Below are 72,089 nucleotides of genomic sequence, written 5' to 3'. Positions count from 1 at the left end.
GTGACCTCACCATACACAGTTTTGGCCTAATGAATTCCTTGAGATAATTTCTTCAAATTTGGTACGAAAGAAATGATTAGATTTTGGTGGTCAAGTCAAGGGTATTGTGACTTCACAAAATACTTTTTAGCATTACTCAAGACTTCACACAGCAATTATGACAAAATTTCACACAAATGGTTAATATTTTATATGACTCTGGAAAAAGAAAAAAAGATGCGATCTGAAATTAGTCTGACAGGTGGAGGCAGTAATTCTAGTTTTGGAAAGTTTTTAGAACTTGGAAAGGAGATTTTACATCGTTGAAACAGTGGTGGGATTGTGGGAAGGTGGAAATCAAGCAGCTTTGTCACCAGTACACTCTCAATGTCTCTTGTGAAAAGGCTGCATTGAAGACCTCCAATCAGAAGGCATACTAGCAGACCTGTTCTGATCTGATCAGACTGTACAGAAGAACTGGAAGGAAGTGGAGGAGAAGGTGGAAGGAAGGTTAGCCAAGTGGAGGTAGCTGTTACCTCACATATTGTACAGAGGAAGAGTTCTGATTATGAATAATTTGGTTCCATCAACTCTCTGGCACAGGTTAAGACGTGTATGGATCCCCCTGCTGGTCTGTTACAGAATGTGCTGTCCATCATGGTTAACCTTTTTTGGGTACTGTAAATATTTTTTTTAAATAATTTATGCTATGGTATACTTTCACTGAAGTTCAGAGGGAAATATTGTACTTTTTACTCCAATACACTCATCTGGTGATGGTTACTTTTAGTAGTAGTTATTTTTAACATGAGTATTTTATACAAAGGATAGTTTAACAAGCATTAAAATGCAATGCATAGTTAAAGATTAAAACTGTGGTTTCAAAGCTTTTTGGCCTCTGACATTTTACAAAAAGCAGTGTGCAGACAGGGTCACATTTCAGATGTCTATGAGTTATTAACAGCTCTACTAAATAGTGTAAACTTTTCACATGGTTTCATTTCAATACATCTCAACAAAAATCAAAGAATAGAGAAAAAGTCCAAAAGCTGAAAACAGATATATGTATGTATGTTTCCTCTCAGATTAATCAACTAGGTTCCTGTCACTCAGTCAGAGGGACCTAACCATTACTTTTAATTTAACTACATTCTGCTGCTAATACTCATGTACTTTTACTAAGGCAGGATTTTTCATGCAGGACTTACAATGAAGGATTCCTTTGCTGAAGTAAAGGGTCTGAATACCACCTCCACCACTGTGTTATTAGTTCAAAGGTTACTTTATCGAAGAGTTAATTCATAGATGAGCATGAGCAAGTGGAGAGGAGAAAAGTTGCGGAAAAAAGAGTAAGATGAAATTTGTAAGATTTAGGACTCAGAGATGATATTACTGTGTTTGTTCTCTGTGGTTGTGCTGTTGTATTAAGCAAGCAGAGGGAGAACATAATGACATCAGCAGGCAGGAGGAGGTCAAGAGGACAGTGAGGACCTAGAAGGATTTTTGACATACTGGGTGAGAGCTGGACATTGCTTTCTAACATTGTCGATGCCAGGGAGGACAGCCCAGGAGAGTCAACCCAAACCTCTGTGGTCAATTTTTTAAGGTAAGACTGATTTGATAGAAGCTTTTGTAGGGCTGAATTCGCCATAATTAATGTCAACATTGAAAATGCTTCAACATCAATATTTTTAGGTAGACACATTGTTTCCCATTCAGGTAGGGCTGCATATTCAGTCGACACAGACACACAGAGGAACAGGCCTATATGCTGCCGAAAACAGATCAGAATCAACAGTTGTTAGTTTAGTGTGATGCATTTCAGTTTCTGAGATCTGCAGGAGAGAAGCACAAGTTTTAGGAGACAGTGAACTGAAAATTAGTGAATTTGACTGAATACAGTTCAGAATCAACAGTTGTGCATTTTTAGCTTGTGCAAGCTTCACCAAAACCGCACAACTGTTGATTCTGAACAGTATTCACTCATCTGAGTCATTTTCTGTGCAATTTGACCTAAGATTATTGTTTGAAATCTGCCGACGTCAAAAACTCAAAAGCTTCACCAAAAACGCACAAATGTTGGTTCTGAACAGTATTCACTCATCTGAGTCATGTTAAGCTGACTGTATCCTAAGATTACTGTTTGATATCTGCTGACGTCAAAAACTCAAAAGCTTCACCAAAAACACACAACTAAACAGTATTTACTGACATTCAGTCATTTTAAGCTGACTGGATCCTAAAATTACTGTTTGATATCTGCCGACGTCAAAAACTCAAAAGCTTCACCAAAACCGCACAACTGTTGATTCTGAACAGTATTGACTGTATTAAGTCATTTTAAGATGACTGTATCCTAAGATTACTGTTTGATATCTGCCGACGTCAAAAACTCAAAAGCTTCACCAAAAACGCACAACTAAACAGTATTGACTGTATTCAGTCATTTTAAGATTACTGTATCCTAAGATTACTGTTTGATATCTGCCGACGTCAAAAACTCAAAAGCTTCACCAAAACCGCACAACTGTTGATTCTGAACAGTGTTCACTCATCTGAGTCATTTTCTGTGCAATTTGACCTAAGATTATTGTTTGAAATCTGCCGACGTCAAAAACTCAAAAGCTTCATCAAAAACGCACAACTGAACAGTATTTACTGTCATTCAGTCATTTTAAGATGACTGTATCCTAAGATTACTGTTTGATATCTGCCGACGTCAAAAACTCAAAAGCTTCACCAAAACCGCACAACTGTTGATTCTGAACAGTATTCACTCATCTGAGTCATTTTCTGTGCAATTTGACTTAAGATTATTGTTTGAAATCTGCCGACGTCAAAAACTCAAAAGCTTCACCAAAAAACGCACAAATGTTGGTTCTGAACAGTATTCACTCACATTCAGTCATTTTAAGATGACTATATTCTAAGATCACTGTTTGATATCTGCCGACGTCAAAAACTCAAAAGCTTCACCAAAAACGCACAACTGAACAGTATTGACTGTATTCAGTCATTTTAAGCTGACTGTATCCTAAGATTACTGTTTGATATCTGCCGACATCAAAAAGTCAAAAGGTTCACCAAAAACGCACAACTGTTGATTCTGAACAGTATTCACTCATCTGAGTCATTTTAAGATGACTGTATCCTAAGATTACTGTTTGATATCTGCTGACGTCAAAAACTCAAAAGCTTCACCAAAAACGCACAACTGAACAGTATTGACTGACATTCAGTCATTTTAAGCTGACTGAGGCAGTTGAAGAAGTTCAACCTGCCAAGGACTATGATGGTGAACTTCTACACCTCCATCATTGAGTCCATCCTCACCTCCTCCATCACCATCTGGTACGCTGCTGCCACGGAGAGGCGTATCATCCACTCTGCTGAGAAGGTGATTGGCTGCAATCTTCCGTCCCTCCAGGACCTGTACGCCTCAAGGACTCTGAGGCGTGCAGGGAAGATTGTAGCTGACTCCTCCCACCCTGGACACAAACTCTTTGAGACACTCCCCTCTGGCAGGAGGCTGCGGTCCTTCAGGACCAAAACCTCTCGCCACAAAAATAGCTTCTTCCCATCTGCTATTAGCCTCATCAACAAGGCTAGAGAGCCCCACTGTTGCTGATCAATTGCACCAATCACCAGAAAAAATTCCTTGTATGTGAAAACATACTTGGCAATAAAACTGATTCTGATTCTGATTCTGATTCTGATTCTGATTCTGTATCCTAAGATTACTGTTTGATATCTGCTGACGTCAAAAACTCAAAAGCTTCACCAAAAACGCACAACTGAACAGTATTGACTGACATTCAGTCATGTTAAGCTGACTGTATCCTAAGTTTACTGTTTGATATCTGCCGACGTCAAAAACTCAAAAGCTTCACCAAAAACGTACAACTGAACAGTATTCACTCATCTGAGTCATTTTAAGCTGACTGTATCCTAAGATTACTGTTTTCTGCTGACGTCAAAAACTCAAAAGCTTCACCAAAACCGCACAACTGAACAGTATTGACTGACATTCACTCATTTTAAGATGACTGTATCCTAAGTTTTATATCTGCCGACGTCAAAAACTCAATAGCTTCACCAAAAACGCACAACTGTTGATTCTGAACAGTATTGACTGACATTTAGTCATTTTAAGCTGACTGTATCCTAAGATCACTGTTTGATATCTGCCGACGTCAAAAACTCAAAAGCTTCAACAAAACCTCACAACTGTTGATTCTGAACAGTATTCACTCATCTGAGTCATTTTAAGATGACTGTATCCTAAGATCACTGTTTGATATCTGCCAACGTCAAAAACTCAAAAGCTTCACCAAAAAATGTACAACTGAACAGTATTCACTCATCTGAGTCAATTTCTTTGCAATTTGACTGAAGATCACTGTTTGATATCTGCCGACGTCAAAAACTCAAAAGCTTCACCAAAAACGCAAAAATATTGGTTCTGAACAGTATTCACTCATCTGAGTCATTTTAAGATGACTGTATCCTAAGTTTACTGTTTGATATCTGCCGACGTCAAAAACTCAAAAGCTTCACCAAAAACGCAAAAATATTGGTTCTGAACAGTATTCACTCATCTGAGTCATTTTAAGATGACTGTATCCTAAGTTTACTGTTTGATATCTGCCGACGTCAAAAACTCAAAAGCTTCACCAAAAACGCACAACTAAACAGTATTCACTCATCTGAGTCATTTTAAGCTGACTGTATCCTAAGATTACTGTTTGATATCTGCCAATGTCAAAAACTCAAAAGCTTCACCAAAAATGCACAACAGAACAGTATTGACTGTATTCAGTCATTTTAAGATGACTGTATCCTAAGATCACTGTTTGATATCTGCCGACATCAAAAACTCAAAAGCTTCACCAAAAACGCACAACTGTTGATTCTGAACAGTATTCACTCATCTGAGTCATTTTAAGATGACTGTATCCTAAGATTACTGTTTGATATCTGCTGACGTCAAAAACTCAAAAGCTTCACCAAAAACGCACAACTGAACAGTATTGACTGACATTCAGTCATGTTAAGCTGACTGTATCCTAAGATTACTGTTTGATATCTGCCGACGTCAAAAACTCAAAAGCTTCACCAAAAACGTACAACTGAACAGTATTCACTCATCTGAGTCATTTTAAGCTGACTGTATCCTAAGATTACTGTTTGATATTTGCCAATGTCAAAAACTCAAAAGCTTCACCAAAAACGCACAACTGAACAGTATTGACTGTATTCAGTCATTTTAAGCATCCTAAGATCACTGTTTGATATCTGCCGACGTCAAAAACTCAAAAGCTTCACCAAAAACGCACAACTGTTGATTCTGAACAGTATTGACTGACATTTAGTCATTTTAAGATGACTGTATCCTAAGATTACTGTTTGATATCTGCCGACGTTAAAAACTCAAAAGCTTCACCAAAACCGCAGAACTGTTGATTTCTGAACAGTATTCTCTCATCTGAGTCATTTTCTGTGCAATTTGACTGAAGATTACTTTGTGAAATCTGCCGACGTCAAAAACTCAAAAGCTTCACCAAAAACGCACAACTAAACAGTATTCACTCATTTGAGTCATTTTAAGATTACTGTATCCTAAGATTACTGTTTGATATCTGCCAATGTCAAAAACTCAAAAGCTTCACCAAAAACGCACAACTGAACAGTATTGACTGTATTCAGTCATTTTAAGCTGACTGTATCCTAAGATCACTGTTTGATATCTGCCGACATCAAAAACTCAAGAGGTTCACCAAAAACGCACAACTGTTGATTCTGAACAGTATTCACTCATCTGAGTCATTTTAAGCTGACTGTATCCTAAGATTACTGTTTGATATCTGCTGACGTCAAAAACTCAAAAGCTTCACCAAAAACGCACAACTGAACAGTATTGACTGACATTAAGTCATGTTAAGCTGACTGTATCCTAAGTTTACTGTTTGATAATTGCCGACGTCAAAAACTCAAAAGCTTCACCAAAAACGCACAACTGAACAGTATTTACTCATCTGAGTCATTTTAAGATGACTGTATCCTAAGATTACTGTTTGATATTTGCCGACGTCAAAAACTCAAAAGCTTCACCAAAAACGCACAACTGAACAGTATTGACTGACATTCAGTCATTTTAAGCATCCTAAGATCACTGTTTGATATCTCCAGACGTCATAAACTCAAAAGCTTCACCAAAAACGCACAACTGTTAATTCTGAACAGTATTGACTGACATTTAGTCATTTTAAGCTGACTGTATCCTAAGATCACTGTTTGATATCTGCCGACGTCAAAAACTCAAAAGCTTCAACAAAACCTCACAACTGTTGATTCTGAACAGTATTCACTCATCTGAGTCATTTTAAGATGACTGTATCCTAAGATCACTGTTTGATATCTGCCGACGTCAAAAACTCAAAAGCTTCAACAAAACCTCACAACTGTTGATTCTGAACAGTATTCACTCATCTGAGTCATTTTAAGATGACTGTATCCTAAGATCACTGTTTGATATCTGCCGACGTCAAAAACTCAAAAGCTTCACCAAAAAATGTACAACTGAACAGTATTCACTCATCTGAGTCAATTTCTTTGCAATTTGACTGAAGATCACTGTTTGATATCTGCCGACGTCAAAAACTCAAAAGCTTCACCAAAAACGCAAAAATATTGGTTCTGAACAGTATTCACTCATCTGAGTCATTTTAAGATGACTGTATCCTAAGTTTACTGTTTGATATCTGCCGACGTCAAAAACTCAAAAGCTTCACCAAAAGCGTACAACTGTTGATTCTGAACTGTATTCACTCATCAGAGTCATTTTAATATAACTGCATCCTAAGATCACTGTTTGATATCTGCCGACGTCAAAAACTCAAAAGCTTCACCAAAAACGCACAACTAAACAGTATTCACTCATCTGAGTCATTTTAAGCTGACTGTATCCTAAGATCACTGTTTGATATCTGCCAATGTCAAAAACTCAAAAGCTTCACCAAAAACGCACAACTGAACAGTATTGACTGTATTCAGTCATTTTAATATGACTGTATCCTAAGATCACTGTTTGATATCTGCCGACATCAAAAACTCAAAAGGTTCACCAAAAACGCACAACTGTTGATTCTGAACAGTATTCACTCATCTGAGTCATTTTAAGATGACTGTATCCTAAGATTACTGTTTGATATCTGCTGACGTCAAAAACTCAAAAGCTTCACCAAAAACGCACAACTGAACAGTATTGACTGACATTCAGTCATGTTAAGCTGACTGTATCCTAAGATTACTGTTTGATATTTGCCAATGTCAAAAACTCAAAAGCTTCACCAAAAACGTACAACTGAACAGTATTCACTCATCTGAGTCATTTTAAGCTGACTGTATCCTAAGATTACTGTTTTCTGCTGACGTCAAAAACTCAAAAGCTTCACCAAAACCGCACAACTGAACAGTATTGACTGACATTCACTCATTTTAAGATGACTGTATCCTAAGTTTTATATCTGCCGACGTCAAAAACTCAATAGCTTCACCAAAAACGCACAACTGTTGATTCTGAACAGTATTGACTGACATTTAGTCATTTTAAGCTGACTGTATCCTAAGATCACTGTTTGATATCTGCCGACGTCAAAAACTCAAAAGCTTCAACAAAACCTCACAACTGTTGATTCTGAACAGTATTCACTCATCTGAGTCATTTTAAGATGACTGTATCCTAAGATCACTGTTTGATATCTGCCAACGTCAAAAACTCAAAAGCTTCACCAAAAAATGTACAACTGAACAGTATTCACTCATCTGAGTCAATTTCTTTGCAATTTGACTGAAGATCACTGTTTGATATCTGCCGACGTCAAAAACTCAAAAGCTTCACCAAAAACGCAAAAATATTGGTTCTGAACAGTATTCACTCATCTGAGTCATTTTAAGATGACTGTATCCTAAGTTTACTGTTTGATATCTGCCGACGTCAAAAACTCAAAAGCTTCACCAAAAACGCAAAAATATTGGTTCTGAACAGTATTCACTCATCTGAGTCATTTTAAGATGACTGTATCCTAAGTTTACTGTTTGATATCTGCCGACGTCAAAAACTCAAAAGCTTCACCAAAAACGCACAACTAAACAGTATTCACTCATCTGAGTCATTTTAAGCTGACTGTATCCTAAGATTACTGTTTGATATCTGCCAATGTCAAAAACTCAAAAGCTTCACCAAAAATGCACAACAGAACAGTATTGACTGTATTCAGTCATTTTAAGATGACTGTATCCTAAGATCACTGTTTGATATCTGCCGACATCAAAAACTCAAAAGCTTCACCAAAAACGCACAACTGTTGATTCTGAACAGTATTCACTCATCTGAGTCATTTTAAGATGACTGTATCCTAAGATTACTGTTTGATATCTGCTGACGTCAAAAACTCAAAAGCTTCACCAAAAACGCACAACTGAACAGTATTGACTGACATTCAGTCATGTTAAGCTGACTGTATCCTAAGATTACTGTTTGATATCTGCCGACGTCAAAAACTCAAAAGCTTCACCAAAAACGTACAACTGAACAGTATTCACTCATCTGAGTCATTTTAAGCTGACTGTATCCTAAGATTACTGTTTGATATTTGCCAATGTCAAAAACTCAAAAGCTTCACCAAAAACGCACAACTGAACAGTATTGACTGTATTCAGTCATTTTAAGCATCCTAAGATCACTGTTTGATATCTGCCGACGTCAAAAACTCAAAAGCTTCACCAAAAACGCACAACTGTTGATTCTGAACAGTATTGACTGACATTTAGTCATTTTAAGATGACTGTATCCTAAGATTACTGTTTGATATCTGCCGACGTTAAAAACTCAAAAGCTTCACCAAAACCGCAGAACTGTTGATTTCTGAACAGTATTCTCTCATCTGAGTCATTTTCTGTGCAATTTGACTGAAGATTACTTTGTGAAATCTGCCGACGTCAAAAACTCAAAAGCTTCACCAAAAACGCACAACTAAACAGTATTCACTCATTTGAGTCATTTTAAGATTACTGTATCCTAAGATTACTGTTTGATATCTGCCAATGTCAAAAACTCAAAAGCTTCACCAAAAACGCACAACTGAACAGTATTGACTGTATTCAGTCATTTTAAGCTGACTGTATCCTAAGATCACTGTTTGATATCTGCCGACATCAAAAACTCAAGAGGTTCACCAAAAACGCACAACTGTTGATTCTGAACAGTATTCACTCATCTGAGTCATTTTAAGCTGACTGTATCCTAAGATTACTGTTTGATATCTGCTGACGTCAAAAACTCAAAAGCTTCACCAAAAACGCACAACTGAACAGTATTGACTGACATTAAGTCATGTTAAGCTGACTGTATCCTAAGTTTACTGTTTGATAATTGCCGACGTCAAAAACTCAAAAGCTTCACCAAAAACGCACAACTGAACAGTATTTACTCATCTGAGTCATTTTAAGATGACTGTATCCTAAGATTACTGTTTGATATTTGCCGACGTCAAAAACTCAAAAGCTTCACCAAAAACGCACAACTGAACAGTATTGACTGACATTCAGTCATTTTAAGCATCCTAAGATCACTGTTTGATATCTCCAGACGTCATAAACTCAAAAGCTTCACCAAAAACGCACAACTGTTAATTCTGAACAGTATTGACTGACATTTAGTCATTTTAAGCTGACTGTATCCTAAGATCACTGTTTGATATCTGCCGACGTCAAAAACTCAAAAGCTTCAACAAAACCTCACAACTGTTGATTCTGAACAGTATTCACTCATCTGAGTCATTTTAAGATGACTGTATCCTAAGATCACTGTTTGATATCTGCCGACGTCAAAAACTCAAAAGCTTCAACAAAACCTCACAACTGTTGATTCTGAACAGTATTCACTCATCTGAGTCATTTTAAGATGACTGTATCCTAAGATCACTGTTTGATATCTGCCGACGTCAAAAACTCAAAAGCTTCACCAAAAAATGTACAACTGAACAGTATTCACTCATCTGAGTCAATTTCTTTGCAATTTGACTGAAGATCACTGTTTGATATCTGCCGACGTCAAAAACTCAAAAGCTTCACCAAAAACGCAAAAATATTGGTTCTGAACAGTATTCACTCATCTGAGTCATTTTAAGATGACTGTATCCTAAGTTTACTGTTTGATATCTGCCGACGTCAAAAACTCAAAAGCTTCACCAAAAGCGTACAACTGTTGATTCTGAACTGTATTCACTCATCAGAGTCATTTTAATATAACTGCATCCTAAGATCACTGTTTGATATCTGCCGACGTCAAAAACTCAAAAGCTTCACCAAAAACGCACAACTAAACAGTATTCACTCATCTGAGTCATTTTAAGCTGACTGTATCCTAAGATCACTGTTTGATATCTGCCAATGTCAAAAACTCAAAAGCTTCACCAAAAACGCACAACTGAACAGTATTGACTGTATTCAGTCATTTTAATATGACTGTATCCTAAGATCACTGTTTGATATCTGCCGACATCAAAAACTCAAAAGGTTCACCAAAAACGCACAACTGTTGATTCTGAACAGTATTCACTCATCTGAGTCATTTTAAGATGACTGTATCCTAAGATTACTGTTTGATATCTGCTGACGTCAAAAACTCAAAAGCTTCACCAAAAACGCACAACTGAACAGTATTGACTGACATTCAGTCATGTTAAGCTGACTGTATCCTAAGATTACTGTTTGATATTTGCCAATGTCAAAAACTCAAAAGCTTCACCAAAAACGTACAACTGAACAGTATTCACTCATCTGAGTCATTTTAAGCTGACTGTATCCTAAGATTACTGTTTTCTGCTGACGTCAAAAACTCAAAAGCTTCACCAAAACCGCACAACTGAACAGTATTGACTGACATTCACTCATTTTAAGATGACTGTATCCTAAGTTTTATATCTGCCGACGTCAAAAACTCAATAGCTTCACCAAAAACGCACAACTGTTGATTCTGAACAGTATTGACTGACATTTAGTCATTTTAAGCTGACTGTATCCTAAGATCACTGTTTGATATCTGCCGACGTCAAAAACTCAAAAGCTTCAACAAAACCTCACAACTGTTGATTCTGAACAGTATTCACTCATCTGAGTCATTTTAAGATGACTGTATCCTAAGATCACTGTTTGATATCTGCCAACGTCAAAAACTCAAAAGCTTCACCAAAAAATGTACAACTGAACAGTATTCACTCATCTGAGTCAATTTCTTTGCAATTTGACTGAAGATCACTGTTTGATATCTGCCGACGTCAAAAACTCAAAAGCTTCACCAAAAACGCAAAAATATTGGTTCTGAACAGTATTCACTCATCTGAGTCATTTTAAGATGACTGTATCCTAAGTTTACTGTTTGATATCTGCCGACGTCAAAAACTCAAAAGCTTCACCAAAAGCGTACAACTGTTGATTCTGAACTGTATTCACTCATCAGAGTCATTTTAATATAACTGCATCCTAAGATCACTGTTTGATATCTGCCGACGTCAAAAACTCAAAAGCTTCACCAAAAACGCACAACTAAACAGTATTCACTCATCTGAGTCATTTTAAGCTGACTGTATCCTAAGATTACTGTTTGATATCTGCCAATGTCAAAAACTCAAAAGCTTCACCAAAAACGCACAACTGAACAGTATTGACTGTATTCAGTCATTTTAAGATGACTGTATCCTAAGATCACTGTTTGATATCTGCCGACATCAAAAACTCAAAAGGTTCACCAAAAACGCACAACTGTTGATTCTGAACAGTATTCACTCATCTGAGTCATTTTAAGATGACTGTATCCTAAGATTACTGTTTGATATCTGCTGACGTCAAAAACTCAAAAGCTTCACCAAAAACGCACAACTGAACAGTATTGACTGACATTCAGTCATGTTAAGCTGACTGTATCCTAAGATTACTGTTTGATATTTGCCAATGTCAAAAACTCAAAAGCTTCACCAAAAACGCACAACTGAACAGTATTGACTGTATTCAGTCATTTTAAGCATCCTAAGATCACTGTTTTATATCTGCCGACGTCAAAAACTCAAAAGCTTCACCAAAAACGCACAACTGTTGATTCTGAACAGTATTGACTGACATTTAGTCATTTTAAGATGACTGTATCCTAAGATTACTGTTTGATATCTGCCGACGTTAAAAACTCAAAAGCTTCACCAAAACCTCAGAACTGTTGATTTCTGAACAGTATTCTCTCATCTGAATCATTTTCTGTGCAATTTGACTGAAGATTACTTTGTGAAATCTGCCGACGTCAAAAACTCAAAAGCTTCACCAAAAACGCACAACTGAACAGTATTGACTGCCATTCAGTCATGTTAAGCTGACTGTATCCTAAGATTACTGTTTGATATCTGCCGACGTCAAAAACTCAAAAGCTTCACCAAAAACGTACAACTGAACAGTATTCACTCATCTGAGTCATATTAAGCTGACTGTATCCTAAGATTACTGTTTGATATTTGCCAATGTCAAAAACTCAAAAGCTTCACCAAAAACGCACAACTGAACAGTATTGACTGTATTCAGTCATTTTAAGCATCCTAAGATCACTGTTTGATATCTGCCAACGTCAAAAACTCAAAAGCTTCACCAAAAACGCACAACTGTTGATTCTGAACAGTATTCACTCATCTGAGTCATTTTAAGGTGACTGTATCCTAAGATTACTGTTTGATATCTGCCGACGTCAAAAACTCAAAAGCTTCACCAAAAACGTACAACAGAACAGTATTCACTCATCTGAGTCATTTTAATATAACTCCATCCTAAGATCACTGTTTGATATCTGCCGACGTCAAAAACTCAAAAGCTTCACCAAAAACGCACAACTGAACAGTATTGACTGACATTCAGTCATTTTAAGCTGACTGTATCCTAAGATCACTGTTTGATATCTGCCGACGTTAAAAACTCAAAAGCTTCACAAAAACCGCAGAACTGTTGATTTCTGAACAGTATTCTCTCATCTGAGTCATTTTCTGTGCAATTTGAATTAAGATTACTTTGTGAAATCTGCCGACGTCAAAAACTCAAAAGCTTCACCAAAAACGTACAACGAAACAGTATTCACTCATCTGAGTTATTTTAAGATGACTGTATCCTAAGATTACTGTTTGATATCTGCCAATGTCAAAAACTCAAAAGCTTCACCAAAAACGCACAACTGAACAGTATTGACTGAATTCTGTCATTTTAAGCTGACTGTATCCTAAGATCACTGTTTGATATCTGCCGACGTCAAAAACTCAAAAGCTTCACCAAAAACGCACAACTGAACAGTATTGACTATATTCAGTCATTTTAAGATGACTGTATCCTAAGATCACTGTTTGATATCTGCCGACGTCAAAAACTCAAAAGCTTCACCAAAAACGCACAACTAAACAGTATTCACTCATCTGAGTCATTTTAAGCTGACTGTATCCTAAGATTACTGTTTGATATTTGCCAATGTCAAAAACTCAAAAGCTTCACCAAAAACGCACAACTGAACAGTATTGACTGTATTCAGTCATTTTAAGCATCCTAAGATCACTGTTTTATATCTGCCGACGTCATAAACTCAAAAGCTTCACCAAAAACGCACAACTGTTGATTCTGAACAGTATTGACTGACATTTAGTCATTTGAAGCTGACTGTATCCTAAGATCACTGTTTGATATCTGCCGACGTCAAAAAATCAAAAACTTCACCAAAAACGCACAACTGTTGATTCTGAACAGTATTGACTGTATTAAGTCATTTTGAGATGACTGTATCCTAAGATCACTGTTTGATATCTGCCGACGTCAAAAACTCAAAAGCTTCACCAAAAACGCACAACTGAACAGTATTGACTATATTCAGTCATTTTAAGATGACTGTATCCTAAGATCACTGTTTGATATCTGCTGACGTCAAAAACTCAAAAGCTTCACCAAAAACACACAACTGAACAGTATTGACTGACATTCAGTCATGTTAAGCTGACTGTATCCTAAGTTTACTGTTTGATAATTGCCGACGTCAAAAACTCAAAAGCTTCACCAAAAACGTACAACTGAACAGTATTCACTCATCTGAGTCATTTTAAGCTGACTGTATCCTAAGATTACTGTTTGATATTTGCCAATGTCAAAAACTCAAAAGCTTCACCAAAAACGCACAACTGAACAGTATTGACTGTATTCAGTCATTTTAAGCATCCTAAGATCACTGTTTGATATCTGCCGACGTCAAAAACTCAAAAGCTTCACCAAAAACGCACAACTGTTGATTCTGAACAGTATTCACTCATCTGAGTCATTTTAAGGTGACTGTATCCTAAGATTACTGTTTGATATCTGCCGACGTCAAAAACTCAAAAGCTTCACCAAAAACGTACAACAGAACAGTATTCACTCATCTGAGTCATTTTAAGATGACTGTATCCTAAGATTACTGTTTGATATCTGCTGACGTCAAAAACTCAAAAGCTTCACCAAAAACACACAACTGAACAGTATTGACTGACATTCAGTCATGTTAAGCTGACTGTATCCTAAGTTTACTGTTTGATAATTGCCGACGTCAAAAACTCAAAAGCTTCACCAAAAACGTACAACTGAACAGTATTCACTCATCTGAGTCATTTTAAACTGACTGTATCCTAAGATTACTGTTTGATATTTGCCAATGTCAAAAACTCAAAAGCTTCACCAAAAACGCACAACTGAACAGTATTGACTGACATTCAGTCATTTTAAGCATCCTAAGATCACTGTTTGATATCTGCCGACGTCATAAACTCAAAAGCTTCACCAAAAACGCACAACTGAAAAGTATTGTCTGTATTCAGTCATTTTAGGCATCCTAAGATCACTGTTTGATATCTGCCGACGTCATAAACTCAAAAGCTTCACCAAAAACGCACAACTGTTGATTCTGAACAGTATTGACTGACATTTAGTCATTTGAAGCTGACTGTATCCTAAGATCACTGTTTGATATCTGCCGACGTCAAAAACTCAAAAGCTTCACCAAAAACGTACAACAGAACAGTATTCACTCATCTGAGTCATTTTAATATAACTCCATCCTAAGATCACTGTTTGATATCTGCCGACGTCAAAAACTCAAAAGCTTCACCAAAAACGCACAACTGAACAGTATTGACTGACATTCAGTCATTTTAAGCTGACTGTATCCTAAGATTACTGTTTGATATCTGCTGACGTCAAAAACTCAAAAGCTTCACCAAAAACACACAACTGAACAGTATTGACTGACATTCAGTCATGTTAAGCTGACTGTATCCTAAGTTTACTGTTTGATAATTGCCGACGTCAAAAACTCAAAAGCTTCACCAAAAACGTACAACTGAACAGTATTCACTCATCTGAGTCATTTTAAACTGACTGTATCCTAAGATTACTGTTTGATATTTGCCAATGTCAAAAACTCAAAAGCTTCACCAAAAACGCACAACTGAACAGTATTGACTGACATTCAGTCATTTTAAGCATCCTAAGATCACTGTTTGATATCTGCCGACGTCATAAACTCAAAAGCTTCACCAAAAACGCACAACTGTTAATTCTGAACAGTATTGACTGACATTTAGTCATTTTAAGCTGACTGTATCCTAAGATTACTGTTTGATATCTGCCGACGTTAAAACCTCAAAAGCTTCACCAAAACCGCAGAACTGTTGATTTCTGAACAGTATTCTCTCATCTGAGTCATTTTCTATGCAATTTGATTTAAGATTACTTTGTGAAATCTGCCGACGTCAAAAACTCAAAAGCTTCACCAAAAACGTACAACGAAACAGTATTCACTCATCTGAGTTATTTTAAGATGACTGTATGATAAGATTACTGTTTGATATCTGCCAATGTCAAAAACTCAAAAGCTTCACCAAAAACGCACAACTGAACAGTATTGATGTATTCAGTCATTTTAAGCTGACTGTATCCTAAGATCACTGTTTGATATCTGCCGACGTCAAAAACTCAAAAGCTTCACCAAAAAAGCACAACTGTTGATTCTGAACAGTATTCACTCATCTGAGTCATTTTAAGGTGACTGTATCCTAAGATTATTGTTTGATATCTGCCGACGTCAAAAACTCAAAAGCTTCACCAAAAACGTACAACAGAACAGTATTCACTCATCTGAGTCATTTTAATATAACTCCATCCTAAGATCACTGTTTGATAACTGCCGACGTCAAAAACTCAAAAGCTTCACCAAAAACGCACAACTGAACAGTATTGACTGTATTCAGTCATTTTAAGCTGACTGTATCCTAAGATTACTGTTTGATAACTGCCGACGTCAAAAACTCAAAAGCTTCACCAAAAACGCACAACTGAAAAGTATTGACTGTATTCAGTCATTTTAGGCTTACTGTATCCTAAGATTACTGTTTGATAACTGCCGACGTCAAAAACTCAAAAGCTTCACCAAAAACGCACAACTGTTGATTCTGAACAGTATTGACTGACATTTAGTCATTTGAAGCTGACTGTATCCTAAGATCACTGTTTGATATCTGCCGACGTCAAAAACTCAAAAGCTTCACCAAAAACGCACAACTAAACAGTATGCACTCATCTGAGTCATTTTAAGCTGACTGTATCCTAAGATTACTGTTTGATATTTGCCAATATCAACAACTCAAAAGCTTCACCAAAAGCGCACAACTGAACAGTATTGACTATATTCAGTCATTTTAAGATGACTGTATCCTAAGATCACTGTTTGATATCTGCCGACGTCAAAAACTCAAAAGCTTCACCAAAAACGCACAACTGTTGATTCTGAACAGTATTGACTGTATTAAGTCATTTTGAGATGACTGTATCCTAAGATCACTGTTTGATATCTGCCGACGTCAAAAACTCAAAACCTTCACCAAAAACGCACAACTAAACAGTATTCACTCATCTGAGTCATTTTAAGCTGACTGTATCCTAAGATCACTGTTTGATATCTGCTGACGTCAAAAACTCAAAAGCTTCACCAAAAACGCACAACTAAACAGTATTCACTCATCTGAGTCATTTTAAGCTGACTGTATCCTAAGATTACTGTTTGATATTTGCCAATGTCAAAAACTCAAAAGCTTCACCAAAAACGCACAACTGAACAGTATTGACTGTATTCAGTCATTTTAAGCATCCTAAGATCACTGTTTTATATCTGCCGACGTCATAAACTCAAAAGCTTCACCAAAAACGCACAACTGTTGATTCTGAACAGTATTGACTGACATTTAGTCATTTGAAGCTGACTGTATCCTAAGATCACTGTTTGATATCTGCCGACGTCAAAAAATCAAAAACTTCACCAAAAACGCACAACTGTTGATTCTGAACAGTATTGACTGTATTAAGTCATTTTGAGATGACTGTATCCTAAGATCACTGTTTGATATCTGCCGACGTCAAAAACTCAAAAGCTTCACCAAAAACGCACAACTGAACAGTATTGACTATATTCAGTCATTTTAAGATGACTGTATCCTAAGATCACTGTTTGATATCTGCTGACGTCAAAAACTCAAAAGCTTCACCAAAAACACACAACTGAACAGTATTGACTGACATTCAGTCATGTTAAGCTGACTGTATCCTAAGTTTACTGTTTGATAATTGCCGACGTCAAAAACTCAAAAGCTTCACCAAAAACGTACAACTGAACAGTATTCACTCATCTGAGTCATTTTAAGCTGACTGTATCCTAAGATTACTGTTTGATATTTGCCAATGTCAAAAACTCAAAAGCTTCACCAAAAACGCACAACTGAACAGTATTGACTGTATTCAGTCATTTTAAGCATCCTAAGATCACTGTTTGATATCTGCCGACGTCAAAAACTCAAAAGCTTCACCAAAAACGCACAACTGTTGATTCTGAACAGTATTCACTCATCTGAGTCATTTTAAGATGACTGTATCCTAAGATCACTGTTTGATATCTGCTGACGTCAAAAACTCAAAAGCTTCACCAAAAACACACAACTGAACAGTATTGACTGACATTCAGTCATGTTAAGCTGACTGTATCCTAAGTTTACTGTTTGATAATTGCCGACGTCAAAAACTCAAAAGCTTCACCAAAAACGTACAACTGAACAGTATTCACTCATCTGAGTCATTTTAAACTGACTGTATCCTAAGATTACTGTTTGATATTTGCCAATGTCAAAAACTCAAAAGCTTCACCAAAAACGCACAACTGAACAGTATTGACTGACATTCAGTCATTTTAAGCATCCTAAGATCACTGTTTGATATCTGCCGACGTCATAAACTCAAAAGCTTCACCAAAAACGCACAACTGAAAAGTATTGTCTGTATTCAGTCATTTTAGGCATCCTAAGATCACTGTTTGATATCTGCCGACGTCATAAACTCAAAAGCTTCACCAAAAACGCACAACTGTTGATTCTGAACAGTATTGACTGACATTTAGTCATTTGAAGCTGACTGTATCCTAAGATCACTGTTTGATATCTGCCGACGTCAAAAACTCAAAAGCTTCACCAAAAACGTACAACAGAACAGTATTCACTCATCTGAGTCATTTTAATATAACTCCATCCTAAGATCACTGTTTGATATCTGCCGACGTCAAAAACTCAAAAGCTTCACCAAAAACGCACAACTGAACAGTATTGACTGACATTCAGTCATTTTAAGCTGACTGTATCCTAAGATTACTGTTTGATATCTGCTGACGTCAAAAACTCAAAAGCTTCACCAAAAACACACAACTGAACAGTATTGACTGACATTCAGTCATGTTAAGCTGACTGTATCCTAAGTTTACTGTTTGATAATTGCCGACGTCAAAAACTCAAAAGCTTCACCAAAAACGTACAACTGAACAGTATTCACTCATCTGAGTCATTTTAAACTGACTGTATCCTAAGATTACTGTTTGATATTTGCCAATGTCAAAAACTCAAAAGCTTCACCAAAAACGCACAACTGAACAGTATTGACTGACATTCAGTCATTTTAAGCATCCTAAGATCACTGTTTGATATCTGCCGACGTCATAAACTCAAAAGCTTCACCAAAAACGCACAACTGTTAATTCTGAACAGTATTGACTGACATTTAGTCATTTTAAGCTGACTGTATCCTAAGATTACTGTTTGATATCTGCCGACGTTAAAACCTCAAAAGCTTCACCAAAACCGCAGAACTGTTGATTTCTGAACAGTATTCTCTCATCTGAGTCATTTTCTATGCAATTTGATTTAAGATTACTTTGTGAAATCTGCCGACGTCAAAAACTCAAAAGCTTCACCAAAAACGTACAACGAAACAGTATTCACTCATCTGAGTTATTTTAAGATGACTGTATGATAAGATTACTGTTTGATATCTGCCAATGTCAAAAACTCAAAAGCTTCACCAAAAACGCACAACTGAACAGTATTGATGTATTCAGTCATTTTAAGCTGACTGTATCCTAAGATCACTGTTTGATATCTGCCGACGTCAAAAACTCAAAAGCTTCACCAAAAAAGCACAACTGTTGATTCTGAACAGTATTCACTCATCTGAGTCATTTTAAGGTGACTGTATCCTAAGATTATTGTTTGATATCTGCCGACGTCAAAAACTCAAAAGCTTCACCAAAAACGTACAACAGAACAGTATTCACTCATCTGAGTCATTTTAATATAACTCCATCCTAAGATCACTGTTTGATAACTGCCGACGTCAAAAACTCAAAAGCTTCACCAAAAACGCACAACTGAACAGTATTGACTGTATTCAGTCATTTTAAGCTGACTGTATCCTAAGATTACTGTTTGATAACTGCCGACGTCAAAAACTCAAAAGCTTCACCAAAAACGCACAACTGAAAAGTATTGACTGTATTCAGTCATTTTAGGCTTACTGTATCCTAAGATTACTGTTTGATAACTGCCGACGGCAAAAACTCAAAAGCTTCACCAAAAACGCACAACTGTTGATTCTGAACAGTATTGACTGACATTTAGTCATTTGAAGCTGACTGTATCCTAAGATCACTGTTTGATATCTGCCGACGTCAAAAACTCAAAAGCTTCACCAAAAACGCACAACTAAACAGTATGCACTCATCTGAGTCATTTTAAGCTGACTGTATCCTAAGATTACTGTTTGATATTTGCCAATATCAACAACTCAAAAGCTTCACCAAAAGCGCACAACTGAACAGTATTGACTATATTCAGTCATTTTAAGATGACTGTATCCTAAGATCACTGTTTGATATCTGCCGACGTCAAAAACTCAAAAGCTTCACCAAAAACGCACAACTGTTGATTCTGAACAGTATTGACTGTATTAAGTCATTTTGAGATGACTGTATCCTAAGATCACTGTTTGATATCTGCCGACGTCAAAAACTCAAAACCTTCACCAAAAACGCACAACTAAACAGTATTCACTCATCTGAGTCATTTTAAGCTGACTGTATCCTAAGATCACTGTTTGATATCTGCTGACGTCAAAAACTCAAAAGCTTCACCAAAAACGCACAACTAAACAGTATTCACTCATCTGAGTCATTTTAAGCTGACTGTATCCTAAGATTACTGTTTGATATTTGCCAATGTCAAAAACTCAAAAGCTTCACCAAAAACGCACAACTGAACAGTATTGACTGTATTCAGTCATTTTAAGCATCCTAAGATCACTGTTTTATATCTGCCGACGTCATAAACTCAAAAGCTTCACCAAAAACGCACAACTGTTGATTCTGAACAGTATTGACTGACATTTAGTCATTTGAAGCTGACTGTATCCTAAGATCACTGTTTGATATCTGCCGACGTCAAAAAATCAAAAACTTCACCAAAAACGCACAACTGTTGATTCTGAACAGTATTGACTGTATTAAGTCATTTTGAGATGACTGTATCCTAAGATCACTGTTTGATATCTGCCGACGTCAAAAACTCAAAAGCTTCACCAAAAACGCACAACTGAACAGTATTGACTATATTCAGTCATTTTAAGATGACTGTATCCTAAGATCACTGTTTGATATCTGCTGACGTCAAAAACTCAAAAGCTTCACCAAAAACACACAACTGAACAGTATTGACTGACATTCAGTCATGTTAAGCTGACTGTATCCTAAGTTTACTGTTTGATAATTGCCGACGTCAAAAACTCAAAAGCTTCACCAAAAACGTACAACTGAACAGTATTCACTCATCTGAGTCATTTTAAGCTGACTGTATCCTAAGATTACTGTTTGATATTTGCCAATGTCAAAAACTCAAAAGCTTCACCAAAAACGCACAACTGAACAGTATTGACTGTATTCAGTCATTTTAAGCATCCTAAGATTACTGTTTGATATCTGCCGACGTCAAAAACTCAAAAGCTTCACCAAAAACGCACAACTGTTGATTCTGAACAGTATTCACTCATCTGAGTCATTTTAAGGTGACTGTATCCTAAGATTACTGTTTGATATCTGCCGACGTCAAAAACTCAAAAGCTTCACCAAAAACGTACAACAGAACAGTATTCACTCATCTGAGTCATTTTAAGATGACTGTATCCTAAGATTACTGTTTGATATCTGCTGACGTCAAAAACTCAAAAGCTTCACCAAAAACACACAACTGAACAGTATTGACTGACATTCAGTCATGTTAAGCTGACTGTATCCTAAGTTTACTGTTTGATAATTGCCGACGTCAAAAACTCAAAAGCTTCACCAAAAACGTACAACTGAACAGTATTCACTCATCTGAGTCATTTTAAACTGACTGTATCCTAAGATTACTGTTTGATATTTGCCAATGTCAAAAACTCAAAAGCTTCACCAAAAACGCACAACTGAACAGTATTGACTGACATTCAGTCATTTTAAGCATCCTAAGATCACTGTTTGATATCTGCCGACGTCATAAACTCAAAAGCTTCACCAAAAACGCACAACTGAAAAGTATTGTCTGTATTCAGTCATTTTAGGCATCCTAAGATCACTGTTTGATATCTGCCGACGTCATAAACTCAAAAGCTTCACCAAAAACGCACAACTGTTGATTCTGAACAGTATTGACTGACATTTAGTCATTTGAAGCTGACTGTATCCTAAGATCACTGTTTGATATCTGCCGACGTCAAAAACTCAAAAGCTTCACCAAAAACGTACAACAGAACAGTATTCACTCATCTGAGTCATTTTAATATAACTCCATCCTAAGATCACTGTTTGATATCTGCCGACGTCAAAAACTCAAAAGCTTCACCAAAAACGCACAACTGAACAGTATTGACTGACATTCAGTCATTTTAAGCTGACTGTATCCTAAGATTACTGTTTGATATCTGCTGACGTCAAAAACTCAAAAGCTTCACCAAAAACACACAACTGAACAGTATTGACTGACATTCAGTCATGTTAAGCTGACTGTATCCTAAGTTTACTGTTTGATAATTGCCGACGTCAAAAACTCAAAAGCTTCACCAAAAACGTACAACTGAACAGTATTCACTCATCTGAGTCATTTTAAACTGACTGTATCCTAAGATTACTGTTTGATATTTGCCAATGTCAAAAACTCAAAAGCTTCACCAAAAACGCACAACTGAACAGTATTGACTGACATTCAGTCATTTTAAGCATCCTAAGATCACTGTTTGATATCTGCCGACGTCATAAACTCAAAAGCTTCACCAAAAACGCACAACTGTTAATTCTGAACAGTATTGACTGACATTTAGTCATTTTAAGCTGACTTTATCCTAAGATTACTGTTTGATATCTGCCGACGTTAAAACCTCAAAAGCTTCACCAAAACCGCAGAACTGTTGATTTCTGAACAGTATTCTCTCATCTGAGTCATTTTCTATGCAATTTGATTTAAGATTACTTTGTGAAATCTGCCGACGTCAAAAACTCAAAAGCTTCACCAAAAACGTACAACGAAACAGTATTCACTCATCTGAGTTATTTTAAGATGACTGTATGATAAGATTACTGTTTGATATCTGCCAATGTCAAAAACTCAAAAGCTTCACCAAAAACGCACAACTGAACAGTATTGATGTATTCAGTCATTTTAAGCTGACTGTATCCTAAGATCACTGTTTGATATCTGCCGACGTCAAAAACTCAAAAGCTTCACCAAAAAAGCACAACTGTTGATTCTGAAGAGTATTCACTCATCTGAGTCATGTCAAGCTGACTGTATCCTAAGATTATTGTTTGATATCTGCCGACGTCAAAAACTCAAAAGCTTCACCAAAAACGTACAACAGAACAGTATTCACTCATCTGAGTCATTTTAATATAACTCCATCCTAAGATCACTGTTTGATAACTGCCGACGTCAAAAACTCAAAAGCTTCACCAAAAACGCACAACTGAACAGTATTGACTGTATTCAGTCATTTTAAGCTGACTGTATCCTAAGATTACTGTTTGATAACTGCCGACGTCAAAAACTCAAAAGCTTCACCAAAAACGCACAACTGAAAAGTATTGACTGTATTCAGTCATTTTAGGCTTACTGTATCCTAAGATTACTGTTTGATAACTGCCGACGTCAAAAACTCAAAAGCTTCACCAAAAACGCACAACTGTTGATTCTGAACAGTATTGACTGACATTTAGTCATTTGAAGCTGACTGTATCCTAAGATCACTGTTTGATATCTGCCGACGTCAAAAACTCAAAAGCTTCACCAAAAACGCACAACTAAACAGTATGCACTCATCTGAGTCATTTTAAGCTGACTGTATCCTAAGATTACTGTTTGATATTTGCCAATATCAACAACTCAAAAGCTTCACCAAAAGCGCACAACTGAACAGTATTGACTATATTCAGTCATTTTAAGATGACTGTATCCTAAGATCACTGTTTGATATCTGCCGACGTCAAAAACTCAAAAGCTTCACCAAAAACGCACAACTGTTGATTCTGAACAGTATTGACTGTATTAAGTCATTTTGAGATGACTGTATCCTAAGATCACTGTTTGATATCTGCTGACGTCAAAAACTCAAAAGCTTCACCAAAAACGCACAACTAAACAGTATTCACTCATCTGAGTCATTTTAAGCTGACTGTATCCTAAGATTACTGTTTGATATTTGCCAATGTCAAAAACTCAAAAGCTTCACCAAAAACGCACAACTGAACAGTATTGACTGTATTCAGTCATTTTAAGCATCCTAAGATCACTGTTTTATATCTGCCGACGTCATAAACTCAAAAGCTTCACCAAAAACGCACAACTGTTGATTCTGAACAGTATTGACTGACATTTAGTCATTTGAAGCTGACTGTATCCTAAGATCACTGTTTGATATCTGCCGACGTCAAAAAATCAAAAACTTCACCAAAAACGCACAACTGTTGATTCTGAACAGTATTGACTGTATTAAGTCATTTTGAGATGACTGTATCCTAAGATCACTGTTTGATATCTGCCGACGTCAAAAACTCAAAAGCTTCACCAAAAACGCACAACTGAACAGTATTGACTATATTCAGTCATTTTAAGATGACTGTATCCTAAGATCACTGTTTGATATCTGCTGACGTCAAAAACTCAAAAGCTTCACCAAAAACACACAACTGAACAGTATTGACTGACATTCAGTCATGTTAAGCTGACTGTATCCTAAGTTTACTGTTTGATAATTGCCGACGTCAAAAACTCAAAAGCTTCACCAAAAACGTACAACTGAACAGTATTCACTCATCTGAGTCATTTTAAGCTGACTGTATCCTAAGATTACTGTTTGATATTTGCCAATGTCAAAAACTCAAAAGCTTCACCAAAAACGCACAACTGAACAGTATTGACTGTATTCAGTCATTTTAAGCATCCTAAGATCACTGTTTTATATCTGCCGACGTCATAAACTCAAAAGCTTCACCAAAAACGCACAACTGTTGATTCTGAACAGTATTGACTGACATTTAGTCATTTGAAGCTGACTGTATCCTAAGATCACTGTTTGATATCTGCCGACGTCAAAAAATCAAAAACTTCACCAAAAACGCACAACTGTTGATTCTGAACAGTATTGACTGTATTAAGTCATTTTGAGATGACTGTATCCTAAGATCACTGTTTGATATCTGCCGACGTCAAAAACTCAAAAGCTTCACCAAAAACGCACAACTGAACAGTATTGACTATATTCAGTCATTTTAAGATGACTGTATCCTAAGATCACTGTTTGATATCTGCTGACGTCAAAAACTCAAAAGCTTCACCAAAAACACACAACTGAACAGTATTGACTGACATTCAGTCATGTTAAGCTGACTGTATCCTAAGTTTACTGTTTGATAATTGCCGACGTCAAAAACTCAAAAGCTTCACCAAAAACGTACAACTGAACAGTATTCACTCATCTGAGTCATTTTAAGCTGACTGTATCCTAAGATTACTGTTTGATATTTGCCAATGTCAAAAACTCAAAAGCTTCACCAAAAACGCACAACTGAACAGTATTGACTGTATTCAGTCATTTTAAGCATCCTAAGATCACTGTTTGATATCTGCCGACGTCAAAAACTCAAAAGCTTCACCAAAAACGCACAACTGTTGATTCTGAACAGTATTCACTCATCTGAGTCATTTTAAGGTGACTGTATCCTAAGATTACTGTTTGATATCTGCCGACGTCAAAAACTCAAAAGCTTCACCAAAAACGTACAACAGAACAGTATTCACTCATCTGAGTCATTTTAAGATGACTGTATCCTAAGATTACTGTTTGATATCTGCTGACGTCAAAAACTCAAAAGCTTCACCAAAAACACACAACTGAACAGTATTGACTGACATTCAGTCATGTTAAGCTGACTGTATCCTAAGTTTACTGTTTGATAATTGCCGACGTCAAAAACTCAAAAGCTTCACCAAAAACGTACAACTGAACAGTATTCACTCATCTGAGTCATTTTAAACTGACTGTATCCTAAGATTACTGTTTGATATTTGCCAATGTCAAAAACTCAAAAGCTTCACCAAAAACGCACAACTGAACAGTATTGACTGACATTCAGTCATTTTAAGCATCCTAAGATCACTGTTTGATATCTGCCGACGTCATAAACTCAAAAGCTTCACCAAAAACGCACAACTGAAAAGTATTGTCTGTATTCAGTCATTTTAGGCATCCTAAGATCACTGTTTGATATCTGCCGACGTCATAAACTCAAAAGCTTCACCAAAAACGCACAACTGTTGATTCTGAACAGTATTGACTGACATTTAGTCATTTGAAGCTGACTGTATCCTAAGATCACTGTTTGATATCTGCCGACGTCAAAAACTCAAAAGCTTCACCAAAAACGTACAACAGAACAGTATTCACTCATCTGAGTCATTTTAATATAACTCCATCCTAAGATCACTGTTTGATATCTGCCGACGTCAAAAACTCAAAAGCTTCACCAAAAACGCACAACTGAACAGTATTGACTGACATTCAGTCATTTTAAGCTGACTGTATCCTAAGATTACTGTTTGATATCTGCTGACGTCAAAAACTCAAAAGCTTCACCAAAAACACACAACTGAACAGTATTGACTGACATTCAGTCATGTTAAGCTGACTGTATCCTAAGTTTACTGTTTGATAATTGCCGACGTCAAAAACTCAAAAGCTTCACCAAAAACGTACAACTGAACAGTATTCACTCATCTGAGTCATTTTAAACTGACTGTATCCTAAGATTACTGTTTGATATTTGCCAATGTCAAAAACTCAAAAGCTTCACCAAAAACGCACAACTGAACAGTATTGACTGACATTCAGTCATTTTAAGCATCCTAAGATCACTGTTTGATATCTGCCGACGTCATAAACTCAAAAGCTTCACCAAAAACGCACAACTGTTAATTCTGAACAGTATTGACTGACATTTAGTCATTTTAAGCTGACTGTATCCTAAGATTACTGTTTGATATCTGCCGACGTTAAAACCTCAAAAGCTTCACCAAAACCGCAGAACTGTTGATTTCTGAACAGTATTCTCTCATCTGAGTCATTTTCTATGCAATTTGATTTAAGATTACTTTGTGAAATCTGCCGACGTCAAAAACTCAAAAGCTTCACCAAAAACGTACAACGAAACAGTATTCACTCATCTGAGTTATTTTAAGATGACTGTATGATAAGATTACTGTTTGATATCTGCCAATGTCAAAAACTCAAAAGCTTCACCAAAAACGCACAACTGAACAGTATTGATGTATTCAGTCATTTTAAGCTGACTGTATCCTAAGATCACTGTTTGATATCTGCCGACGTCAAAAACTCAAAAGCTTCACCAAAAAAGCACAACTGTTGATTCTGAAGAGTATTCACTCATCTGAGTCATGTCAAGCTGACTGTATCCTAAGATTATTGTTTGATATCTGCCGACGTCAAAAACTCAAAAGCTTCACCAAAAACGCACAACTAAACAGTATTCACTCATCTGAGTCATTTTAAGATGACTGTATCCTAAGATTACTGTTTGATATCTGCAGACGTCAAAAACTCAAAAGCTTCACCAAAAACGCACAATTGAACAGTATTGACTGTATTCAGTCATGTTAAGCTGACTGTATCCTAAGATTACTGTTTGATATCTGCCGACGTCAAAAACTCAAAAGGTTCACCAAAAACGCACAACTGTTGATTCTGAACAGTATTCACTCATCTGAGTCATTTTAAGATGACTGTATCCTAAGATTACTGTTTGATATCTGCCGACGTCAAAAACTCAAAAGCTTCACCAAAAACGTACAACTGAACAGTATTCACTCATCTGAGTCATTTTAAGGTGACTGTATCCTAAGATTACTGTTTGATATCTGCCGACGTTAAAAACTCAAAAGCTTCACCAAAACCGCAGAACTGTTGATTTCTGAACAGTATTCTCTCATCTGGTTCATTTTCTGGGCAATTTGACTGAAGATTACTTTGTGAAATCTGCTGACGTCAAAAACTCAAAAGCTACACCAAAAACGTGCAACTGAAAAGTATTCACTCATCTGAGTCATTTTAAGCTGACTGTATCCTAAGATTACTGTTTGATATCTGCCGACGTCAAAAGCTTCACCAAAAACGCACACCTGAAGAATATTCACTCACATTCAGTCATGTTAAGCTGACTGTATCCTAAGATTACTGTTTGATATTTGCCAATGTCAAAAACTCAAAAGCTTCACCAAAAACGCACAACTGAACAGTATTTACTGTATTCAGTCATTTTAAGCTGACTGTATCCTAAGATTACTGTTTGATATTTGCCAATGTCAAAAACTCAAAAGCTTCACCAAAAACGCACAACTGAACAGTATTGACTGTATTCAGTCATTTTAAGCTGACTGTATCCTAAGATCACTGTTTGATATCTGCTGACGTCAAAAACTCAAAAGCTTCACCAAAAACGCACAACTAAACAGTATTCACTCATCTGAGTCATTTTAAGATGACTGTATCCTAAGATTACTGTTTGATATCTGCCGACGTCAAAAACTCAAAAGCTTCACCAAAAACGCACAACTAAACAGTATTCACTCATCTGAGTCATTTTAAGATGTCTGGATCCTAAGATCACTGTTTGATATCTGCTAATGTCAAAAACTCAAAAGCTTCACCAAAAACGCACAACTGAACAGTATTCACTCATCTGAGTCATTTTAAGCTGACTGTATCCTAAGATTACTGTTTGATATCTGCCGACGTCAAAAACTCAAAACCTTCACCAAAAACGTACAACTGAACAGTATTCACTCATCTGAGTCATTTTAATATAACTGCATCCTACGATCACTGTTTGATATCTGCCGACGTCAAAAACTCAAAAGCTTCACCAAAAACGCACAACTGAAGAGTATTCACTCATCTGAGTCATGTTAAGCTGACTGTATCCTAAGATTACTGTTTGATATCTGCTGACGTCAAAAACTCAAAAGCTTCACCAAAAACGCACAACTGAACAGTATTGACTATATTCAGTCATTTTAAGATGACTGTATCCTAAGATCCCTGTTTGATATCTGCCGACGTCAAAAACTCAAAAGCTTCACCAAAAACGCACAACTGTTGATTCTGAACAGTATTCACTCATCTGGGTCATTTTAAGATGACTGTATCCTAAGATTACTGTTTGATATCTGCCGACGTCAAAAACTCAAAAGCTTCACAAAAAACGTACAACTGAACAGTATTCACTCATCTGAGTCATTTTAATATAACTCCATCCTAAGATTACTGTTTGATATCTGCAGACGTCACAAACTCAAAAGCTTCACCAAAAACGCACAACTGAACAGTATTCACTCATCTGAGTCATTTTAAGCTGACTGTATCCTAAGATCACTGTTTGATATCTGCTGACGTAAAAAACTCAAAAGCTTCACCAAAAACACACAACTGAACAGTATTGACTGACATTCAGTCATTTTAAGCTGACTGTATCCTAAGATTACTGTTTGATATCTGCCGACGTCAAAAGCTTCACCAAAAACGCACAACTGAACAATATTCACTCACATTCAGTCATGTTAAGCTGACTGTATCCTAAGATTACTGTTTGATATTTGCCAATGTCAAAAACTCAAAAGCTTCACCAAAAACGCACAACTGAACAGTATTTACTGTATTCAGTCATTTTAAGCTGACTGTATCCTAAGATCACTGTTTGATATCTGCTGACGTCAAAAACTCAAAAGCTTCACCAAAAACGCACAACTGAACAGTATTGACTGACATTCAGTCATTTTAAGCTGACTGTATCCTAAGATTACTGTTTGATATCTGCCGACGTCAAAAACTCAAAAGCTACACCAAAAACGTGCAACTGAAAAGTATTCACTCATCTGAGTCATTTTAAGCTGACTGTATCCTAAGATTACTGTTTGATATCTGCCGACGTCAAAAACTCAAAAGCTTCACCAAAAACGCACAACTAAACAGTATTCACTCATCTGAGTCATTTTAAGCTGACTGTATCCTAAGATTACTGTTTGATATTTGCCAATGTCAAAAACTCAAAAGCTTCACTAAAAACGCACAACTGAACAGTATTTACTATATTCAGTCATTTTAAGCTGACTGTATCCTAAGATCACTGTTTGATATCTGCTGACGTCAAAAACTCAAAAGCTTCACCAAAAACGCACAACTAAACAGTATTCACTCATCTGAGTCATTTTAAGCTGACTGTATCCTAAGATTACTGTTTGATATCTGCCGACGTCAAAAACTCAAAAGCTTCACCAAAAACGCACAACTAAACAGTATTCACTCATCTGAGTCATTTTAAGCTGACTGTATCCTAAGATTACTGTTTGATATTTGCCAATGTCAAAAACTCAAAAGCTTCACCAAAAACGCACAACTGAACAGTATTTACTATATTCAGTCATTTTAAGCTGACTGTATCCTAAGATCACTGTTTGATATCTGCTGACGTCAAAAACTCAAAAGCTTCACCAAAAACGCACAACTAAACAGTATTCACTCATCTGAGTCATTTTAAGATGACTGTATCCTAAGATTACTGTTTGATATCTACTGACGTCAAAAACTCAAAAGCTTCACCAAAAACGCACAACTGAACAGTATTGACTGACATTCAGTCATTTTAAGATGACTGTATCCTAAGATTACTGTTTGATATCTGCCGACGTCAAAAACTCAAAAGCTTCACCAAAACCGCACAACTGAACAGTATTGACTGACATTCAGTCATTTTAAGATGACTGTATCCTAATATCACTGTTTGATATCTGCCGACGTCAAAAACTCAAAAGCTACGCCAAAAACGTACAACTGAAAAGTATTCACTCATCTTAGTCATTTTAAGCTGACTGTATCCAAAGATTACTGTTTGATATTTGCCAATGTCAAAAACTCAAAAGCTTCACCAAAAACGCACAACTAAACAGTATTCACTCATCTGAGTCATTTTAAGATGTCTGGATCCTAAGATTACTGTTTGATATCTGCTAATGTCAAAAACTCAAAAGCTTCACCAAAAACGCACAACTGAACAGTATTGACTGACATTCAGTCATTTTAAGCTGACTGTATCCTAAGATTACTGTTTGATATCTGCTTACGTCAAAAACTCAAAAACTTCACCAAAAACGCAAAACTGAAAAGTATTCACTCATCTGAGTCATTTTAAGATGACTGCATCCTAAGATTACTGTTTGATATCTGCCGACGTAAAAAACTCAAAAGCTTCACCAAAACCGCAGAACTGTTGATTTCTGAACAGTATTCTTTCATCTGAGTCATTTTCTGTGCAATTTGACTGAAGATTACTTTGTGAAATCTGCCGACGTCAAAAGGTCAAAAGCTTCACCAAAACGTACAACTAAAAAGTATTCACTCATCTGAGTCATTTTAAGCTGACTGTATCCTAAGATTACTGTTTGATATTTGCCAATGTCAAAAACTCAAAAGCTTCACCAAAAACGCACAACTGAACAGTATTGACTGTATTCAGTCATTTTAAGCTGACTGTATCCTAAGATCACCGTTTGATATCTGCCGACGTCAAAAACTCAAAAGCTTCACCAAAAACGCACAACTAAACAGTATTCACTCATCTGAGTCATTTTAAGATGACTGTATCCTAAGATTACTGTTTGATATCTGCAGACGTCAAAAACTCAAAAGCTTCACCAAAAACGCACAATTGAACAGTATTGACTGTATTCAGTCATGTTAAGCTGACTGTATCCTAAGATTACTGTTTGATATCTGCCGACGTCAAAAACTCAAAAGGTTCACCAAAAACGCACAACTGTTGATTCTGAACAGTATTCACTCATCTGAGTCATTTTAAGATGACTGTATCCTAAGATTACTGTTTGATATCTGCTGACGTCAAAAACTCAAAAGCTTCACCAAAAACGCACAACTGAACAGTATTGACTGACATTCAGTCATTTTAAGCTGACTGTATCCTAAGATCACTGTTTGATATCTGCCGACGTCAAAAACTCAAAAGCTACACCAAAAACGTGCAACTGAAAAGTATTCACTCATCTGAGTCATTTTAAGCTGACTGTATCCTAAGATTACTGTTTGATATCTGCCGACGTCAAAAGCTTCACCAAAAACGCACAACTGAACAATATTCACTCACATTCAGTCATGTTAAGCTGACTGTATCCTAAGATTACTGTTTGATATTTGCCAATGTCAAAAACTCAAAAGCTTCACCAAAAACGCACAACTGAACAGTATTTACTGTATTCAGTCATTTTAAGCTGACTGTATCCTAAGATCACTGTTTGATATCTGCTGACGTCAAAAACTCAAAAGCTTCACCAAAAACGCACAACTGAACAGTATTGACTGACATTCAGTCATTTTAAGCTGACTGTATCCTAAGATCACTGTTTGATATCTGCCGACGTCAAAAACTCAAAAGCTACACCAAAAACGTGCAACTGAAAAGTATTCACTCATCTGAGTCATTTTAAGCTGACTGTATCCTAAGATTACTGTTTGATATCTGCCGACGTCAAAAACTCAAAAGCTTCACCAAAAACGCACAACTAAACAGTATTCACTCATCTGAGTCATTTTAAGCTGACTGTATCCTAAGATTACTGTTTGATATTTGCCAATGTCAAAAACTCAAAAGCTTCACCAAAAACGCACAACTGAACAGTATTTACTGTATTCAGTCATTTTAAGCTGACTGTATCCTAAGATCACTGTTTGATATCTGCTGACGTCAAAAACTCAAAAGCTTCACCAAAAACGCACAACTGAAGAGTATTCACTCATCTGAGTCATGTCAAGCTGACTGTATCCTAAGATTACTGTTTGATATCTGCCGACGTCAAAAGCTTCACCAAAAACGCACAACTGTTGATTCTGAACAGTATTGACTGACATTTAGTCATTTTAAGATGACTGTATCCTAAGATTACTGTTTGATATCTGCCGACGTAAAAAACTCAAAAGCTTCACCAAAACCGCAGAACTGTTGATTTCTGAACAGTATTCTTTCATCTGAGTCATTTTCTGTGCAATTTGACTGAAGATTACTTTGTGAAATCTGCCGACGTCAAAAGGTCAAAAGCTTCACCAAAACGTACAACTAAAAAGTATTCACTCATCTGAGTCATTTTAAGCTGACTGCATCCTAAGATTACTGTTTGATATCTGCCAATGTCAAAAACTCAAAAGCTTCACCAAAAACGCAAAACTGAACAGTATTGACTGTATTCAGTCATTTTAAGCTGACTGTATCCTAAGATCACCGTTTGATATCTGCCGACGTCAAAAACTCAAAAGCTTCACCAAAAACGCACAACTAAACAGTATTCACTCATCTGAGTCATTTTAAGATGACTGTATCCTAAGATTACTGTTTGATATCTGCAGACGTCAAAAACTCAAAAGCTTCACCAAAAACGGACAATTGAACAGTATTGACTGTATTCAGTCATGTTAAGCTGACTGTATCCTAAGATTACTGTTTGATATCTGCCGACGTCAAAAACTCAAAAGGTTCACCAAAAACGCACAACTGTTGATTCTGAACAGTATTCACTCATCTGAGTCATTTTAAGATGACTGTATCCTAAGATTACTGTTTGATATCTGCTGACGTCAAAAACTCAAAAGCTTCACCAAAAACGCACAACTGAACAGTATTGACTGACATTCAGTCATTTTAAGCTGACTGTATCCTAAGATCACTGTTTGATATCTGCCGACGTCAAAAACTCAAAAGCTACACCAAAACCGTGCAACTGAAAAGTATTCACTCATCTGAGTCATTTTAAGCTGACTGTATCCTAAGATTACTGTTTGATATCTGCCGACGTCAAAAGCTTCACCAAAAACGCACAACTGAACAATATTCACTCACATTCAGTCATGTTAAGCTGACTGTATCCTAAGATTACTGTTTGATATTTGCCAATGTCAAAAACTCAAAAGCTTCACCAAAAACGCACAACTGAACAGTATTTACTGTATTCAGTCATTTTAAGCTGACTGTATCCTAAGATCACTGTTTGATATCTGCTGACGTCAAAAACTCAAAAGCTTCACCAAAAACGCACAACTGAACAGTATTGACTGACATTCAGTCATTTTAAGCTGACTGTATCCTAAGATCACTGTTTGATATCTGCCGACGTCAAAAACTCAAAAGCTACACCAAAAACGTGCAACTGAAAAGTATTCACTCATCTGAGTCATTTTAAGCTGACTGTATCCTAAGATTACTGTTTGATATCTGCCGACGTCAAAAACTCAAAAGCTTCACCAAAAACGCACAACTAAACAGTATTCACTCATCTTAGTCATTTTAAGATGACTGTATCCTAAGATTACTGTTTGATATCTGCTGACGTCAAAAACTCAAAAGCTTCACCAAAAACGCACAACTGAACAGTATTGACTGACATTCAGTCATTTTAAGATGACTGTATCCTAAGATTACTGTTTGATATCTGCCGACGTCAAAAACTCAAAAGCTTCACCAAAACCGCACAACTGAACAGTATTGACTGACATTCAGTCATTTTAAGCTGACTGTATCCTAAGATTACTGTTTGATATCTGCTGACGTCAAAAACTCAAAAACTTCACCAAAAACGCAAAACTGAAAAGTATTCACTCATCTGAGTCATTTTAAGATGACTGCATCCTAAGATTACTGTTTGATATTTGCCAATGTCAAAAACTCAAAAGCTTCACCAAAAACGCACAACTGAAAAGTATTAACTGTATTCAGTCATTTTAGGCATCCTAAGATCACTGTGTGATATCTGCCGACGTCATAAACTCAAAAGCTTCACCAAAAACGCACAACTGTTGATTCTGAACAGTATTGACTGACATTTAGTCATTTTAAGATGACTGTATCCTAAGATTACTGTTTGATATCTGCCGACGTAAAACACTCAAAAGCTTCACCAAAACCGCAGAACTGTTGATTTCTGAACAGTATTCTTTCATCTGAGTCATTTTCTGTGCAATTTGACTGAAGATTACTTTGTGAAATCTGCCGACGTCAAAAGGTCAAAAGCTTCACCAAAACGTACAACTAAAAAGTATTCACTCATCTGAGTCATTTTAAGATGACTGTATCCTAAGATTACTGTTTGATATCTGCAGACGTCAAAAACTCAAAAGCTTCACCAAAAACGCACAATTGAACAGTATTGACTGTATTCAGTCATGTTAAGCTGACTGTATCCTAAGATTACTGTTTGATATCTGCCGACGTCAAAAACTCAAAAGGTTCACCAAAAACGCACAACTGTTGATTCTGAACAGTATTCACTCATCTGAGTCATTTTAAGATGACTGTATCCTAAGATTACTGTTTGATATCTGCCGACGTCAAAAGCTTCACCAAAAACGCACAACTGAACAGTATTGACTGTATTCAGTCATTTTAAGCTGACTGTATCCTAAGATTACTGTTTGATATTTGCCAATGTCAAAAACTCAAAAGCTTCACCAAAAACGCACAACTGTTGATTCTGAACAGTATTCACTCATCTGAGTCATTTTGAGATGACTGTATCCTAAGATCACCGTTTGATATCTGCCGACGTCAAAAACTCAAAAGCTTCACCAAAAACGCACAACTGAACAGTATTGACTGTATTCAGTCATTTTACGCTGACTGTATCCTAAGATCACTGTTTGATATCTGCCGACGTCAAAAACTCAAAAGCTTCACCAAAAACGTACAACTGTACAGTATTCACTCATCTGAGTCATTTTAATATAACTGCATCCTAAGATCACTGTTTGATATCTGCCGACGTCAAAAACTCAAAAGCTTCACCAAAAACGCACAACTAAACAGTATTCACTCATCTGAGTCATTTTAAGCTGACTGTATCCTAAGATTACTGTTTGATATCTGCCAATGTCAAAAACTCAAAAGCTTCACCAAAAACGCACAACTGAACAGTATTGACTGTATTCAGTCATTTTAAGCTGACTGTATCCTAAGATTACTGTTTGATATCTGCCGACGTCAAAAACTCAAAAGGTTCACCAAAAACGCACAACTGTTGATTCTGAACAGTATTCACTCATCTGAGTCATTTTAAGATGACTGTATCCTAAGATTACTGTTTGATATCTGCTGACGTCAAAAACTCAAAAGCTTCAAAAAAAAACGTACAACTGAACAGTATTGACTGTATTCAGTCATTTTAAGCTGACTGTATCCTAAGATCACTGTTTGATATCTGCCGACGTCAAAAACTCAAAAGCTACACCAAAAACGTGCAACTGAAAAGTATTCACTCATCTGAGTCATTTTAAGCTGACTGTATCCTAAGATTACTGTTTGATATTTGCCTATGTCAAAAACTCAAAAGCTTCACCAAAAACGCACAACTGTTGATTCTGAACAGTATTGACTGACATTTAGTCATTTTAAGCTGACTGTATCCTAAGATCACTGTTTGATATCTGCCGACGTCAAAAACTCAAAAGCTTCACCAAAAACGCACAACTGAAAAGTATTCACTCATCTGAGTCATTTTAAGCTGACTGTATCCTAAGATCACTGTTTGATATCTGCTAATGTCAAAAACTCAAAAGCTTCACCAAAAACGCACAACTGAACAGTATTCACTCATCTGAGTCATTTTAAGCTGACTGTATCCTAAGATCACTGTTTGATATGTGCCGACGTCAAAAACTCAAAAGCTTCACCAAAAACGCACAACTGTTGATTCTGAACAGTATTCACTCATCTGAGTCATTTTAAGCTGACTGTATCCTAAGATTACTGTTTGATATCTGCCAATGTTAAAAACGCAAAAGCTTCACCAAAAACGCACAACTGAACAGTATTGACTGTATTCAGTCATTTTAAGCTGACTGTATCCTAAGATTACTGTTTGATATCTGCCGACATCAAAAACTCAAAAGCTTCACCAAAAACGCACAACTGAACAGTATTGACTGACATTCAGTCATTTTAAGCTGACTGTATCCTAAGATTACTGTTTGATATCTGCCGACGTTAAAAACTCAAAAGCTTCACCAAAACCGCAGAACTGTTGATTTCTGAACAGTATTCTCTCATCTGAGTCATTTTCTGTGCAATTAGACTGAAGATTACTTTGTGAAATCTGCCGACGTCAAAAACTCAAAATCTTCACCAAAACGCACAACTAAACAGTATTCACTCATCTGTGTCATTTTAAGCTGACTGTATCCTAAAATTACTGTTTGATATCTGCCAATGTCAAAAACTCAAAAGCTTCACCAAAAACGCACACCTGAACAGTATTGACTGACATTCAGTCATTTTACGCTGACTGTATCCTAAGATCACTGTTTGATATCTGCCGACGTCAAAAACTCAAAAGCTTCACCAAAAACGTGCAACTGAAAAGTATTCACTCATCTGAGTCATTTTAAGCTGACTGTATCCTAAGATCACTGTTTGATATCTGCCGACGTCAAAAACTCAAAAGCTTCACCAAAAACGCACAACTGTTGATTCTGAACAGTATTGACTGTATTAAGTCATTTTGAGATGACTGTATCCTAAGATCACTGTTTGATATCTGCCGACGTCAAAAACTCAAAAGCTTCACCAAAAACGCACAACTGAACAGTATTCACTCATCTGAGTCATTTTAAGATGACTGTATCCTAAGATTACTGTTTGATATCTGCTAATGTCAAAAACTCAAAAGCTTCACCAAAAACGCACAACTGAACAGTATTCACTCATCTGAGTCATTTTAAGCTGACTGTATCCTAAGATCACTGTTTGATATCTGCCGACGTCAAAAACTCAAAAGCTTCACCAAAAACGCACAACTAAACAGTATTCACTCATCTGAGTCATTTTAAGCTGACTGTATCCTAAGATTACTGTTTGATATCTGCCGACGTCAAAAACTCAAAAGCTTCACCAAAAACGTACAACTGAACAGTATTCACTCATCTGAGTCATTTTAATATAACTGCATCCTGAGATCACTGTTTGATATCTGCCGACGTCAAAAACTCAAAAGCTTCACCAAAAACGCACAACTAAACAGTATTCACTCATCTGAGTCATTTTAAGCTGAATGTATCCTGAGATTACTGTTTGATATCTGCCGACATCAAAAACTCAAAAGGTTCACCAAAAACGCACAACTGTTGATTCTGAACAGTATTCACTCATCTGAGTCATTTTAAGCTGACTGTATCCTAAGATCACTGTTTGATATCTGCCGACGTCAAAAACTCAAAAGCTACACCAAAAACGCACAACTGAAAAGTATTCACTCATCTGAGTCATTTTAAACTGACTGTATCCTAAGATCACTGTTTGATATCTGCCGACGTCATAAACTCAAAAGCTTCACCAAAAACGCACAACTGTTGATTCTGAACAGTAGTCAGTCATCTGAGTCATTTTCTGTGCAATTTGACCTAAGATTATTGTTTGAAATCTGCCGACGTCAAAAACTCAAAAGCTTCACCAAAAACGCACAACTGTTGATTCTGAACAGTATTGACTGTATTAAGTCATTTTGAGATGACTGTATCCTAAGATCACTGTTTGATATCTGCCGACGTCAAAAACTCAAAAGCTTCACCAAAAACGCACAACTGAACAGTATTCACTCATCTGAGTCATTTTAAGATGACTGTATCCTAAGATTACTGTTTGATATCTGCTAATGTCAAAAACTCAAAAGCTTCACCAAAAACGCACAACTGAACAGTATTCACTCATCTGAGTCATTTTAAGCTGACTGTATCCTAAGATCACTGTTTGATATCTGCCGACGTCAAAAACTCAAAAGCTTCACCAAAAACGCACAACTAAACAGTATTCACTCATCTGAGTCATTTTAAGCTGACTGTATCCTAAGATTACTGTTTGATATCTGCCGACGTCAAAAACTCAAAAGCTTCACCAAAAACGTACAACTGAACAGTATTCACTCATCTGAGTCATTTTAATATAACTGCATCCTGAGATCACTGTTTGATATCTGCCGACGTCAAAAACTCAAAAGCTTCACCAAAAACGCACAACTAAACAGTATTCACTCATCTGAGTCATTTTAAGCTGAATGTATCCTGAGATTACTGTTTGATATCTGCCGACATCAAAAACTCAAAAGGTTCACCAAAAACGCACAACTGTTGATTCTGAACAGTATTCACTCATCTGAGTCATTTTAAGCTGACTGTATCCTAAGATCACTGTTTGATATCTGCCGACGTCAAAAACTCAAAAGCTACACCAAAAACGCACAACTGAAAAGTATTCACTCATCTGAGTCATTTTAAACTGACTGTATCCTAAGATCACTGTTTGATATCTGCCGACGTCATAAACTCAAAAGCTTCACCAAAAACGCACAACTGTTGATTCTGAACAGTAGTCAGTCATCTGAGTCATTTTCTGTGCAATTTGACCTAAGATTATTGTTTGAAATCTGCCGACGTCAAAAACTCAAAAGCTTCACCAAAAACGCACAACTGTTGATTCTGAACAGTATTCACAAACCCTACATTGAATGTTAGGTAATGCAGAAATTAACTTTTGAAAAATTCTCACGGAGTAAATCATTCATTAATTTTTTTCATTCATTTTCCATGCCTGGTCACGGGAGTGGGGGCGCTGTAGCCAATCCCAGCTGACATTGGGCGAGGGCGGGGTACACGCTCTGACTGTGATGGACAGGAAGAATGTTATTTTAAAGAAATATTTTGGGCATTTTTGCTTATATTAGATAGGACAGTAGAGAGTGACAGGAAAGGGGCAAAAGAAGACATAATGACATGCACGAACGAGTCGGGGCTGTCGGGAGTCGAACCAGCGACTCCGCTGATAAGAGGATCCCGTTCATTTCCATCTGATTTTGATCACATACACCAATAAATATGTATGATAGCTACTAAAATAATACATAGATGTGAAGCAGGCCTAATAAAGAACTAAACTAAGGACCATATGTGTCAATGAAAGCACCAAGTATGACAAATATAATCCATAGTTAATTATTTACATCATTTGGATTGAGGTAATCCTGCCTCATTAAGTAGCTGTTAAAATTTAAATCATTAAGAGGAAGAAGACAAGGAAGAAGATGAATGAAAACAAAGATATCTGAACTAATTTTATGTTTCTAATATAGTTATAACGATTTTAAAGCAATAATAATAATAATAACAATTATAAGAGCAATAATAATAATAACATTTATAAGAGCAATAATAATAATAACAATTATAAGAGCAATAATAATAATAATAATAACAGCAATACTAACAATACAATAATAAATATAGTTACCACAACAATGCCAATATAAGAATAATAGTAAAAATGCTACTGCTGCTACTACTACTACTACTAATAATAATAATAATAAGAATAATCATGATAATAATAAAAAATAACAACAATGATGATGATGAAGTGTAACATCAATAACTTAAGGCATAAATAAATATTAAATGAAGCATAAAATAACTAAATAACTAAAATAAGCTCCATCTGATTGACCTGACAATGTCAGTTTCTTTCCCATGGCAACAATGCAGTGCAATAAAATAATAAGGTGCAAGATAAAAAACAAAATGAACAAAAAACATAAAGGCACAAACCTAAGCACAACCCGACCAAAATCCCCACTGCACTCACACACAAGCACCAACACATACCCTGACCTCTGTCTATTTCACATGTGTTGACTTACAAGTAAAAGAAAATAAGAAAAAAGTAAGAAAAAAGAAAAAATAACTTTATATTTACATGTAGACTACCTACTATGGGACAACATAAAAAAATAATAATAACAGATTAAATAATATACATAAATAAACAAATTTTAAGGAGGTGGAGGGTTGTCCTCTGTTTTCTGTCCTTTTTTTTTCCCGTAACCTCGTTTCTCCAGAACAGCCCTCCATTCGTCATATGACTGAGTCTCAGACACCTCACAGTACCAGTTGCCAAAGTATTGAAGATGTGATGGTGGCTTTCTCTCTTTCTTGCACTTGCTGCAAAGGATTACATCTGTCTTTTTAATGTATTTTCTTTTGAAAGAGCCACTGAGCTCCCTCTCCTGTTTTCTCTTCCTGTATTGCTGAGTTGTGTAAGGAGCAGGTTGACTGGATGTCTGAGTTTGAGCCGATGGTGGAATAGCTGAAGCTGACGGGGGGTTGTAGAAAATCATCTGTGAGGTTCCTGGTGCAGCCATCACTTGTGATGGTCCAGGCACTGTAGGAAGCTGCACAGATGGTAAAACGAAGGGGAGAGCGACGGGTGGTGCTGGTGCAATGACAGGACGTGTAAGTGTCTGGGACACAACCTGAGGTTGTGGTCTGCCTTTGAGCTTTGCCTCTCCAGCAGTGTTTGGTGGCAGGATGAAAATGTGAGGCTCAGCCAAATTGCCAGAATGCAGTGTTGGTCCTTTCTGCATAGCCACAGGAAGCTTCTCAGGTCCTGCCATGGGTGCATCTGGAGCTGGGACACCTTGCTTTAGAATCTCTTTTTCCTGTGACCTGCAACGCCTGCTGAACCTGGGAAAACAAAGAACAACCAATATAAATAAACATTTTGCATCCTCTCATGTAGTGTGTTGCTTTTTGTAAAATGTCTACTTCATTTAGATTTACATCCTTTTGCTGAGCCAGCCATAATGTTATGAAAACTAATTACGGCTGCATGTATAAGGCATGTATATGAAGCATACTAATTTACTCACCATCGCGTGCCACCATCGTAAACCGTGACAACCTCACTCCGTCACGGCGCACAGGGTTTGGGTAGAGAGCACAGAGCCTTGTGAAGATGGCCTCCACCACTCTATTGCAGTCAGGCCACTGTGCAGGACTGTGAGCCCCAACAAAGCACCTGCAAATAGCAATAGAATACATATTATTAATATCGGATTGTTTTCTATGTGACGCTTAGTCTGTTTTATTTTTATTGTTCTATTTTCCTTTTTTGTTAGTTGTTTTGTCTGTTTTGTTTGTAATACCAGTGATATCAGTGCAGTTATGTTGCCTTGTCTTGTTTTATTTATGAAGCCTTTACTTACTGCCACTACTATTGTACATATTATGTAATTTATCTGTGTATGTTTTGGACACCAGGAAAGCAGGGTGGTTGTCAAGGCATCACCTATGGGTGTTGGGGATCTTTTAATAAATGTTACTTAACGAACAAAGCCAGACACAATATTTTGGCCTGTTTCAGTTATTTAAAATATTTTTGGATAATCAAGACTGAGTTTGCCTTATTTAACATACCTTTTAGTGCTCTCCACACCTGGTGCCACAATCTTTTTAGTGGTTCTGAAACGTCCCTTTTTTAGGTTGGTTTGGTGACGTGGTGGGTAAACAGTCTTCTTCTTGTCATACTCCCCCAATGCCTGCCACAGGGTGATGATCTGGGCGCACTCCTCTCCAGTCAAGGCAAGACGGTGGTCTCTGAGACCAACCAAAAACTCTGCCAAGTCCTGCACGGCTCCATACCCCTGTATATTGTCAGGTCCAACAGAATCCTAAAAGGAATGATAATTTGTTAGCTATTCTTACACCTGTGAGAGCACAGCCAACATAACCCAGATTTCTTTTTACAAACATGTAAAAGTACATTTAAAAGGGACTGTGTACTCTGTGCACTCTTACGTCATGTGACATCGACTCTTCAGATGTTGGAACATCAGTTTCTGCTGACAGTTGGCCCACTGGAGCTACATGAAAAAAGGGTAAATATTAAAAACAAATTTAAATTTGTCTTTAAGTCTTTATGACAAATATACACTTAGAGTCAGTGTCACAACAAAGTGACACTGTGTGAATACTAAGCTAAAACTCACAGCTAAGTGCTCCAGGAGAGGGTGCTGGATTTGACTGCGTGAGCGGGGAGCTGGTTGCTAAAGATGACACAAGTGATGGGGGGACCGCAGACACTGATGGCATGGAGCTGGTTGTAGGAGATGACAGAAATGATGGGGGGACCGCAGACACTGATGGCATGGAGCTGGTTGTAGGAGATGACAGAAATGATGGAGGGACCGCAGACACTGATGGCATGGAGCTGGTTGTAGGAGATGACAGAAATGATGGAGGGACCGCAGACACTGATGGCATGGAGCTGGTTGCTGAAGGAGTTGGAAATGACGAGATCACGGATGCTGCAGACACTGATGCTTGTGAGGAAGCAGCAGGTGTTCGTTCTGTGTCAAACGTGGGAACAGTGATGTCTTGAAACTCTTCAAGTTCAGCATAACCTTCATCCACTTCTATGTCAACATCAGCAGTCTCTGACTCTGCAATGGCCAACTTGTAGTCCTGCAGAACTTTACCAGTTTGCTGGTAAAGGTATTCCACTCCGATCAGCTCATCTTTAAAATATAAAAACATTGACAAACAATTAGATAATATACCAGGACATTATATAATCACTCTGTGGTAAAACGATATTTGTGAACTTTAATTAAATTGTCACCAAAAACAACAATTATAATAGATATCTACCAGTGTATTTGCTTGGCCCGATGTAAGGGATGATCTTCTTCCCCAGAACCTCCTCTGCAAGAGTATTTGCTGCATGACGGAGAAGATGATTGTAGGAGTGCGGCTGCTGCTCATCAGTTGTTGCTGCCACAGCCTGGTCCTCATTCCACCTTGCAAGTCCATCCAAAAGATACGCCTGGAAGAAGGTGTCACTTGCCAGTGTACCTGTAAAGTAAATTCAGAAATGTTAAAAAATACATTTAAATGCTAAGACTATGAAAACATTTATTATGAATACATGAAAAGCTGTTCCTACAGTTAAATAACAAAAACCGAATCATATTTTAATAAAGTCACTTAGTAACTATTAGAATGTGAAAAAAGATTCACATATTTACCGGGAATGAAACGATTGAGGTGGAGGTGAAATGACTCTAGAGATGTAGAGCCTCTGGCACAGCGGTAGGTTGGCAGACGGTGCCCTCCCTTTAATACTGTTCCGGTCTGCATGTAGAGCTGCACACCAGGAGGATCCTGGATGCTGGCCAGATGTTTCCTCTGGGACTTCCAGATTTCACTCATCCGGGCCGAGTTGATCAGTGGGACTCCCAGAGTGTCACGACCAGCATCTCCATCAAAGGCCTGGATATGGCAGAGCTAACTCACTTCGGTTGATACAGCGCACCACATCAGCCTCAGATGGGTATCTCCCGTCAGCTACTAGCTCTGCACGCTTAGCCTCTTTCAGAGCTGTCAGGTCATCCTGGTCCCACATGAAAATACAGTGGCTGAGGCGACTCATGAAGGTGGCGTACAACTGGTGAGAGTCAGTGGTGCAGCCCACAGCAAACCTCCGCATGAAGTGCCATATGTCAAGGCAGATTATCAGCTGGTCCCACTCTTCAAACATCCTCCTCAGAAGAGTGTTGCCACAGCAGTCTCTGTCAACATACAGTATCTCAGGAGGCACTACCCCAGCCACTCTGTATCTCTTTATGAGGCCTTTGATCATCGGCCCAAGACCAAAGCCTTCACTCGCTGTGAGCACAGACATGATCACCTGTCCGTGCTCATTCCCAACGTTGGTTGCCCAGGTTGCAGTGCCATAGCTGCGTCCTGCAAGCTTTCGGGCCACCTTTTTTGTGGAGTCCATCTTTAGGATACGACCATATTGTGAAGTGATGGCGGCCTTGATTTCCTCCAGCCTTTGCAGGACATCCTGGGCATAAACTTGCATCAGCCACCGGTGCTTGGGTACAGGCAGCATGGCAGGTGGCGGTTCAAATGTCACCGGTAAGATCAGGCCTGATTTGACAGCGCTGGCAATCCCCTTGCAGTCTGTCAGGTACTGGACTGTCTTCTGCAACCAGACTTCAGCATGACGCTCCTGCAGCTTTCGCTGGATTTGGCTGCTGCTGTTTCCGAGCCCGCGTTGACGCATCAAACTGGCTACCTCAACATCACACGCAAGTTTTGATGTTAGGATGCAAGGGAACTGCATCCTGTGGCCAATGTCAAGCTGAGAGACGATGCCATGGCTCCAGCTGATGACTTTCCGCTTGCATCTTCGACAGGCTAGGTACTCAGATGCCACAAAGTACATCTTTCCCACAGCCACCACCTGCCTGATCTTCTGATGCAGGCCAGCTGAGGTCAGAAGTTCTTTGTGACAGTCTGGATGCGGACAGGTCAGCTTGACTTGCCAGAGCTTTCATGGCATCCAGAGCAGCAGGGAATGGCCAAAGTAATTCTCTAATGGAGGAGAATTACTGGTCCTCAGTGGTACCTGTGGAGGATACCACCAAAGTTTGTCCACCCTGCTGAAGTCCAGCTCAGGATGCCCCTGCGCTGTCCACCGGAACAGGGCCTTTGAGATCCACTTTTGGTCCACTTCAGGCAAGGTGTGTATCCAGCCAGCTGGAAGACAGACTCGTTGTGCTGGAAATAAACAAAAAAATAGAATTAAACAAATCCAAACTTACTTCACTTTCTTTTATTATCCCAGGAAAGGAAATTTGTTAAATTGATGTTAAATTATGTTTTGTTTTGTTAAATGATCAGGACCAGTACCACTCACAGACCAACAAACTTTGCAGTAGTTAATATTGTTTTGTATGTTTTCAATGAGTAGATACATACGTGCCACATGTGCCTCCTGTGCCTCCTCATACCGAATTGCCTCTGCCAGCAGTGTGCTGTCATCTAGCTCAGCAGACGCAAAGAGGCTGGTGAGGGTGGCTGAAGGCCCTGTGGTCACCTCAGTGGATACTGTCGGGTTGGTGATGGTGGCTGAGGGTCCTGCGGCTGCCTCAGTGGACACCGTCGGGTTGGTGAGGGTGGCTGAGGGTCCTGCGGCTGCCTCAGTGGACACCGTCGGGTTGGTGAGGGTGGCTGAGGGTCCTGCGGCTGCCTCAGTGGACACCGTCGGGTTGGTGAGGGTGGGTGATGGCCGTGTATGTGCCCTGGTTAAAGCTAAAACACAAAAAGCATGACAAACAGATAAGCATCATGAGTAGTGAACAGCAATAAATATTAAACATAAATAACTAAATGTGTTGTTTGCTTACAAGGTTTGGCTTTGAAGGGAGAAACCAGCCTTTGTACACTTTTGCTCAGGATATTCTGGTCAGGCAGCCTCCTAACCAAGAGAGAGCGAAGAGAAGAGGTGGCAGCGTGCTTAGGGGTTGGAGAGAGCTGGGTGGTGGCAACCAGCTCAGTGGGTGCAGCCAGCTGGGTGGTGGCAACCTGCTGAGTGGGTGGAGAGAGCTGGGTGGTGGCAGCATGCTTGGGAGTTCTCTCAGCATATTGCTCTTCCTTCATGGCAATGGCAATTCTGCCAGAAGGAAAGAGCTCAATGTACTCCCTGAAACACTCTTTGTTGTGGGCATGGTCTTGGGAGTCTTTGCTGCCTCCTGTGGGGTCCCTCTTCATTGCTGCCACCAGGTAAGCAGCATATCCCAAGGCATTTTCAGCCAACCATCTGAAGGTCTGCCCACGATAAACACCAAACTGGATTTCAAAGAAACCCAGCAGGTGTTTCCTGTTTGATGGATCTCCGTGGTGCTGAATTAAAGCGTTTCTGGCCTTGTCCAGCACTCCCTCTGGGGACATGGGTCGCGTCCACGGCTTTCCTTTGTTGCTTTCCTTCACCTTCGCTGCTTCAATTGTGTCTGTAAGATTTAGACTGCCATCAGCCCGTCTCCTGAAGCAAGGTTCCATGTAAATTAAAAAATGAAAATATAAAGAACACAGAGACACAGGTTTAATTACACTAACTCATGGTTACACTGTAATGTGGATTTTATGTCATGCTCAAGGTATATATTTTACACAGCCTCAAAATGTCAGATAACATCCCAGGATCACTATGAGTCAGAGGTAAAGCGTTATAGGGGAGTGACATGTACTAACACAAGTATTATATACCATTAACCACAGCTAAGCACATCTGGCACAAAGAGGATTTAATAATTAAGGGGTAGTGGATGAGGAACCCCCACTGGACCGGAGCGGTCTGCCTCCCTCTCACAAAATAAGTTCAGTAGTGGAAGTACTGTGTTTCAAGTGAACAAATGTTCATTTAAGTAAAACATTTTTTTACTTAAATGAAACTACACAAGTATAAGTGTATAATGTACTTTAAGTACTAAAAGAAAAAATGTTCATTATGCAGAATGGTCCTTTGAGGAGTAATGTATATATATTATTTTCTATTATAATCTGAATCCGCATAAAATAACATGGCTATATTCTTGTACAGCACGTGTCGCAAAATTGTACTTAAGTACAGTACTTTCCACCACTTTATTAGACAGTGTAATCTATGTATTCACTCGTTTACAAGAAACATTCGTATCATCCATGTGCTAAAGTAAAATGCAATAGTAATGCTAACAAACTGACCACGGAAACGTTACAGTATTACTGTCATCAACAAGTAGGCTAGTCTGTCAGTCACATGTACCAACGTTAAATTAATTTTCTACCGACATAGCTATGATAAAGGCTAATATTAGCATGAAATCACGGAGTTGCTGTCGGAAAAGCAAACCGTTTACAGTGACGGGACTGGTAACGTTAGCGTTATTAGCTAGTCATTACGTTTCTAAGCCAGGGGTTACTCGATAAAAAAAAATGTTTTGTTTGTTTTTTATTTGCGAATGTATTAATATTGTCAAAAACCATAAAATATTGACTTACGTTCGAAATGCCGATAAGAAGTTCAATGGTATTACGTCCTTCTCGTTGTCGTTCGTAACGTAAGACCGCCTCCGGGCAGTCGTAGACAGCGATTGGTCAATTCTTGGTAGGTCCGGAGGCAAATCTTGGTAGCGATACGAGCGCTGATTGGCCATGGCAGACAAATTGTGGTAGATTTTTGGTAGCAGACGGAAAGCTGTCACTACCAAGAATTAGCTCGACTCTCAGGTGGCAGGGAGCGCCAACCCGTCGACCTCCGCGTTTAAAAATGTTTTCATACCATCTTAATTTGGACGATAAGTCTCCTCTGTTTGTTTCTCCCACATCAAAGGATCGCTGCCGCCAGACGCCCCTGGGTCACACTTTTTCTTAACGTGGACGGTTAGTCTCTCTCTCCTACATCAAAGAATCGCCGCCGCCCCTTTGATCTGCCTGCATCACTCCCTTCAGAGCATCCTGCAACCACATGCCCTGCAAAGCACTCGCATCCGTGCACCGTGCCACCTCACCGTCTGTGCAATGAAGGTAAATGTAAGTAGCAGTGGTTAACGATCTTGTTTAAGACACTATACTTTCTCACCACCAGAGAATCTGAATTTGATTATGGTAAGTATTTGTGGAGGAGTCCTAATGTTAGCTAGTTAACTTTTGCCCAAGTTACAGTTTAGCTAGCTAATGTTGGCGAACTGATAGTGTGTCCTTTCAATTATGGGTGATCAGTTGTGAGCAGTGAGACTGGTGGATTTTGTTGTAGAGATGGGGTGACATTCTTTTAGCAACGTGTCCTGGGCCACACTAAAAGACTGCCTACTCAGTTGTGCCACCACAGTTTCACAATGAAACCAGAATATTTGACTCTTTCAAGTGGCTTAAGGCTTATCTCATTTGAGCTGTGCAGAGATGATGATTGCCCAGCTCCTCCGCACCCTCTCTCTCTGTTTCTCTCAGTCTCTCTCTCTCTCTCTCTCTCTCTCTCTCACACACACACACACACACACACACACACACACACACACATTAACAATGGACCAGTCTGTCTGACTGGCTAAATACATAAGTGTTCATTTGCTCATTTGTTCATTTTACATCTGTCTACTTGTAAGACGCACGTTATTGGCAGGTAATGAACAAGGTCATAGAGTTTATCAATGGCTGTGGTGGTTGTTTGTCTTTTACCTTTTGAACAATTTCAAGGTGTAATACTTGAGTATTTCTTTTTTTTCCTTTTAACCCACACACATATATATAGTGCATTAAAAGATGTGAGCGATGTGGGATCCTTTCCTTGCCCTTAATAAATAAAATAAATTGAGTAAATAAATAGATATTAACAATAACAAAAAGTGAATGGATAAATAAATGAATGAATAATATTTCAAAATAATATAATAACATATATAAGAAATTAATAATAATTGTAGTGATAGTAATGGTAATATTAATAATGATGAAAAAGTAGTAATATTAATAATAATGAAATAAGAGAATAGAATGTGATGAGAAAAGAAAGCAAACCCAGGAATACAAAAATGGATAAAAATAAATAAATAAAAAATGGAAGTATGATAGTAATGATTACACAGAAAACTGAGAGAGAAATCCTATTGATTCTGTACATAACAATAATAAGAACAGTTATAATGTTAATAATAATAATAATAATAATCATAATCGTCAAGAGAAAAAAAGGATAGCAACTTCATTGTTGGAGTGTGTATATAGAAACCACGCTGGAAGTTGGTAGGCAAAAATAGAAAGATAAAACAGAATAAATAAAGGAACCATCCAATAGAGAAGTAATAATAATCATAATAGTGATAATAATAGTAATAACAATAATTATTGATTATTTACAACAGTATTAATAGTGATAATGATAATGACATAGATAATGACAGGAGGAAGAAATCAGTAGTGTAGAAAATTAATGAAGGGTTGCCATGTGGGGTATCGGGCTGTTATTGTGAGTTGATGAATATTCTAGAGAGATATATTTGAGAATAAGTTTTTCCAGAGTGTTGTGGTGTTCCTTCATTTCAAGCTCATGAGGATAGTGTTCTTGGCGATGGCTAGGGCAATGAGGAGGGTTCTGCTGTTTGTTGTGTTAATGTTGATAGCTGATGTGTCTCCGAATAAGCAGAGTGAGGGGGAAAGTGGGATGTGGCAGCCAAAGATGGCTTTCATATGACTTTCTTCCAAAATTGGTGAATGGGTGTGCAGTGCCAGGTGGCATGTAGGTGTCTGGGCTGTTTTGGGTGCAATTTCAGAAGTGAATCACATTCTGAATATTTGTTGCCCGGTAGTGAGTTGTATGGAGTACATATGTATGGAGACTTGAGAATGAGAGTTGAGAATGAGAGTTCCAGATTACAGGCTGTTATGTTACATTTTGCTTGTATACAGGATTTAAGTTGTAAGTATCCTAAGAAGTGGTCGCTCTCCAAATCATAATATACATTATCTCAAGGCACTTTACAGGGTAAGGTTAAGACCTTACTTTGTTACAGAGAAAAACCCAACAATTCCCACAAAGAGCAAGCACTTGGCGACAGGGGGGAGAAAAAACTCCCTTTTAACAGGAAGAAACGGAACCAGGCTCATGGTGGGCGGCCGTCTGCCTCGACCGGTTGGGTTTAGGAGGAGAAAAAAAAGAGGGGTGGGGGGAGGAGAGAGGAGAAAAGAGAGAGAGAGAGAGAGACCAGGAACAGCTGTATAGGTAATGGTGTTATCAATAATAATAATGACAGATAACAGTGGTTAATAGTAATGATGAGTTGTGGTGGATCTGGATCCTGCTGCTCCAGAGGCACCTGCAGAATGCAGAAAGAGGACAAAGAGAGGGAGAGAGAGGAGAAGCACAAACTACGGGGGAGAGAAAAAAAAAACTAAGTTAATGGCATAAAGTAGTCGAGAGAGAGAGAGAGAGAGAGAGCGAGAGAGAGAGCCCAGTGCATCATGGGAATCTCCCAGCAGTCCAGCTCTATAGCAGCATAACTAAGGGATGGTTCAGGACATACCCGAGCCAGCCCTAACTATAATCTTTACCAAACAGGACAGTTTTAAGCCTGATCTTAAAGGTAGAGAGGGTGTCTGCCTCCCAACCCCACACTGGGAGCTGGTTCCACAGGAGAGGAGCCTGATAGCTGAAGGCTCTGCCTCCCATTCTGCTATTACAAACTCTGGGAACCGCAAGTAGACCTGCATTTAGAGAGCGAAGTGTCCTATTGGGTCAGATGATTGAATGAAGCCAGTTTATTATTATGGAAGATATGCTTGAGGTGTGTGATTCCTTTTTCAGCCCAGGTGCAGAAGTTAAGTGGTGCTTTATTGATAAGAAAGTCTGGATTATTCCATATTGGGGTGAGGTTAGATGGTGTATGGATAGAGTTTGTGATTTGATGGAATTTCCACCAGAGTCGCTGATCAGAATCAGAATCAGAATCAGTTTTATTGCCAAGTATGTTTTCACATACAAGGAATTTTTTCTGGTGATTGGTGCAATTGATCAGCAACAGTGGGGCTCTCTAGCCTTGTTGATGAGGCTAATAGCAGATGGGAAGAAGCTATTTTTGTGGCGAGAGGTTTTGGTCCTGAAGGACCGCAGCCTCCTGCCAGAGGGGAGTGTCTCAAAGAGTTTGTGTCCAGGGTGGGAGGAGTCAGCTACAATCTTCCCTGCTATTGTTGGTGTTAAGTCTGAAATGTGACTGTCTTACATAATATTTGTTCTATGTCTAACCATGTGTTATCTGAGTGGCAATGGACGCATTTGCATTCACACTGCTAAAAGAATGTGGCCACGTGGCCCAGAGCGTTTGGTCTGGTCAAATGTGTCCTCAATATGTCCTGGGTACAGTCACAACTCTACTTAGAGCAGTCTGGTTGTGATTGGATCACCAGAGATGGATGTTAATCCCAGGTTTTAATAGGGCCTATGAGCGGCACCAAATAGTGATTTTCCCTCAAAAGCTCTGACATTGTTTGATTTTTGGAGATATGTGTTTATTATTTATTATTTGAACATTCAGTGAAATACTAAATGTTCAAATGATATATCTCACCAAAAAGTCCAAAAAATGAAAACAGATCTATGTATCAGTATTATTCTTTCTTCTTTCCTCTCCAAATTATCATCTGGCAACCCTTCAGATTTATCTGGTGACCCTTTATATAAAACTCTTTATAAAGTGGTTCAAAGAGGAGCATGCTGCTGAAAACTGATGCTTCAGTATTAATCATCTGATGATGTCATATACAATAATACATTAGTCAGATGGACCTAACCGTTACTTTCAGAGGAAACTTGTAAGAATTAGGACTCAGAGATGATAATGCAGTGTTTTCTGTGGCTGTCCTGCAGGTTTCATACTGAACAGGAAAGTATGGGTGATGTGAGTTTTACATTTATGTTCTGTTGAAGCAGAGGGAGGCCATAATGACAGTCAGAAGGCAGGAGGAGGTCAAGAGGACACAGTGAGCAGGCAGGACCTTTGAAGGACATTTGTGGCATCCTGGGTGATAAATGGACATTGCCTTCCAACATCGTGTACGTCAAGGAGGAGAGCCCAGAAGAATAAACCCGAACTCAAACCTCAATTTTTTAAGGTAAGACTGATTTGATGGAATCTTTCTAGGGCTGCAGCAGGCCCATGCACAGACATTTTGAGGGGTAGGTGCTCAAGGGGAAAAGGGGGTATTCTTCTCATAATTATTAAATTAAATAAAGTTACTTACATATTTATTCATTTCAATACTCTACACTTACAGATAAAATTATCAATTTACACAGAGACAATGGTCTTTAGTACTGACTTTTTCTACATTTATCACAAGAACAGGCAACACCAAAGAAAACAATGACACACTGTGTTTTAGGGCATTTTCAGGTGTATAGATTTGTCTATAAAATAATAATTCAGTCTCAACAAATAAGGATTTGTTGATGTAAAACTGAAAAAAGCTGGTCTCTAACTATATAAAATAATGATAAACCAACCAATCTACCTTCCAAACTAGAATGCAGCAACAATTAGGCTCATTGTATTCTGTGTACTGTACAAGGAACACACTGTGTACCCCTGTACAGGGAGCATTATGTTGCTATTGGTCTGTATTGAGCTGTTTTAAAACAGTGACAAACAATACCAAGGCTTAGGACAAACACTCGTTACTTGGTTGTCACCAGTGAAGGTAGGTCAGTGAAAAGCGCTGCTCTGCAGTCCTCTCAGTCTGTGTAGGTTAACTGTGGAGACTGTGATGAGGGAAGCTGAAACACAGTCATTGGTCAATTCAACATGTTTTTTAGATGAGAACTGATGCCACGAGACAAATAATATAATATTTAAATAACTTAAATATAAACTTAGAAAAGGAGAAATAAATAAAAAAAGTATTGTAAAAAGAGCACTTATCTGATCAGACGCCAAAAAAGGCAGGTGCTTGAACACCATCAGAGGTCTGTCTGTGCACATGCTTGGGGTGCAGTGATTAGTCTACTATTATACGATAGACTATTTTAAGTCAACGCGTCATTTCCCATACATTGGTTTATTTATGGCAGCCAGCCGCAACATAAACATTAACTTAAAATACCACAAAACATTTATAGAAAATAGATATATATTTATTTTCTATTTTATCATTTACGGTTGCACTGTTCCTTTGCTCTTAACTCTGCTCTCTGTTCTCTGTTCTCTGCACGAGGTACAGACACACACACACACGCGGAACAAACAGCAGGGCAGAGAGGCTGCACTGGACACAGAATCAGGTGAAGAAAAGATGACTCAAGTACACTGTTGCGGTACTTTATGTTATTTTAAGTGCAATAAAAAGTAAAAGGCCAATAAGAACTTTATCAAACAACCTGTTCAACAAGCATCTATAAAAGAGATATTTTCAACTATTTTGTCCGATGTCTCCCAGTGTTATTTACACAACGACATCACTCTTTCTAACAATAGCCAATTGTTATAAAAAGCTAAAAAGAAAGCTGTATTTGTTTACCACAAATTGAGCAACTGCTCAGACAAAAAATTCAAGACAATTCTAATCGTGTTCTTTATTTAATTTATCGAATTCTTAAGTGATATTATTAGCTGGATCAAAAAGTGTATGGATAAGATAAAGATAAAATCCTAATCCCTACAGCTGGTTAGTGGTTAGTGTAGTATTGTCGTGGAGAGAGTTGGGTAGATCTCTCAAGAGAAAGCAGGTGAAACACCAGTGGCTTTCAGGCCAAGAATAGAGTTGTAGGCAGGTTGAGAGAGCAGCAGGAGGAGGAGCATCCAGAGCCTGAGACTATCTACACACCCAACACAGTGCACAGTGTTCAGTATTTAAATGAGCTCTGTGTGATTTTAAGTCAGTGTGGTCCTGGACAGTTTTTAATTCTTGGAGGAGATTTTAACTGTACAGAGAACAATGAGCTGGACATTAACCATACTGAGCCTCATGCTGCTTCAAAATGTGCCACAAAGCAGCTGGTGTAGGCTCACAGGTTAAATGATGTATGGAGAGAAATGCTTGAGAAACACAGACAGTAACACATGGGTGTTCAGAAACGGTAGTGATCCTTCCACAGGTTCACTTACGGAAACCTTGTTACGACTTTTGCTTCCTATTTTCCTATTTTTCTATGGCCAGATGAGACAGTTTTTTGTTGGTTTTTTTGTTGTTGTTTTTTGTTTTAAGTATAATTTCAATTAAAAGGGTGCAGGATACTGCAGGATACTGGGGTTCTGATCAGATCATTCCCACAGTGTTGTGTAATGTGTTATTGCAAATCTGAAATACAAGTCTGCATACTGGCACTGTAACACTTGTTTGTTATTAGATGCACATTTTCTCTTCACTAACTCATCTCAGTAACACTTTGACAGAACTTCTTGAAATTTGACACAAACATTCAGTTGGACTCAAGGATGAACTGATAAGATTTTTGTGGTCAAAGGTCAAGGTCTTGGTGACCTCACCATACACAGTTTTGGCCTAATGAATTCCTTGAGATAATTTCTTCAAATTTGGTACGAAAGAAATGATTAGATTTTGGTGGTCAAGTCAAGGGTATTGTGACTTCACAAAATACTTTTTAGCATTACTCAAGACTTCACACAGCAATTATGACAAAATTTCACACAAATGGTTAATATTTTATATGACTCTGGAAAAAGAAAAAAAGATGCGATCTGAAATTAGTCTGACAGGTGGAGGCAGTAATTCTAGTTTTGGAAAGTTTTTAGAACTTGGAAAGGAGATTTTACATCGTTGAAACAGTGGTGGGATTGTGGGAAGGTGGAAATCAAGCAGCTTTGTCACCAGTACACTCTCAATGTCTCTTGTGAAAAGGCTGCATTGAAGACCTCCAATCAGAAAAGGCATACTAGCAGACCTGTTCTGATCTGATCAGACTGTACAGAAGAACTGGAAGGAAGTGGAGGAGAAGGTGGAAGGAAGGTTAGCCAAGTGGAGGTAGCTGTTACCTCACATATTGTACAGAGGAAGAGTTCTGATTATGAATAATTTGGTTCCATCAACTCTCTGGCACAGGTTAAGACGTGTATGGATCCCCCTGCTGGTCTGTTACAGAATGTGCTGTCCATCATGGTTAACCTTTTTTGGGTACTGTAAATATTTTTTTAAAATAATTTATGCTATGGTATACTTTCACTGAAGTTCAGAGGGAAATATTGTACTTTTTACTCCAATACACTCATCTGGTGATGGTTATTTTTAGTAGTAGTTATTTTTAACATGAGTATTTTATACAAAGGATAGTTTAACAAGCATTAAAATGCAATGCATAGTTAGAGATTAAAACTGTGGTTTCAAAGCTTTTTGGCCTCTGACATTTTACAAAAAGCAGTGTGCAGACAGGGTCACATTTCAGATGTCTATGAGTTATTAACAGCTCCACTAAATAGTGTAAACTTTTCACATGGTTTCATTTCAATACATCTCAACAAAAATCAAAGAATAGAGAAAAAGTCCAAAAGCTGAAAACAGATGTATGTATGTATGTTTCCTCTCAGATTAATCAACTAGGTTCCTGTCACTCAGTCAGAGGGACCTAACCATTACTTTTAATTTAACTACATTCTGCTGCTAATACTCATGTACTTTTACTAAGGCAGGATTTTTCATGCAGGACTTACAATGAAGGATTCCTTTGCTGAAGTAAAGGGTCTGAATACCACCTCCACCACTGTGTTATTAGTTCAAAGGTTACTTCATCGAAGAGTTAATTCATAGATGAGCATGAGCAAGCGGAGAAGAGAAAAGTTGCGGAAAAAAGAGTAAGATTTAGGACTCAGAGATGATATTACTGTGTTTGTTCTCTGTGGTTGTGCTGTTGTATTAAGCAAGCAGAGGGAGAACATAATGACATCAGCAGGCAGGAGGAGGTCAAGAGGACAGTGAGGACCTAGAAGGATTTTTGACATACTGGGTGAGAGCTGGACATTGCTTTCTAACATTGTCGATGCCAGGGAGGACAGCTCAGGAGAGTCAACCCAAACCTCTGTGGTCAATTTTTTAAGGTAAGACTGATTTGATAGAAGCTTTTGTAGGGCTGAATTCGCCATAATTAATGTCAACATTGAAAATGCTTCAACATCAATATTTTTAGGTAGACACATTGTTTCCCATTCAGGTATGGCTGCATATTCAGTCGACACACAAACACAGAGGAACAGGCCTATATGCTGCCGAAAACAGATCAGAATCAACAGTTGTTAGTTTAGTGTGATGCATTTCAGTTTCTAAGATCTGCAGGAGAGAAGCACAAGTTTTAGGAGACAGTGAACTGAAAATTAGTGAATTTGACTGAATACAGTTCAGAATCAACAGTTGTGCGTTTTTGGTGAAACTTTTGAGTTTTTGACGTCGGCAGATATCAAACAGTAATCTTAGGATACAGTCATCTTAAAATTACTGAGATGAGTGAATACTGTTCAGAATCAACAGTTGTGCGTTTTTGGTGAAGCTTTTGAGTTTTTGACGTCGGCAGATATCAAACAGTAATCTTAGGATACAGTCAGCTTAACATGACTGAATGTGAATGAATACTGTTCAGTTGTGCGTTTTTGGTGAAGCTTTTGAGTTTTTGACGTCGGCAGATATCAAACAGTAATCTTAGGATACAGTCATCTGAAAATGACTTAATACAATCAATACTGTTCAGAATCAACAGTTGTGCGTTTTTGGTGAAGCTTTTGACGTCGGCAGAAATCAAACAGTAATCTTAGGATACAGTCATCTTAAAATGACTCAGATGAGTGAATACTGTTCAGTTCTGCGTTTTTGGTGAAGCTTTTGACGTCGGCAGATATCAAACAGTAATCTTAGGATACAGTCAGCTTAACATGACTGAATGTGAGTGAATACTGTTCAGAATCAACAGTTGTGAGTTTATGGTGAAGCTTTTGAGTTTTTGAGTTTTTGACGTCGGCAGTAATCTTAGGATACAGTCATCTTAAAATGACTCAGATGAGTGAATACTGTTCAGTTGTGCGTTTTTGGAGATGCTTTTGAGTTTTTGACGTCGGCAGATATCAAACAGTAAACTTAGGATACAGTCAGCTTAACATGACTGAATGTGAGTGAATACTGTTCAGAATCAACGGTTGTGTGTTTTTGGTGAAGCTTTTGAGTTTTTGACGTCGGCAGATATCAAACAGTTATCTTAGGATACAGTCATCTTAAAATGACTCAGATGAGTGAATACTGTTCAGTTGTGCGTTTTTGGTGAAGCTATTGAGTTTTTGACGTCGGCAGATATCAAACAGTAATCTTAGGATACAGTCAGCTTAACATGACTGAATGTGAGTGAATACTGTTCAGAATCAACAGTTGTGCGTTTTTTGGTGAAGCTTTTGAGTTTTTGACGTCGGCAGATATCAAACAGTAATCTTAGGATACAGTCATCTTAAAATGACTCAGATGAGTGAATACTGTTCAGAATCAACAGTTGTGAGTTTATGGTGAAGCTTTTGAGTTTTTGACGTCGGCAGTAATCTTAGGATACAGTCATCTTAAAATGACTCAGATGAGTGAATACTGTTCAGTTGTGCGTTTTTGGTGAAGCTTTTGAGTTTTTGACGTCGGCAGATATCAAACAGTAATCTTAGGATACAGTCAGCTTAACATGACTGAATGTGAGTGAATACTGTTCAGAATCAACAGTTGTGCGTTTTTTGGTGAAGCTTTTGAGTTTTTGACGTCGGCAGATATCAAACAGTAATCTTAGGATACAGTCATCTTAAAATGACTCAGATGAGTGAATACTGTTCAGAATCAACAGTTGTGAGTTTATGGTGAAGCTTTTGAGTTTTTGACGTCGGCAGATATCAAACAGTAATCTTAGGATACAGTCAGCTTAACATGACTGAATGTGAGTGAATACTGTTCAGAATCAACAGTTGTGCGTTGTACACACTCACACAGTATATACAGTATATATACACCAAATAGTCAAATGCTCCAAGCGAGCTTTGACATGAGAAAAGAATATATAATTTAATCACTATCAGACAAGTTCCAGACCTTTGCTTGATCCCTGTTGTGTGGTGTGTCTAAGTGTGAACATATATGTGAACATGCTTGGCGTCTCTCACTCTCTACAGTTTACAGTTCTGAAGCACTCAAGGGATTCAGAGGAGCAGAGGTTTCTGCAGCAGCACGGGCAGACAGAGGAGCTGCAGGCCCTCCAGGAGAGAGTAAGAGGGGTGACAGTCATCAGTCAGCTGATGCTGCTGATTAGATTAAATGATCATCATCACGATCATGATCGCATACAGGAATTTTGTAAGACATTGTCTTTAAATACACAACTGCTATTCATTCCTTAGGAACCCCCACACACACACACACACACACACACACACACACACACACACACACGTTCTGTCACACACAGTCATTTGGTCATGTTCTTCTCTTTTAGTACGCAGCCTTGGAGAGGCAAGGAGTAGCTGTGAGGGAGACGCTTGAAAGAAGAGTAACTGAACTGGAGAAGAAACTGGCAGAGCAGGAGAGTTCAGGAGACACTGCAGCAGAGGTGAGGAGTAACACGCACACACGCACAGCACAGCACAGTTACCCTTCACGAGGAGACTGTGTGTGTCACTGTTACAGTCTCAGAATGACACATTTCTTGAACCTGGCGGCGTGGCACAGATCAGTCAGTTTACTTGTCCCTGGTATTTTTGTGGCACTTGGAAACGAGCGGGATCTGAAAGAGTACACTGTCACACATTACAGGTGGCCAATCACATTCACTGCTCTCTCCCCATCATGATGCACTGACAGTTTGGGAATCCTGTGGAGGATGGGACAGGATGTGATCTGGGACGTACAGGGTTTCAAAATATAAATACATCTGCTCAAACAGACAGTGGGGTCCAAGGGTCCGAGACCAAAAGTGGACTCAAGCTTCAGCACCACACCGCAGCAGATGATGTCTCTTGAAGAAATTCACCTTTGAATTCTCTTTGGACACGCTGGCAATTTTACAATCATCATGTGTAATATTGCACACATTTTTTTTTTCATACAATGAACCCTAACCATCTGCTGTTAAATACCAGCTTAGTGATTTAAATACATTGAAAGTAAAATTAAAACTGCAGTCTAGTTTTTTTTAGATGTTCTATTTATTTTATTTTATTAATTTCTTAAATTATTTGTGATGTTTAATTTAGTTTGAAAATCTGGTAAAGAAGGAAGATGCCTGCTTAAATAAATGAGCATTTTTAAAATAACAGTCTTCCTACTCATGTAGACTACAGAGCTGGTAGAATCAATCATTTATCTTTATTTTTTTATTTAATCTTTATTTAATCAGGCAGTCTCGTTGACAATAAAAACTCTTTTCGAGAGACACAAGATGGTGTCAGCAACAAAGTCAACACAACTACACAATACAAGAAACAAAGAAACAAAGAAATTAACATTAACATTTACAATAGTTAAACTTTAAAATCTCCAAGGGAAATGTAAGATTCCGGTTTAAAAGTAGTTTCCAGTTCATTCCATTTAGTAGCTGAAACCAGTTCTGTGAGTATTAGTGTGAACATGAGGGTCAAGTAGTTGGATCCTGGATCGTAATCTTAGGATACAGTCATCTTAAAATGACTCAGATGAGTGAATACTGTTCAGTTGTGCGTTTTTGGTGAAGCTTTTGAGTTTTTGACGTCGGCAGATATCAAACAGTAATCTTAGGATACAGTCATCTTAAAATGACTCAGATGAGTGAATACTGTTCAGTTGTGCGTTTTTGGTAAAGCTTTTGAGTTTTTGACGTCAGCAGATATCAAACAGTAATCTTAGGATACAGTCATCTTAAAATGACTTAATACAGTCCATACTGTTCAGAATCAACAGTTGTGCGTTTTTTGGTGAATCTTTTGAGTTTTTGACGTCAGCAGATATCAAACAGTAATCTTAGGATACAGTCATCTTAAAATTACTCAGATGAGTGAATACTGTTCAGTTGTGCGTTTTTGGTTAAGCTTTTGAGTTTTTGACGTCAGCAGATATCAAACAGTAATCTTAGGATACAGTCATCTTAAAATGACTTAATACAGTCAATACTGTTCAGAATCAACAGTTGTGCGTTTTTGGTGAAGCGTTTGACGTCGGCAGATATCAAACAGTAATCTTAGGATACAGTCAGCTTAACATGACTGAATGTGAGTGAATACTGTTCAGAATCAACAGTTGTGCGTTTTTTGGTGAAGCTTTTGAGTTTTTGACGTCGGCAGTTATCAAACAGTAATCTTAGGATACAGTCATCTTAAAATGACTCAGATGAGTGAATACTGTTCAGTTGTGCGTTTTTGGTGAAGCTTTTGAGTTTTTGACGTCGGCAGATATCAAACAGTAATCTTAGGATACAGTCATCTTAAAATGACTCAGATGAGTGAATACTGTTCAGTTGTGCGTTTTTGGTGAAGCTTTTGAGTTTTTGACGTCAGCAGATATCAAACAGTAATCTTAGGATACAGTCATCTTAAAATGACTTAATACAGTCAATACTGTTCAGAATCAGCAGTTGTGCGTTTTTGGTGAAGCTTTTGGCGTCGGCAGATATCAAACAGTAATCTTAGGATACAGTCAGCTTAACATGACTGAATGTGAGTGAATACTGTTCAGAATCAACAGTTGTGCGTTTTTTGGTGAAGCTTTTGAGTTTTTGACGTCGGCAGATATCAAACAGTAATCTTAGGATACAGTCATCTTAAAATGACTCAGATGAGTGAATACTGTTCAATTGTGCGTTTTTGGTGAAGCTTTTGAGTTTTTGACGTCGGCAGATATCAAACAGTAATCTTAGGATACAGTCATCTTAAAATGACTTAATACAGTCAATACTGTTCAGAATCAACAGTTGTGCGTTTTTGGTGAAGCGTTTGACGTCGGCAGATATCAAACAGTAATCTTAGGATACAGTCAGCTTAACATGACTGAATGTGAGTGAATACTGTTCAGAATCAACAGTTGTGCGTTTTTTGGTGAAGCTTTTGAGTTTTTGACGTCGGCAGTTATCAAACAGTAATCTTAGGATACAGTCATCTTAAAATGACTCAGATGAGTGAATACTGTTCAGTTGTGCGTTTTTGGTGAAGCTTTTGAGTTTTTGACGTCGGCAGATATCAAACAGTAATCTTAGGATACAGTCAGCTTAACATGACTGTATGTGAGTGAATACTGTTCAGAATCAACAGTTTTGCGTTTTTTGGTGAAGCTTTTGAGTTTTTGACGTCGGCAGATATCAAACAGTAATCTTAGGATACAGTCATCTTAAAATGACTCAGATGAGTGAATACTGTTCAGTTGTGCGTTTTTGGTGAAGCTTTTGAGTTTTTGACGTCAGCAGATATCAAACAGTAATCTTAGGATACAGTCATCTTAAAATGACTTAATACAGTCAATACTGTTCAGAATCAACAGTTGTGCGTTTTTTGGTGAAGCTTTTGAGTTTTTGACGTCGGCAGATATCAAACAGTAATCTTAGGATACAGTCATCTTAAAATGACTCAGATGAGTGAATACTGTTCAGTTGTGCGTTTTTGGTGAAGCTTTTGAGTTTTTGACGTCGGCAGATATCAAACAGTAATCTTAGGATACAGTCAGCTTAACATGACTGAATGTGAGTGAATACTGTTCAGAATCAACAGTTGTGCGTTTTTTTGTGAAGCTTTTGAGTTTTTGACGTCGGCAGATATCAAACAGTAATCTTAGGATACAGTCATCTTAAAATGACTCAGATGAGTGAATACTGTTCAGAATCAACAGTTGTGAGTTTATGGTGAAGCTTTTGAGTTTTTGACGTCGGCAGATATCAAACAGTAATCTTAGGATACAGTCATCTTAAAATGACTCAGATGAGTGAATACTGTTCAGTTGTGCGTTTTTGGTTAAGCTTTTGAGTTTTTGACGTCAGCAGATATCAAACAGTAATCTTAGGATACAGTCATCTTAAAATGACTTAATACAGTCAATACTGTTCAGAATCAACAGTTGTGCGTTTTTGGTGAAGCGTTTGACGTCGGCAGATATCAAACAGTAATCTTAGGATACAGTCAGCTTAACATGACTGAATGTGAGTGAATACTGTTCAGAATCAACAGTTGTGCGTTTTTGGTGAAGCTTTTGAGTTTTTGACGTCGGCAGATATCAAACAGTAATCTTAGGATACAGTCAGCTTAACATGACTGTATGTGAGTGAATACTGTTCAGAATCAACAGTTTTGCGTTTTTGGTGAAGCTTTTGAGTTTTTGACGTCGGCAGATATCAAACAGTAATCTTAGGATACAGTCATCTTAAAATGACTCAGATGAGTGAATACTGTTCAGTTGTGCGTTTTTGGTGAAGCTTTTGAGTTTTTGACGTCAGCAGATATCAAACAGTAATCTTAGGATACAGTCATCTTAAAATGACTTAATACAGTCAATACTGTTCAGAATCAACAGTTGTGCGTTTTTTGGTGAAGCTTTTGAGTTTTTGACGTCGGCAGATATCAAACAGTAATCTTAGGATACAGTCATCTTAAAATGACTCAGATGAGTGAATACTGTTCAGTTGTGCGTTTTTGGTGAAGCTTTTGAGTTTTTGACGTCGGCAGATATCAAACAGTAATCTTAGGATACAGTCATCTTAAAATGATTCAGATGAGTGAATACTGTTCAGTTGTGCGTTTTTGGTGAAGCTTTTGAGTTTTTGACGTCAGCAGATATCAAACAGTAATCTTAGGATACAGTCATCTTAAAATGACTTAATACAGTCAATACTGTTCAGAATCAGCAGTTGTGCGTTTTTGGTGAAGCTTTTGACGTCGGCAGATATCAAACAGTAATCTTAGGATACAGTCATCTTAAAATGACTCAGATGAGTGAATACTGTTCAATTGTGCGTTTTTGGTGAAGCTTTTGAGTTTTTGACGTCGGCAGATATCAAACAGTAATCTTAGGATACAGTCATCTTAAAATGACTTAATAAAGTCAATACTGTTCAGAATCAGCAGTTGTGCGTTTTTGGTGAAGCTTTTGACGTCGGCAGATATCAAACAGTAATCTTAGGATACAGTCATCTTAAAATGACTCAGATGAGTGAATACTGTTCAATTGTGCGTTTTTGGTGAAGCTTTTGAGTTTTTGACGTCGGCAGATATCAAACAGTAATCTTAGGATACAGTCATCTTAAAATGACTTAATAAAGTCAATACTGTTCAGAATCAACAGTTGTGCGTTTTTGGTGAAGCGTTTGACGTCGGCAGATATCAAACAGTAATCTTAGGATACAGTCAGCTTAACATGACTGAATGTGAGTGAATACTGTTCAGAATCAACAGTTGTGCGTTTTTTTGGTGAAGCTTTTGAGTTTTTGACGTCGGCAGTTATCAAACAGTAATCTTAGGATACAGTCATCTTAAAATGACTCAGATGAGTGAATACTGTTCAGTTGTGCGTTTTTGGTGAAGCTTTTGAGTTTTTGACGTCGGCAGATATCAAACAGTAATCTTAGGATACAGTCAGCTTAACATGACTGTATGTGAGTGAATACTGTTCAGAATCAACAGTTTTGCGTTTTTTGGTGAAGCTTTTGAGTTTTTGACGTCGGCAGATATCAAACAGTAATCTTAGAATACAGTCATCTTAAAATGACTCAGATGAGTGAATACTGTTCAGTTGTGCGTTTTTGGTGAAGCTTTTGAGTTTTTGACGTCAGCAGATATCAAACAGTAATCTTAGGATACAGTCATCTTAAAATGACTTAATACAGTCCATACTGTTCAGAATCAACAGTTGTGCGTTTTTGGTGAAGCGTTTGACGTCGGCAGATATCAAACAGTAATCTTAGGATACAGTCAGCTTAACATGACTGAATGTGAGTGAATACTGTTCAGAATCAACAGTTGTGCGTTTTTTGGTGAAGCTTTTGAGTTTTTGACGTCGGCAGATATCAAACAGTAATCTTAGGATACAGTCATCTTAAAATGACTCAGATGAGTGAATACTGTTCAGAATCAACAGTTGTGAGTTTATGGTGAAGCTTTTGAGTTTTTGACGTCGGCAGATATCAAACAGTAATCTTAGGATACAGTCATCTTAAAATGACTCAGATGAGTGAATACTGTTCAGTTGTGCGTTTTTGGTTAAGCTTTTGAGTTTTTGACGTCAATAGATATCAAACAGTAATCTTAGGATACAGTCATCTTAAAATGACTTAATACAGTCAATACTGTTCAGAATCAACAGTTGTGCGTTTTTGGTGAAGCGTTTGACGTCGGCAGATATCAAACAGTAATCTTAGGATACAGTCAGCTTAACATGACTGAATGTGAGTGAATACTGTTCAGAATCAACAGTTGTGCGTTTTTTGGTGAAGCTTTTGAGTTTTTGACGTCGGCAGTTATCAAACAGTAATCTTAGGATACAGTCATCTTAAAATGACTCAGATGAGTGAATACTGTTCAGTTGTGCGTTTTTGGTGAAGCTTTTGAGTTTTTGACGTCGGCAGATATCAAACAGTAATCTTAGGATACAGTCATCTTAAAATGACTTAATACAGTCAATACTGTTCAGAATCAACAGTTGTGCGTTTTTGGTGAAGCGTTTGACGTCGGCAGATATCAAACAGTAATCTTAGGATACAGTCAGCTTAACATGACTGAATGTGAGTGAATACTGTTCAGAATCAACAGTTGTGCGTTTTTTTGTGAAGCTTTTGAGTTTTTGACGTCGGCAGTTATCAAACAGTAATCTTAGGATACAGTCATCTTAAAATGACTCAGATGAGTGAATACTGTTCCGTTGTGCGTTTTTGGTGAAGCTTTTGAGTTTTTGACGTCGGCAGATATCAAACAGTAATCTTAGGATACAGTCAGCTTAAAATGACTCAGATGAGTGTATACTGTTCAGTTGTGCATTTTTGGTGAAGCTTTTGAGTTTTTGACGTCAGCAGATATCAAACAGTAATCTTAGGATACAGTCATCTTAAAATGACTTAATACAGTCAATACTGTTCAGAATCAACAGTTGTGCGTTTTTGGTGAAGCTTTTGACGTCGGCAGATATCAAACAGTAATCTTAGGATACAGTCAGCTTAACATGACTGTATGTGAGTGAATACTGTTCAGAATCAACAGTTTTGCGTTTTTTGGTGAAGCTTTTGAGTTTTTGACGTCGGCAGATATCAAACAGTAATCTTAGGATACAGTCATCTTAAAATGACTCAGATGAGTGAATACTGTTCAGTTGTGCGTTTTTGGTGAAGCTTTTGAGTTTTTGATGTCGGCAGATATCAAACAGTAATCTTAGGATACAGTCATCTTAAAATGACTTAATACAGTCAATACTGTTCAGAATCAGCAGTTGTGCGTTTTTGGTGAAGCTTTTGGCGTCGGCAGATATCAAACAGTAATCTTAGGATACAGTCAGCTTAACATGACTGAATGTGAGTGAATACTGTTCAGAATCAACAGTTGTGCGTTTTTTGGTGAAGCTTTTGAGTTTTTGACGTCGGCAGATATCAAACAGTAATCTTAGGATACAGTCATCTTAAAATGACTCAGATGAGTGAATACTGTTCAATTGTGCGTTTTTGGTGAAGCTTTTGAGTTTTTGACGTCGGCAGATATCAAACAGTAATCTTAGGATACAGTCATCTTAAAATGACTTAATACAGTCAATACTGTTCAGAATCAACAGTTGTGCGTTTTTGGTGAAGCGTTTGACGTCGGCAGATATCAAACAGTAATCTTAGGATACAGTCAGCTTAACATGACTGAATGTGAGTGAATACTGTTCAGAATCAACAGTTGTGCGTTTTTTGGTGAAGCTTTTGAGTTTTTGACGTCGGCAGTTATCAAACAGTAATCTTAGGATACAGTCATCTTAAAATGACTCAGATGAGTGAATACTGTTCAGTTGTGCGTTTTTGGTGAAGCTTTTGAGTTTTTGACGTCGGCAGATATCAAACAGTAATCTTAGGATACAGTCAGCTTAACATGACTGTATGTGAGTGAATACTGTTCAGAATCAACAGTTTTGCGTTTTTTGGTGAAGCTTTTGAGTTTTTGACGTCGGCAGATATCAAACAGTAATCTTAGGATACAGTCATCTTAAAATGACTCAGATGAGTGAATACTGTTCAGTTGTGCGTTTTTGGTTAAGCTTTTGAGTTTTTGACGTCAGCAGATATCAAACAGTAATCTTAGGATACAGTCATCTTAAAATGACTTAATACAGTCAATACTGTTCAGAATCAACAGTTGTGCGTTTTTTGGTGAAGCTTTTGAGTTTTTGACGTCGGCAGATATCAAACAGTAATCTTAGGATACAGTCATCTTAAAATGACTCAGATGAGTGAATACTGTTCAGTTGTGCGTTTTTGGTGAAGCTTTTGAGTTTTTGACGTCGGCAGATATCAAACAGTAATCTTAGGATACAGTCAGCTTAACATGACTGAATGTGAGTGAATACTGTTCAGAATCAACAGTTGTGCGTTTTTTTGTGAAGCTTTTGAGTTTTTGACGTCGGCAGTTATCAAACAGTAATCTTAGGATACAGTCATCTTAAAATGACTCAGATGAGTGAATACTGTTCAATTGTGCGTTTTTGGTGAAACTTTTGAGTTTTTGACGTCAGCAGATATCAAACAGTAATCTTAGGATACAGTCATCTTAAAATGACTTAATACAGTCCATACTGTTCAGAATCAACAGTTGTGCGTTTTTGGTGAAGCGTTTGACGTCGGCAGATATCAAACAGTAATCTTAGGATACAGTCAGCTTAACATGACTGAATGTGAGTGAATACTGTTCAGAATCAACAGTTGTGCGTTTTTTGGTGAAGCTTTTGAGTTTTTGACGTCGGCAGATATCAAACAGTAATCTTAGGATACAGTCATCTTAAAATGACTCAGATGAGTGAATACTGTTCAGAATCAACAGTTGTGAGTTTATGGTGAAGCTTTTGAGTTTTTGACGTCGGCAGATATCAAACAGTAATCTTAGGATACAGTCATCTTAAAATGACTCAGATGAGTGAATACTGTTCAGTTGTGCGTTTTTGGTTAAGCTTTTGAGTTTTTGACGTCAGCAGATATCAAACAGTAATCTTAGGATACAGTCATCTTAAAATGACTTAATACAGTCAATACTGTTCAGAATCAACAGTTGTGCGTTTTTGGTGAAGCGTTTGACGTCGGCAGATATCAAACAGTAATCTTAGGATACAGTCAGCTTAACATGACTGAATGTGAGTGAATACTGTTCAGAATCAACAGTTGTGCGTTTTTGGTGAAGCTTTTGAGTTTTTGACGTCGGCAGATATCAAACAGTAATCTTAGGATACAGTCAGCTTAACATGACTGTATGTGAGTGAATACTGTTCAGAATCAACAGTTTTGCGTTTTTGGTGAAGCTTTTGAGTTTTTGACGTCGGCAGATATCAAACAGTAATCTTAGGATACAGTCATCTTAAAATGACTCAGATGAGTGAATACTGTTCAGTTGTGCGTTTTTGGTGAAGCTTTTGAGTTTTTGACGTCAGCAGATATCAAACAGTAATCTTAGGATACAGTCATCTTAAAATGACTTAATACAGTCAATACTGTTCAGAATCAACAGTTGTGCGTTTTTTGGTGAAGCTTTTGAGTTTTTGACGTCGGCAGATATCAAACAGTAATCTTAGGATACAGTCATCTTAAAATGACTCAGATGAGTGAATACTGTTCAGTTGTGCGTTTTTGGTGAAGCTTTTGAGTTTTTGACGTCGGCAGATATCAAACAGTAATCTTAGGATACAGTCATCTTAAAATGATTCAGATGAGTGAATACTGTTCAGTTGTGCGTTTTTGGTGAAGCTTTTGAGTTTTTGACGTCAGCAGATATCAAACAGTAATCTTAGGATACAGTCATCTTAAAATGACTTAATACAGTCAATACTGTTCAGAATCAGCAGTTGTGCGTTTTTGGTGAAGCTTTTGACGTCGGCAGATATCAAACAGTAATCTTAGGATACAGTCATCTTAAAATGACTCAGATGAGTGAATACTGTTCAATTGTGCGTTTTTGGTGAAGCTTTTGAGTTTTTGACGTCGGCAGATATCAAACAGTAATCTTAGGATACAGTCATCTTAAAATGACTTAATAAAGTCAATACTGTTCAGAATCAGCAGTTGTGCGTTTTTGGTGAAGCTTTTGACGTCGGCAGATATCAAACAGTAATCTTAGGATACAGTCATCTTAAAATGACTCAGATGAGTGAATACTGTTCAATTGTGCGTTTTTGGTGAAGCTTTTGAGTTTTTGACGTCGGCAGATATCAAACAGTAATCTTAGGATACAGTCATCTTAAAATGACTCAGATGAGTGAATACTGTTCAGTTGTGCGTTTTTGGTGAAGCTTTTGAGTTTTTGACGTCGGCAGATATCAAACAGTAATCTTAGGATACAGTCAGCTTAACATGACTGTATGTGAGTGAATACTGTTCAGAATCAACAGTTTTGCGTTTTTTGGTGAAGCTTTTGAGTTTTTGACGTCAGCAGATATCAAACAGTAATCTTAGGATACAGTCATCTTAAAATGACTTAATACAGTCAATACTGTTCAGAATCAACAGTTGTGCGTTTTTGGTGAAGCTTTTGACGTCGGCAGATATCAAACAGTAATCTTAGGATACAGTCAGCTTAACATGACTGTATGTGAGTGAATACTGTTCAGAATCAACAGTTTTGCGTTTTTTGGTGAAGCTTTTGAGTTTTTGACGTCGGCAGATATCAAACAGTAATCTTAGGATACAGTCATCTTAAAATGACTCAGATGAGTGAATACTGTTCAGTTGTGCGTTTTTGGTGAAGCTTTTGAGTTTTTGATGTCGGCAGATATCAAACAGTAATCTTAGGATACAGTCATCTTAAAATGACTCAGATGAGTGTATACTGTTCAGTTGTGCGTTTTTGGTGAAGCTTTTGAGTTTTTGACGTCAGCAGATATCAAACAGTAATCTTAGGATACAGTCATCTTAAAATGACTTAATACAGTCAATACTGTTCAGAATCAACAGTTGTGCGTTTTTGGTGAAGCTTTTGACGTCGGCAGATATCAAACAGTAATCTTAGGATACAGTCAGCTTAACATGACTGAATGTGAGTGAATACTGTTCAGAATCAACAGTTTTGCGTTTTTTGGTGAAGCTTTTGAGTTTTTGACGTCGGCAGATATCAAACAGTAATCTTAGGATACAGTCATCTTAAAATGACTCAGATGAGTGAATACTGTTCAGTTGTGCGTTTTTGGTGAAGCTTTTGAATTTTTGACGTCGGCAGATATCAAACAGTAAACTTAGGATACAGTAATCTTAAAATGACTCAGATGAGTGAATACTGTTCAGTTGTGCGTTTTTGGTGAAGCTTTTGACGTCGGCAGATATCAAACAGTAATCTTAGGATACAGTCATCTTAAAATGACTCAGATGAGTGAATACTGTTCAGTTGTGCGTTTTTGGTGAAGCTTTTGACGTCGGCAGATATCAAACAGTAATCTTAGGATACAGTCATCTTAAAATGACTCAGATGAGTGAATACTGTTCAGTTGTGCGTTTTTGGTGAAGCTATTGAGTTTTTGACATCAGCAGATATCAAACAGTAATCTTAGGATACAGTCATCTTAAAATGACTCAGATGAGTGAATACTGTTCAGTTGTGGGTTTTTGGTGAAGCTTTTGAGTTTTTGACGTCGGCAGATATCAAACAGTAATCTTAGGATACAGTCAGCTTAACATGACTGTATGTGAGTGAATACTGTTCAGAATCAACAGTTGTGCATTTTTAGTGAAGCTTTTGACGTCGGCAGATATCAAACAGTAATCTTAGGATACAGTCAGCTTAACATGACTGTATGTGAGTGAATACTGTTCAGAATCAACAGTTTTGCGTTTTTTGGTGAATCTTTTGAGTTTTTGACGTCAGCAGATATCAAACAGTAATCTTAGGATACAGTCATCTTAAAATGACTCAGATGAGTGAATACTGTTCAGTTGTGCGTTTTTGGTGAAGCTATTGAGTTTTTGACGTCGGCAGATATCAAACAGTAATCTTAGGATACAGTCAGCTTAAAATGACTCAGATGAGTGAATACTGTTCAATTGTGCGTTTTTGGTGAAGCTTTTGAGTTTTTGACGTCGGCAGATATCAAACAGTAATCTTAGGATACAGTCATCTTAAAACGACTCAGATGAGTGAATACTGTTCAGAATCAACAGTTGTGCGTTTTTGGTGACGCTTTTGACGTCGGCAGATATCAAACAGTAATCTTAGGATACAGTCATCTTAAAATGACTTAATACAGTCAATACTGTTCAGAATCAACAGTTGTGCAGTTTTGGTGAAGCTTTTGACGTCGGCAGATATCAAACAGTAATCTTAGGATACAGTCATCTTAAAATGACTCAGATGAGTGAATACTGTTCAGTTGTGCGTTTTTGGTGAAGCTTTTGACGTCGGCAGATATCAAACAGTAATCTTAGGATACAGTCATCTTAAAATGACTCAGATGAGTGAATATTGTTCAATTGTGCGTTTTTGGTGAAGCTTTTGAGTTTTTGACGTCGGCAGATATCAAACAGTAATCTTAGGATACAGTCAGCTTAACATGACTGAATGTGAGTGAATACTGTTCAGAATCAACAGTTGTGCGTTTTTTGGTGAAGCTTTTGAGTTTTTGACGTCGGCAGATATCAAACAGTAATCTTAGGATACAGTCATCTTAAAATGACTCAGATGAGTGAATACTGTTCAGTTGTGCGTTTTTGGTGAAGCTATTGAGTTTTTGACGTCTGCAGATATCAAACAGTAAACTTAGGATACAGTCAGCTTAAAATGACTCAGATGAGTGAATACTGTTCAATTGTGCGTTTTTGGTGAAGCTTTTGAGTTTTTGACGTCGGCAGATATCAAACAGTAATCTTAGGATACAGTCATCTTAAAATGACTCAGATGAGTGAATACTGTTCAGTTGTGGGTTTTTGGTGAAGCTTTTGAGTTTTTGACGTCGGCAGATATCAAACAGTAATCTTAGGATACAGTCATCTTAAAATGACTCAGATGAGTGAATACTGTTCAGTTGTGCGTTTTTGGTGAAGCTTTTGAGTTTTTGACGTCGGCAGATATCAAACAGTAATCTTAGGATACAGTCATCTTAAAATGACTCAGAAGAGTGAATACTGTTCAATTGTGCGTTTTTGGTGAAGCTTTTGAGTTTTTGACTTCGGCAGATATCAAACAGTAATCTTAGGATACAGTCATCTTAAAATGACTCAGATGAGTGAATACTGTTCAGTTGTGCGTTTTTGGTGAAGCTTTTGAGTTTTTGACGTCAGCAGATATCAAACAGTAATCTTAGGATACAGTCATCTTAAAATGACTCAGATGAGTGAATACTGTTCAATTGTGCGTTTTTGGTGAAGCTTTTGAGTTTTTGACGTCGGCAGATATCAAACAGTAATCTTAGGATACAGTCATCTTAAAATGACTCAGATGAGTGAATACTGTTCAGTTGTGCGTTTTTGGTGAAGCTTTTGACGTCGGCAGATATCAAACAGTAATCTTAGGATACAGTCAGCTTAACATGACTGTATGTGAGTGAATACTGTTCAGAATCAACAGTTTTGTGTTTTTTGGTGAAGCTTTTGAGTTTTTGACGTCGGCAGATATCAAACAGTAATCTTAGGATACAGTCATCTTAAAATGACTCAGATGAGTAAATACTGTTCAATTGTGCGTTTTTTGGTGAAGCTTTTGAGTTTTTGACGTCGGCAGATATCAAACAGTAATCTTAGGATACAGTCATCT

The 72,089-nt window shown here is 37.7% G+C and overlaps 1 protein-coding gene and 3 long non-coding RNA genes across 5 annotated transcripts; 2 read left to right on the top strand and 2 right to left on the bottom strand.

The window, feature by feature from the left end:
* Positions 1–2,011: 2,011 nt before the first annotated feature.
* On the bottom strand, positions 2,012–15,544 carry LOC139623514 (uncharacterized). Its single transcript, XR_011691537.1, has 2 exons — positions 15,202–15,544; positions 2,012–2,506 (listed from the first exon to the last, which is right to left on the bottom strand). It is a non-coding gene; the product is annotated as an uncharacterized lncRNA (long non-coding RNA).
* A 29,713-nt stretch (positions 15,545–45,257) lies between these two features.
* On the bottom strand, positions 45,258–47,932 carry LOC139623511 (adhesion G-protein coupled receptor G4-like). Its single transcript, XM_071481768.1, has 2 exons — positions 46,104–47,932; positions 45,258–46,008 (listed from the first exon to the last, which is right to left on the bottom strand). The coding sequence occupies exons 1-2, from the start codon at positions 46,753–46,755 to the stop codon at positions 45,566–45,568; spliced, it is 1,095 nt and encodes a 364-aa protein (XP_071337869.1). The 5' UTR covers positions 46,756–47,932; the 3' UTR covers positions 45,258–45,565.
* Positions 47,933–48,126: 194 nt separating this feature from the next.
* Positions 48,127–58,090, top strand: LOC139623513 (uncharacterized). Of its 2 annotated transcripts, none has more exons than XR_011691536.1 (3): positions 48,127–48,261; positions 52,154–52,338; positions 56,094–58,090. It is a non-coding gene; the product is annotated as an uncharacterized lncRNA (long non-coding RNA). The 2 variants fall into 2 exon arrangements; XR_011691535.1 differs by having other exon boundaries at positions 52,157–52,338; positions 56,094–58,089.
* Positions 58,091–58,347: 257 nt separating this feature from the next.
* LOC139624779 (uncharacterized) lies at positions 58,348–59,458 on the top strand. Its single transcript, XR_011691743.1, has 3 exons — positions 58,348–58,448; positions 58,676–58,789; positions 58,993–59,458. It is a non-coding gene; the product is annotated as an uncharacterized lncRNA (long non-coding RNA).
* The last annotated feature ends 12,631 nt before the right edge of the window (positions 59,459–72,089 follow it).

Source organism: Trachinotus anak, unplaced genomic scaffold (genome assembly GCF_046630095.1).
Source record: "Trachinotus anak isolate AG129_WGS33_773 ecotype Australia unplaced genomic scaffold, CSIRO_AGI_Tana_v1 ptg000008l, whole genome shotgun sequence".
Lineage (NCBI taxonomy): Eukaryota > Metazoa > Chordata > Actinopteri > Carangiformes > Carangidae > Trachinotus > Trachinotus anak.
This window is presented reverse-complemented; position numbering and strand designations above follow the sequence as displayed.

Excerpts from the sequence above, each read along its gene's own strand:
- LOC139623511 (XM_071481768.1), bottom strand. The coding sequence starts at position 46,755 with ATGGAACCTTGCTTCAGGAGACGGGCTGATGGCAGTCTAAATCTTACA. Across the intron at positions 46,009-46,103 it reads TCCCTTCAAAGCCAAACCTT|CTTTAACCAGGGCACATACA; the intron begins GTAAGCAAACAA and ends TTTGTGTTTTAG.